General features: G+C 68.5%; 3 protein-coding genes across 3 annotated transcripts in view; 1 reads left to right on the forward strand and 2 right to left on the reverse strand.

Annotated features, from left to right (window-relative positions):
• Positions 1–1,324, reverse strand: part of C6H16orf54 (chromosome 6 C16orf54 homolog) — a 7,956-nt gene extending 6,632 nt beyond the window's left edge. The window contains exon 1 of the mRNA XM_073346347.1: positions 1,309–1,324. Coding sequence (XP_073202448.1) covers positions 1,309–1,324 — 16 coding nt within the window. The remainder of the gene's footprint in view (positions 1–1,308) is intronic.
• Positions 1,325–5,209: 3,885 nt separating this feature from the next.
• On the reverse strand, positions 5,210–14,144 carry LOC140912282 (serine/threonine-protein kinase NLK2-like). The gene is given in 17 exon segments (XM_073346461.1): positions 5,210–5,346; positions 6,040–6,133; positions 7,561–7,615; positions 7,617–7,670; positions 7,672–7,719; positions 7,721–7,762; positions 8,334–8,420; positions 8,607–8,666; positions 8,668–8,709; positions 9,338–9,388; positions 9,391–9,411; positions 9,414–9,554; positions 10,568–10,653; positions 11,507–11,613; positions 11,862–11,917; positions 12,318–12,447; positions 13,260–14,144. Coding segments are annotated over 17 exon segments (1,386 nt in total). The 5' UTR covers positions 13,523–14,144; the 3' UTR covers positions 5,210–5,297.
• Positions 14,145–25,831: 11,687 nt separating this feature from the next.
• On the forward strand, positions 25,832–60,477 carry ZG16 (zymogen granule protein 16). Its single transcript, XM_073350509.1, has 3 exons — positions 25,832–25,898; positions 26,712–26,844; positions 60,168–60,477. The coding sequence occupies exons 1-3, from the start codon at positions 25,832–25,834 to the stop codon at positions 60,475–60,477; spliced, it is 510 nt and encodes a 169-aa protein (XP_073206610.1).
• Positions 60,478–66,201: the final 5,724 nt, after the last annotated feature.

Consider the following 66,201-nt stretch of genomic DNA (forward strand, 5'->3'; position numbering starts at 1 on the left):
CTTCCGACCTGAGGCTGTGGCTGGTGGACAAAAAGCTCGAGAACCCCCAGCACGCAGGGCAGCTGGCCGACGAGTTTGTGAACAGTCGGTCAGGGGGTAGCCGGGAGGAGCCCCAAAAGAACAGGCCCCCCCCGATGCAGAGAGAGAGTCACCACGGGACCTCCCAGGGGGAAATAGGGGGAACCCCCTCCCACGGGGAACGCCTGGCGTCGGGCCCCTCCGACCCGCTCGAGGGGCCCAACGTGACCTGAGCTGCTATCACTGTGGCCAGAGAGGCCACGTACGGACCCAGTGCCCCCGGGCTCAGGGACAGACTGAGCAGACCCAACCTACCCAGGGTTAACTGGGTAGGGACCCAGCTGGACGAGGGGCAGACGACCCAGGAAAGGGGGCCTACCAGTTTACCACCTGCCCCGGAGGGAAGAGTACCCCAGGCCAGCTCCGCCAGAGGGCTGGAGGCTCTGGACTCAGGGTGCTCAGTTTTACAGGGTGGGCGCGGGGCTGTCCCTCCGGAGAGAGTGCCTTGTTCCCCTGGAGGTGGATGGGAGGAAGGTCAATGGATACTGGGATACGGGCGCGGAGGTGACGCTGGCCCGGCCCGAGGTGGTGGCCCCAGATCGGGTGGTGCCCAACACCTATCTGACCCTGACAGGGGTGGGCGGGACCCCATTTAAGGTGCCCGTGGCAAGGGTACACCTGAAATGGGGGGGCCAAGGAGGGCCCCAAGGAGGTGGGGGTGCACCACCATTTGCCCACTGAGGTTTTGATGGGGGGAGACCTAGAGGACTGGCCAAGCAAGCCCCAGGCCGCCCTGGTTGTGACGCGTAGCCAGAGCCGGCGAGGGGCACTGCGCCCTGACCTCGGGGAGGGTATCACACCGGAGGCGCAGGACCCTACCCTGGTGGGGAGGGAGGGCCGAGGGGCACGGCTCAGAGAGGCGGAGGCCTCAGACCTGGCCAGCGAGAGGGAACCGGGCCCCGTCCCTGCCCCAGCCGCTGAGTTCCAGGCCGAGTTGAGGAAAGATCCCTCCTTGCGGAAGCTCAGGGACCTGGCCGACCTCAGGGTGGGACGGACCATGAGGAGAGGCTGCCAGGAGAGGTTCCTGTGGGAGAAGGGGTTCCTGTACCGAGAATGGGCTCCCCCAGGGGAAGTAGAGTCCTGTGGGATCAGGAGGCAGCTGGGGGTCCCCCAGAAGTATCGCCGCAGGCTCCTGCACCTGCCCATGACATCCCCCTCGCAGGGCACCAGGGAATCCGGCGCACCCGGCAGAGGTTGCTACAGAACTTTTACTGGCCCCGGGGTCTTTACCACGGTCCGGCAGCATTGCCGATCCTGCGACCCCTGTCAGAGGGTGGGGAAGGCCCGAGACAAGGGGAAAGCGGCTTTGAGACCTTTGCCCATCATAGAGGAGCCTTTCCAGAAGGTGGCCATGGACATCGTGGGGCCTCTCAGCAGGACGACCCGGTCGGGGAAGAAATACATTCTGGGGGTGGTAGATTTTGCCACCCGCTACCCCGAGGCAGTGCCCTGAGCTTCCATTGAAGCGACACCGTGGCCGACGCGCTCCTGACCATTTTCAGCCGAGTGGGGTTCCCCAAGGAAGTCTTGACAGACCAAGGCTCCAACTTCATGTCGGCCCTGCTCCGGTGCTTGTGGGAGAAATGTGGGGTCCGGCACGACTGGGCCTCAGCGTATCACCCCCAGTCCAACGGGCTGGTGGAGAGGTTCAATGGGACGCTGAAGATGATGCTGAAAACCTTTATGGACCAGCACCCACAGGACTGGGACAAGTCCTTACCTCACCTGCTGTTCGCGTACAGGGAGGTGCCCCCGGAGTCGACCGGGTTCTCTCCGTTCGAGTTGCTCTTCGGGAGGGGAGTGAGGGGCCCCCTGGACCTGATGCGGGGCGAGTGGGAGGGGACGGCCTCCCCCGATGGAGAATCAGTGGTGGGGCATGGCCTGACTCTCCGGGCAAAGCTCGCGGGCTTGGCCGGGGGGAAACCCGGCCAGGGCCCAAGGGAAGCAGAAAGCCTGGTTCGGCCGCTCCGCACGGGCCCGCACCTACGCCACCGGGTCCAGGGGATGCTGCTCATCCCCGAGAGACAGAACAAACCACAGCCCCCTGCGACGGGCCCTTTGAGGTCATCCAGCAGCTGAACGAGGTGGACCGTGTAGCCGAGCGGCCCAACCGGGCTCACAGCCACCGGGTGGGCCAGGCCAGCCTGACGAAGCCGCACTGGGACCGGGAGAGGCTGGTCCTGGCCGTGTGTGGCCAGTGGGGGAGCAGGGAGAGGATCCCCAGGTGGATCTATTTCCTGAGACAGGGGGCCAGCCCTTTGCCGGGATCAGTTCCCCTCTCAGACGAGCTTACGCCCGCCCCCAGACGGAGACCCGAGGGGCGCTGGGTTCCTACCAGGAGCTGTTCTCCAACTGGCCTGGGCTCCCTAAGCCGGCCGCCCACCAGCTGGAGACAGGAGCCCACCCCCGGTAAGATGCTCCCCATTTTGGGTCACTGGGAAAACAGCCCAGGACCTGGAGAGAGAGGTCAAGAACATGTTGGCTTTAGGGGTGATCCAGCCGTCCCCCAACCCTCGGGCCTCTCCCATGCTGCTGATCCCCAAGGAAGACGGGTTGATCCGGTTTTGTGTGGATTACCGGAGGCCTAAGGCCATCACCAAGTTCAATGCCCACCCCCACGCCTGGGCCTGACGAGCTTCTAGACGAGCTGGGGGGTGGGGTCATGGATCTCACCAAGGGCTACTGGCAAGTACCTGGGGATCCGGATGCCCGACTGCAATCTGCTTCTGTCACCCCCCGGGGCTCTGCGAGTTCCTGGCCCTGCCTTTCGGCCTAACGGGGGCACCGGCCACCTTCCAGCGCCTGGCGGACCCGCTCCTGAGGGGGAGGGAGAGTTTGGCCATGGCGGATTTCCATGACATCCGTGTCTTTAGCCAGACCTGGGAGGACCACGTGTCCCAGGAGAGAGGGGGCCGGGTCACCTCCAGGATGGAAAAGCTGGCAAGTGCCAGGTGGGGCTGGCCGAGGTGTCGTACCTGGGCCACAAGGTGGGGGGCGGCTGCCTAAAGCCAGAGCCGGCCAAGGTGGGGGTGGTCAGAGCTGGGCCTGCCCCCCAGGCTTTCATTGGGGTGGCGGGCGACTACCGGGGCGATGCTCGGGACCTGCTCCCTCCGGAGCCGGGCAGGACTCTGGGGAGTCTCCTCTCGGGCAGCAGCCTGTCCTGCAGGACACACAGCTCACCCGGCTCCACCTTCCTGGGTCTGACCCCGGAGCCTCCAGCCTCCTCTGCCCCTCTGGGCGCTGCCCACCGCGAGTCCGCCCAGGCGGGGTCCTGGGGGGGCCAGAGGGTCCTGCCCCCCGACTCCGCAGGCAGCCGGGACTCTCCGCCCGCTGGGGACCCAGAGGATTTATTCGTTGACAGGAGCCCGGCGCAGGGCGAGGGGTCCCCCGTGTGCCCAGCCCCCCCTCCCCACCCCAGAGGGGCCACGACCCGGCGCCGGGCGAGGGGTCCCCCGTGTGCCCAGCCCTCCCCCCCCCGCCCCAGAGGGGCCACGACCCGGCGCCGGGCGAGGGGTCCCCCGTGTGCCCAGCCCTCCCCCCCCGCCCCAGAGGGGCCACGACCCCGGCGCCGGGCGAGGGGTCCCCCGTGTGCCCAGCCCTCCCCCCCCGCCCCAGAGGGGCCACGTCCGGCGCCGGGCGAGGGGTCCCCGTGTGCCCAGCCCCCCCCCCGCCCCAGAGGGGCCACGACCCGGCGCCGGGCGAGGGGTCCCCCGTGTGCCCAGCCCTCCCCCCCCGCCCCAGAGGGGCCACGTCCCGGCGCCGGGCGAGGGGTCCCCCGTGTGCCCAGCCCCCCCTCCCCCGCCCCAGAGGGGGCCACGACCCGGCGCCGGGCGAGGGGTCCCCCGTGTGCCCAGCCCTCCCCCCCCGCCCCAGAGGGGCCACGTCCCGGTGCCGGGCGAGGGGTCCCCCGTGTGCCCAGCCCTCCCCCCCCGCCCCAGAGGGGCCACGTCCCGGCGCCGGGCGAGGGGTCCCCCGTGTGCCCAGCCCTCCCCCCCCGCCCCAGAGGGGCCACGTCCCGGCGCCGGGCGAGGGGTCCCCCGTGTGCCCAGCCCTCCCCCCCCCGCCCCAGAGGGGCCACGTCCCGGCGCCGGGCGAGGGGTCCCCCCGTATCACCAGTGGCCCCACCCCAGAAGCAGCCGCGTCTGGAAGGAAAAGCCCGGCCGCGAACGCGCCAGCAGAATTTAATGCCGAGCCGGCAGGTTCGATTCAGTTACGAAGCCCCCAACCCCGCGCCCGAGCGGCCCAAGTTTCCAGGGTCTTTTCGGTCGCCCCCTTTGCAACGAAAAACCAGCGGGGGGGGGGGGGATTTTGGGAGCCGTGAATTCATACAAATTCCCAGCCTCTCCCAGTGGGGGGCGCTGTGGGGCGCTGGCTGGTTGGGGGGAGAACTCCTGGGGGGAGGTCAGTGGTTGGGGGCTGAAATGGGGCCCCGGGGGTTGCTGGGGTGGGGCTGGGGAAAGAGGGGGCGCAGGGCTGAGAAGTTGGGGCAGCATTAAAGGGACAGGAGGGGGGGCTGTATTCACAGTGCAGCCTTGGGAATTTGGGGGGGAAGGGCTGGTTTTGGGGGTTCCTGGCTCCAGTGCAGCCTCAGGGGAGCTTGGGGGTGGGGCATGGGAGGGATTTGGGGCTCAAGGTAGGTTTGTTTCTAGTGCAGACTCAGAGAGATTCAGGGGTGCTTGGGGGAAGTTTTGGGGGGTCAGGGGGGGTGTCGTTTCCTGAGCAGACGCAGGGGAAATGAGGAGCACAGGGCAGGTTCGGGGGTGGGGGCATTGACAGTGCAAACTACGAGGACTTTGGGGGTGCTGTGGGGTGGTTTGGGGGGCTCAGCTTTCCAGTGCAGAGACAGGGGAATTTGGGGTTGCTGAGGCAAGAGACGGGGAGTCTCATTTCCAGTGCAGGCTCAAAGGAATTTGGGGGTGCGGTGGGGTTCATTTTTCCAGTGCAAACTCAGGGGGTTTAGGGGGGCTCAGGGGGTGCCGTATTCCCAGTGCAGACTCAGGGGGTTTGGGGGTGCAGGGAGGTTTGGGGGGGCTGGGGCGGCTGTGTTGCGGCACGGGACTCGAGGGGTCCCTTTGATTTCAGCTCCAGGACCCTTGGTCTTTTCCCCACCAGTTCAGCAGGCAATTCGGGGTGTGTCCCGCCGCGGCCGGCTGGCTCCGTCCCCCCCTTTCTCTTTCCGTCTGGCCACCCCCGAACCCCAAATCTGCTGCCAGCCGCCTTCATCTCTCGTCCTTCTTCGAAACTTTCGACGAATGCCAGGCCGTCGACCTGCGGGGAGACGAGCGTTCGAATGCAGCACGGGGGGCTGGCGGGGGAGCCGTGGGCAGCAGGGTGGGGGGCTGGCTGTGGGATGGGGTGAAGGTGCTGTGGGGCGCAGGCCGGTGGGGGGGCGCCATGGGGTGGGGGGCGCTGTGGGGCGGAGGGTGGCGGGGGGCGCCATGGTGCGGAGGCCGGCGGGGGGGCGCCGTGGGGTGGGGGGTGCTGTGGGGCGGAGGCCGGTGGGGGGGGCGCCGTGGGGCGGAGGCCGGCGGGGGGGCGCCGTGGGGCGGGGGGCGCTGTGGGGTGGAGGCCGGCGGGGGGGTGCCGTGGGGCGGGGGGTGCTGTGGGGCAGAGGCTGGTGGGGGGGCACCGTGGGGCGGAGGCCGGTGGGGGGGCGCCGTGGGGCGGGGGGCGCTGTGGGGTGGAGGCCGGCGGGGGGGGCGCCGTGGGGCGGGGGGTGCTGTGGGGCAGAGGCTGGTGGGGGGGCACCGTGGGGCGGAGGCTGGCGGGGGGGGCGCCGTGGGGCGGGGGGCGCTGTGGGGTGGAGGCCGGCGGGGGGGCGCCGTGGGGCAGGGGGTGCTGTGGGGCAGAGGCTGGTGGGGGGGCACCGTGGGGCGGAGGCCGGCGGGGGGGCGCCGTGGGGCGGGGGGCGCTGTGGGGTGGAGGCCGGCGGGGGGGCGCCGTGGGGCGGGGGGCACTCACCGGATGAAGGTTTTGAAGGCGGCCGAGTTGGGGTTGATGCACAGTGGGACCCGCGTCCCCTTCTGCTGATCCAGGATGAAGCTGTGAACCAGCTCTGCGAAAGAGGGGGGCAGCTTCAGATCCGGGGGGGCCACGGGGGGAATTCACTGGGGGGGCTGGAGAGGAGGTGGGGGGAACAGATCCAAACCGGGAGGGTCCCTTGTGGGGGTGGAGGGTGGCTGTGGGAGCTAGAGGGAGTCTATGGGGGTTCATGCAAGGGGGGCTGGTGTTTGGGGGGGCTGTGAGGGGTATCAGGGGTTTGGGGTCACAGCAGGAGGTCCCAGGGGATGAGGGTCAGTTTTAGGGGGGCTGTGGGGGCCCCAGGGGTAGGTCAGTGTGTGGGGTGATGGGGGACAGCAGGGGACCACGGCAGGAAGGGTCCAGTGTGTGGGGGTGAAGGGGGGTCCCCAGTGGGGGAGAGGCAGCATGTGGGGGCGATGGGGGCCTGGCGGGGGAGGGTCAGTGTGGGGGGGCAATGGAGGGCCCTGTGGGGGGGGTCAGAGTGTGGGGACAGCGGGGGGGCAGCGGGAGCCCAGCGGGGGGGGGCAGTGTGGGGGCCCGGTGGGGGGGCAGCAGGCGCTGGTGGGGGGCTCAGTGTGTGTGGGCGGCGGGCGGCTTATCAGCATGTGGGGGCGACGGGGGTCCCCAGTGGGGAGGGTCAGTGTGGGGGGACAACTGGGGGCCTGGCGGGGGGGGTCAGTATGTGAAGCGGGGGGCAGTGGGGGGCCGGCGGGGGAGGTCAGCGTGTGGGGGCGACGGGGGTGCGAATGGGGGGCGACGGGGGGCAGTGTGTGGGCCTGGCGGGGGGTGACAGGGGGCGATGGGGGGCCGCGGGGGGCGACAGGGGGCAGGCGGGGGGCGACGGGGGGCGAGGGGGCGACAGGGGGCCGACAGCGGGGGCGAATGGGGGGTGATGGGGGGCGGCGGGGGGCAGCGTGTGGGGCCTGGCGGGGGGTGACAGGGGGCGACAGGGGGCCGCAGGGGGCGAATGGGGGGCGACAGGGGGCCGTGGGGGGCGACGGGGGGCGAATGAGGGCGACGGGGGGCCGCGGGGGGGTGACAAGGGGCCGTGGGGGGCGACGGGGGGCGAATGGGGGGTGACGGGGGGCGAATGGGGGCGACGGGGGGCTGCGGGGGGTGACAGGGGGCCGCGGGGGGCGACGGGGGGCGAATGGGGGGTGACGGGGGGCGGCGGGGGGCGAATGGGGGCGACGGGGGGCCGCGGGGGGTGACAGGGGGCCGCGGGGGGCGACGGGGGGCGAATGGGGGTGACGGGGGGCGACAGGGGACGAATGGGGGGGCGACGGGGGGGCTGCGGGGGGGTGACAGGGGGCCGCGGGGGGCGACGGGGGGCGAATGGGGGGGTGACGGGGGGGCGGCGGGGGCAGCGTGTGGGGCCCGGCGGGGGGTGACAGGGGGCGACAGGGGGCCACGGGGGGGTGACGGGGGGCGAATGGGGGTGACGGGGGCGGCGGGGGTCACCTTTGGCCTGCCAGACGGAGCGCAGGGCCCGCTCGTCGGCGTCGTCGAAGCGGGGGGGCTGCGGGGGGCTCCAAGTCGGGGGCGTAGACGCGCCCCGAGGCCAGGCGGGGGGCAGCAGCGGCAGATGGTCGTGTGGAAGCGGAGTCGCCCCTCCTGCAGGGTACGGGTGGGCCAGAGCCTCCCGCGCCGAGATCCGCCGGGCCTGCCGAGAGCCAGCGTGGGACCCCGGCGTCCGGGGGGGACCCCCCAGCGCTCCCCAGGGACCCCGGCGTCCGGTCGGGGAACCCCCAGCGCTCCCAGGGACCCCGGCGTCCGGACAGGGAACCCCCAGCGCTCCCGGGGGACCGAGGCGTCCGGGCGGGGAACCCCCACTACTCCCAGGGGACCCCGGTGTCCGGGCAGGGAACCCCCAGTGCTCCCGGGGACCCCAATGTCAGGGCAGGGAACCCCCAGCACTCCCAGGGACCCCGGCATCCGGGGGGGGGTAATCCCATTACTCCCAGGGACCCCGGCGTCCGGGGGGGGTAATCCCAGCACTCCCAGGGACCCTGGCATCCGGGCGGGGAACCCCCAGCGCTCCCGGGGACCCCGGTGTCCGGTCGGGGAACCCCCAGCGCTCCCAGGGACCCCCGGCGTCCGGGCAGGGAAACCCCCACTACTCCCAGGGACCCCAATGTCAGGGCAGGGAACCCCCAGCGCTCCCAGGGACCCCCGGCGGTCCGGGCAGGGAACCCCCAGCGCTCCCAGGGACCACCGGCGTCCGGGCGACTCACGGGGTCGAAGACCAGCAGACGGCAGAGGAGGTGAACGGCCTCATGGGTCGCCTCCCCCGACAGCAAGTGCAGCACGGACAGCGCGGGCTGGACGGACGGACGGACACGGAGCCTGAGTGGGGGTCGTCCCCCCAGCCCCCCCGCCCAGCCCCCCGCTTCCCCCAGCCCCCCGCTTCCCCCGCCCAGCCCCCTGCTTCCCCCAGCCCAGCCCCCCGCTTCCCCCAGCCCCCCTCATACCTTCCCCCCAGCCCCCACGGCCCCCCGGGGTCTCACCGGTTTGTGGGCGCCCCGCAGCACGTGGGCCCGGGCCCCCTCGCAGGCCGAGCGCAGGGCGTGGGGAGGGGGGGGTGCCGAGTAGGTCGGTGATCAGGTCCAGCTGCGGGGGGCGGAGGGGAGTTATTGGGGGGGTGCGAGAGCCTCCCCCCATGCAACCCACCCCCCACTAGCCTCTCCCCCAGATCCCCTCCCCACTCCCTCCCCTCCCCCCAGATCCCCTCCCCCCAATCCCCTTCCCCACCTCTCCCCCAGATCCCCTCCCCACTCCCTCCCCTCCCCCCAGATCCCTCCTCACCTCTCCCTCCCCCAATCCCCTCCCCACTCCCCTCCCCTCCCCCCAGATCCCCTCCCCGCAATCCCTTCCCCACCTCTCCCCCAGATCCCCCCTCCACTCCCCTCCCCTCCCTCCCCCAGATCCCCTCCTCACCTCTTCCCTCCCCCAATCCCCTCCCCACTCCCTCCCCTCCCCCCCAGATCCCCTCCCCCCAATCCCCTTCCCCACCTCTCCCCCCAGATCCCCTCCCCACTCCCTCCCCTCCCCCCAGATCCCCTCCTCACCTCTTCCCTCCCCCAATCCCTCCCCACTCCCTCCCCTCCCCCCAGATCCCCTTCCCCACCTCTCCCCCAGATCCCCTCCCCACTCCCTCCCCCTCCCCCCAGATCCCCTCCTCACCTCTCCCTCCCCCAATCCCCTCCCCCACTCCCTCCCCTCCCCCCAATCCCCCCACCTGCTGGATGGGGCTGGGGGCCTGGAAGAGAACCCGCCGGCTCAGCAGCTCTCTTCGGCGAAGATGCAGCCGACGACGCCCAGAGGTCGACGGGGGCTCCGTAGTGGGGGGTGCCCATGAGGATCTCGGGGGCCCGGTAGTACTGGGTCACCACCTCCTGTGTCATGGGCTGCCCCTCGTCCGGCTCCTCCAGCCGCGCCAGCCCGAAGTCGCAGATCTGCCGGGGGGAGGGGGGTGAGCCCGGACGCCTGGGTCCCCCCCTGGGAACGCTGCGGGGAGCCCAACCCGGACGCCTGGGTCCCCTGCCCATCCCAGTTTCTGGGGAGCATTGCAGGGCCCCCTAGTGGAACAGGCCCAGACGCCTGGGTCCCTTCCCCTGTCCCCGGCGTCTGGGAACCGTCCCGGACGCCTGGGTCCCTTCCCCTGTCCCGGTCTCTGGCAAGCCGTCCCGGACGCCTGGGTCCCTTCCCCTGTCCCGCTCTCTGGCAGCCGTCCCGGACGCCTGGGTCCCCTTCCCCTGTCCCGGTCTCTGGCAGCCGTCCCGGACGCCTGGGTCCCTTCCCCTGTCCCGGTCTCTGGCAGCCGTCCCGGACGCCTGGGTCCCTTCCCCTGTCCCGCTCTCTGGCAGCCGTCCCGGACGCCTGGGTTCCTTCCCCTGTCCCGGTGTCTGTGAGCCGTCCCGGATGCCTGGGTCCCTTTCCCTGTCCCGGTGTCTGGGAGCCGTCCCGGACGCCTGGGTCCCTTCCCCTGTCCCGGTCTCTGGCAGCTGTCCCGGACGCCTGGGTCCCTTCCCCTGTCCCGGTCTCTGGCAGCCGTCCCGGACGCCTGGGTCCCTTCCCCTGTCGCAGTCTCTGGGAGCCGTCCCGGACGCCTGGGTCCCTTCCCCTGTCCCGGTCTCTGGCAGCCGTCCCGGACGCCTGGGTCCCTTCCCCTGTCCCGGTCTCTGGCAGCCGTCCCGGACGCCTGGGTCCCTTCCCCTGTCGCAGTCTCTGGGAGCCGTCCCGGACGCCTGGGTCCCTTCCCCTGTCCCGGTCTCTGGCAGCCGTCCCGGACGCCTGGGTCCCTTCCCCTGTCCCGGCGTCTGGGAACCGTCCCGGACGCCTGGGTCCCTTCCCCTGTCCCGGTGTCTGGGAGCCGTCCCGGACGCCTGGGTCCCTTCCCCTGTCCCGGTCTCTGGCAGCCGTCCCGGACGCCTGGGTCCCATCCCAGAGGCTGGGGGGCGTCTCTCACCTTGAGGACGCAGTTGCTGTTCACCAGCAGGTTCCCCGGCTTGATGTCCCGATGGAGAACGCCGGCCGAGTGCAAATATTTCAGACCTGCAGGGAGGGAGGCAGCGTTGTGGGGGGGGGGGTTGGGGACCCCTGAAATCTGCCCTTCTTCCTGCTCACGGACCCCGCCCAGGTTCCCCTCCCGTGCCGAGATAAGCGGGGGAGGAGGGCAGGAGCCGAGAAGGGGCCGGTGACATATGGGGGGAGGCAGGGTGGCCCGGTGGGGGGGGGGGGGGGGGGTTGGAGTGTACTGGGGATGGTGTATTGGGGTGGCTGAGGATGGATATCTGGGGGGCCCTGGGGATTGGGTGAGCCTGGGGGTGGTGGTCGAGGGGACTGTGGAGACTGGGGGGCTCCGGGAGGCTCTGGGGGTCCGTGGAGGGTCTAGAGGGTTTCTGGGGTCCCTGGGAGGTTGGGGGGGGCCTGGGGAGGTTTGGGGGGGCCCAGGGAGGTTTGGGGGGCCCCAGGGGGGTTGGGGGGGCCCAGGGAGGTTTGGGGGGGGCCCAGAGAGGTTGGGGGGGCCCGGGGAGGTTTGGGGGGGGCCTGGGAGGCTGGGGGGGGCCCGGGGAGGTTGGGGGGGCCCAGGGAGGTTTGGGGGGGGCGTGGGAGGTTTGGGGGGGCCTGGGGAGGTTGGGGGGGCCCGGGGAGGTTGGGGGGGGCCCGGGGAGGTTTGGGGGCCCCGGGGAGGTTGGGGGGGGCCCAGGGAGGTTTGGGGGGGCCTGGGAAGTTGGGGGGCCTCTGGGAAGTTTCGGGGGGTGTGGGAGGTTTGGGGGGGCCCGGGGAGGTTTGGGGGCCCCGGGGAGGTTGGGGGGGCCCGGGGAGGTTTGGGGGGCCCAGGGAGGTTTGGGGGCCCCAGGGGGGTTGGGGGGCCTGGGAGGTTTGGGGGGGCCCGGGGTCTCACCGCGCAGGATCTGGTAGAGGAAGACCTTGATGTGCTCGGCGCTCAGCGGCTGGGGGGACACGATCACCTTGTGCAGGTCGCTCTGCATCAGCTCCGTGAGCACGTAGCTACCGCCCGGCGCGGGGTCAAGGGCGCAGCTCGGGGGGCAGAGCCCCATGGCCCCCCCGCTCCCATCCCCCCCCTGGGCCCCCAGCTCCCTGCCCCCAGCCTCGCCTCTGTCAGCGGGTAGCTGCAAGTGCTGCCCCCGATAACCCCCCCGACCCCTAACCGCCCCCGGCACCTCCCACTGCTGCCAGTTACCCCCCAGGGCAGCCCCCCACGGTTCCCCCAGCCCCTCCCCCACGGGGGCGGATACATCTCCTCAAAGCAGTCGATCTGGGGGGGCTGCAGGATATCCAGCGCTGACAGCACCTGAGGGGCACCGACGGGGGGGGTGAGACAAAAGAGGGGAGCCCCCAGATACCCCCACAGGGTCCCAGAGCCAGCCCCATGGCGTCCCCAGGACTGGCCAGCCAGAGCCCCCAGCCCCACCCCTCTGCCCCCCACTGCAACCCCCAGCCCCACGGCATCCTCCATACAGCGACCCCCACTCCTCTGTCACAGCCCCTCCCACTGACCCATAGCCCCCAGCCCCACTGCAACCCCCAGCCCCACAGCCTCCTCCATACAGTAAACTGGTAAATTATAGGGCTTCATAAACACCCCCCCTCAATCCAACCCACAGCCCCCCACAACTGCTACCCCTGCCCCATCCCTCCCAAACCCTCAGGCCCCCCATCCTGGTGCCCCCCTGCCCCCCGCCCCCCCTCACGTTCTCATGTTTGAAGGAACAGAGCATCTTGAGTTCCCGAAACACCCGTTTGCAGGAGACGAGATTCTGGAAAACATTCGGCATCTTCTTCAGAGCGACCCGCTTCCCGTCCCGGGGGTCCGTGACCGACCTGGGGAGACAGACGGACGCGGTGCCCCTCACTCCCGACCCACAGCCCCTGCCAGCCCAGCCCTGCCCCCCAGCCCTGCAGGTGCCCCTCACTCCCGACTCGCAGCCCCCTGCCAGCCCAGCCCTGCCCCCCAGCCCTGCGGGTGCCCCTCACTCCCGACCCACAGCCCCTGCCAGCCCAGCCCTGCCCCCCAACCCTGCCGGTGCCCCTCACTCCCGACTCGCAGCCCCCTGCCAGCCCAGCCCTGCCCCCAGCCCTGCGGGTGCCCCCCACTCCTGACCCGCAGCCCCTGCCAGCCCAGCCCTGCCCCCCAGCCCTGCGGGTGCCCCTCACTCCCGACCCGCAGCCCCCTGCCAGCCCAGCCCTGCCCCCCAACCCTGCGGGTGCCCCTCACTCCCGACCCGCAGCCCCTGCCAGCCCAGCCCTGCCCCCCAGCCCTGCGGGTGCCCCTCACTCCCGACCCGCAGCCCCTGCCAGCCCAGCCCTGCCCCCCAACCCTGCCGGTGCCCCTCACTCCCGACCCGCAGCCCCCTGCCAGCCCAGCCCTGCCCCCCAACCCTGCCGGTGCCCCTCACTCCCGACCCGCAGCCCCTGCCAGCCCAGCCCTGCCCCCCAACCCTGCCGGGCCCCCCACTCCCGACCCGCAGCCCCCTGCCAGCCCGGCCCTGCCCCCTAACCCTGCCGGGCCCCTCACTCCCGACCCACAGCCCCCTGCCAGCCCAGCCCTGCCCCCTAACCCTGCCGGGCCCCCCACTCCCGACCCGCAGCCCCCTGCCAGCCCGGCCCTGCGCCCCCCAACCCCCGGCTCTTACCACACGACTCCGAAGGCGCCGTAGCCGATGGGCCGATCCGGTTCGGGTTCCACCGTCATTCGGGCCGGTGCCGGCGGGGTCTGGGCCAGCGCCGGCTGATGCTGCTGTTGGGGCGACCCCCCCTGCACCCCAGCGGGGCAGTACAATTTCTGGGGCGCCCCCAGCCCAGCTGCCAGGGGGGGCTGGATCAGCCCTGTCAGTGCCCCCAGAACATTGCTACACAGCTGGGTCTGGAGGGCGGGGCTGGGGCCCTGGAAGGCCATTGGGGAGCAGCTGTGGGGTTCGGGGGGATGGGCAGGTGCCGCAGGGGTGGGGGGCTGGAGCCGGGAGGCTGGAGGGGAGGATTAGGGGGTGGGGGGATGGGATGAGAAGCAGACCCTAATGGGGCGGGTGGGGGGGGGATGCTGGGAGTATCGAGGTGTCTGGGGGAGTGGGCAGGATGAGGAGGGGCTGGGGTGGGAACTGGGGGTGCTGGGAATTGGGGGGCTGTGGGGCCGGGATTTGAGGGGCAGGGACTTGGGGTCCGTGGGGCAGGGAAGCGGGGGGCTCTGGGCGGGTTATTGGGGGGCTGGGTGTGTCGCGGGAGAGAAGCTGGCGGGGCTGCACTTTAAGCTCCTACTGTAAAGAGCCCCGGCTGGGCTGGGGGGCCAGGGCGGGATCGGGGGCACAGGGCCCCCCCAGTACTCAAATCGCATCCATCCCCCCGAGCCCCGGGGCGGGGGTGCGGGGCTGGGGGGCAGCGGGAGGGGACGCGTGGGGGGGCGCAGCGGGGGGGGGGCGAAGGGCGGGGGGGGCAGCGGGGGGGCGGGGGGGTCCCCCCCGCGATGGGCTCCGGGAGCGGCCCCAGGCCCGGCGCGGCGCAAGGATGCGGCGGCTCCGGCTGGTCCTTTGTTAAAGGCAACGGCGGGGGGGGGGGGGGAGACTCCGCCCAGCTGGGAAAAATCCCCCGGACAGAAATCGGGCAGGGGGTGGGGGGCGTGAGGGGGTGTGTGGGAGGGATGGGGGGGGGTGGATGGGGATAGATAGATAGATAGATAGATAGATAGATAGATAGATAGATGGGGTGGATGGGGATAGATAGATGGGGTGAATGGGGATGGATAGATAGATAGATAGATAGATAGATAGATAGATAGATAGATAGATAGATAGATAGATAGATAGAGATAGAGAGATAGAGGGGGTGGATGGGGGTAGATAGAGAGACTCTGAGATAGCGCGTGTGGGGGTGGATGGGGGTAGATAGAGAGATAGAGAAGGGGGTAGATAGAGAGATAGAGAAGGGGGTAGATAGCGAGATAGAGAAGGGGTAGATAGAGAGATAGAGGGGGTGGATGGGGGTAGATAGAGAGATAGAGAAGGGGGTAGATAGAGAGATAGAGGGGGTGGATGGGGGTAGCATAGAGAGATAGAGAAGGGGGTAGATAGAGAGATAGAGAAGGGGGTAGATAGAGAGATAGAGGGGGTGGATGGGGGTAGATAGCGAGATAGAGAAGGGGGTAGATAGAGAGATAGAGGGGGTGGATGGGGGTAGATAGCGAGATAGAGAAGGGGGTAGATAGAGAGATAGAGGGGGTGGATGGGGGTAGATAGCGAGATAGAGAAGGGGGTAGATAGAGAGATAGAGGGGTGGATGGGGGTAGATAGAGAGATAGAGAAGGGGGTAGATAGAGAGATAGAGGGGGTGGATGGGGGTAGATAGCGAGATAGAGAAGGGGTAGATAGAGAGATAGAGGGGGTGGATGGGGGTAGATAGCGAGATAGAGAAGGGGGTAGATAGAGAGATAGAGGGGGTGGATGGGGGTAGATAGAGAGATAGAGAAGGGGGTAGATAGAGAGATAGAGGGGGTGGATGGGGTAGATAGAGAGATAGAGAAGGGGGTAGATAGGAGGGATGTCTGGAGATACACAGTCAGTAAACTGGTAAATTGTACAGTCAATTGCTTGAACTGTGGCCCTATCCCCTGCTCCGCCCCTTCCCCCTGAGACCCCGCCCCTGCTCCGCCCCTTCCCCAAGGCTCCGCCCTCACTCCAACTCTGCCCGCCTCCACTCCACCCCCTCCCCCGAGGCCCCGCCCACCTGCCGCTCCCTGCTCTCCACCCTCCTCCAAGCGGCTGATGGGCAGCGTCACTGGCCTGCTGTGGCGGGGGGTGCTGAGTATCTTCCCCCCAGGGGTGTTTGAGCCCCAGGGCACCCCGGAGTCGGTGCCGACGCCCGGCCCCCGGCCTGCCCTGGCTCCGTCGGGTTCCAGCCGCGCGCCGGGTGAGGGTTCAGCGTGACTCCAGGCCGCGTCTCTCAGGCCCCGTCGCGGGAGCAGGTCCTGTTTTACACTGAGCGCTCGGTTAGGGGACGTTCCTGGCCCCGGTTCCCCCAAACGAATCCCGCTCTGTCACGGACCAGCCCCGCCCTGGGCCCGGCAGCCATTCCCGCAGCCACGGTTGCCTCTTGGCCTAGACACACCGGGTGCTCGGTTTTCCGGTCTGCCGATTGTGCCCCCCCCACCGTGGGGGGGTGCGAATCTCAGTGCCCACCACACAGCGCTGCTTGCCCGAGGTGAATCCGCCCCGACTGCAGCTGCAGCCAAAAGAAAAGGGAACTTGCCGCGCTGGGCCGGTTGTGAGATCTGGAAGCACAGCCCGGCTTGGGGGGAAACCCGTCGCCCCGATGGCCCTTTTGCCCAAAGGTGTGGTCTCTTCTTTCCAGACCCTGCCCACGTGTTGGGCCACCGTCTTTTGCGAGGACAGCCTGCATCCCCATAGCTGGGCTGGGCTGCCTGATGTGCCAGGACCACAACGAAACTCCGTGACCCCAAAACCAAACTAGGCAATCCGCCACTGCAAAACCACAGCAAGGGCATCAAGGAAACGCCTTTGCAAAACCCCCAAAAACAACACCAAAGCCGTTGCGAAAACAACCAGGACGACAATGGTAAAAACTACCAAATCATTGCAGAAAGAACCCGGAAAAACCATCGCAAAAACCTCACAGCAAAGACCTCACAAAAGTGACAAGGAAGAAGTCGCAAAACCGCCGAACCCCAGAACACTGCAAAGAGAACAAAGGCAAAGATTGCAACCATGCAAAATCAGCAGCAAAAACGTTGCCAAAAGAAGGAGAAACCGTTGCAAAAATGACAAGGAAAAAACCTGGCAAAAAGCAACACCACCACAAAGCCAGCACAAACCCTGCATCGCCCCAAAGTCAGCGACAAAAACTTTGGCAAAAGCCAGGAGAACACTTTGCAGAAACGAAACAATTACAAAACCCACAAAGCCTGGGCTGTCGCGTGGTGGTTTGCGTTTGAAATCACACTCCATGCCGGGCAGCCCCGAATCGAGCTGGCATTTGGTGGGCAAGCCGCTGCTTTGGATATCTGCTCCTGGAATAGGAATTATAACTTCTCATTCTACAGAATGAGACAATATATTCATGTCATGTTTAAGAAAAGTTTTGTAAATGAGTGCCAACAGTTCATGGATTAGGGACCCAATCTTATGGGGATCCAGGAGCTTCTGTAGGGATTATTGAGGTTCATCTTTCTATCGACCCAATGGGACCCAGTGCTCAGTCTAGAAGGTACCACCCGAGAGGCTTCGATTTGCAGTTCTCAGACTGGGGATTTGTGTCTCCAGAGGTAACATGCTTGTTAACAGCAAAAATGTTTTGAAATAAATAAATAATATAGAGAGGTGAAGAATAACAGACCTCAACCTTATTGTCCCTCTGCAAATTTGTGTACCCGGAGTCAATCCCTTACCTCACTCTAAAAGGGCAACGTTTCAAAAAGTTCACTGACTAGAAGATTGTTGGGGGCGGCATCGATCTGGACAAGGAGAAGTCTGGAGATCAATGTGAGAAGGGAGGCCGGGCAGCAGAAACAGAAGTGAACCTGTTTGAGCGGCATATTCCAGAAGTCTTGAGGTCTTTCTGAGTGTGGCCTTCATTGATTTGAGGTCTACCAGACATCCTCTCCCTAGAAGGGAAAACCGAGAATGGCAGCAGGCCGTAAGAGAGACCCAGTTTGGGAATATGTTAATGAAGTTTTCCTTTCTACCTGTGACTACTGTGTATGAAGGTTATAACAACCAAGAAGAATGCACTTTTATGTAGAAATCCATGATTAAATCGAGCCTTCCTGACTAGTGATTTAACTCATGATTTAAATCAAATCCACCCTGTTTTTCATTCCACCTTTAGAGCCATTTGTGATCACAGAAACGAAACGCCACAAAAGGAAGGGGAGGACGGACGACAAAAGCTTTTGTGACAAGATTTTTTACAACATGGATCACTGTAAAACACTCGTTACCCCTCTTTTGCCCCTCAGGCCCCAGGTTCCTTCGCACGCAGCTCTCAAACGAGCGCCAGACACGGGCAAATTTGAAAAGAAACTTTTGTTAGCCTCAGATTTTGTGATGTCTTATGAACTGCCTTGGGCTTTGGCCAGTTGGGGTCCCGGTTCCGACAAGACCCCCTTGTTCCCAACGCCCCGCCGTGGTACTGAGCGCAGGACGGCGCCCACGAGGCTGGTACCTGGGTACGACGCTCGTCTCTCTGGTCCGCCTCGTTGGGATGCTCCAGGACCGGTCCGTGGAGTAACCCCCGGTGCAGCCTGATCTGGACACTTCAGCCCGAGCTGTCGCCAGCACCTGCGAGGTGTCCCGGGGAGCTGGGCATCGGCGGGGCGGGGTGTGCGGGACCAGGCCAACGTGGGCCATGGAGACGCCCGGGGTACCTGCCCACCAAGGGAGAGCTGAGGTGGGGCAGACCGTCTCTTCCTGGGCCAGTGGCTGTTGGGGAGCGCCGGAGATGAGTTTCGAGCTCCACGGGGCTGTTCTGCGGGTGGGATTAACACCGCCGGGCGCTGAGTGCGGGGTCCCGACGAGCCCCTCCCCAGGGTGGGCTATGGATCTCCCTGCCTCGGTGTCGCTGTGAGCCCGGCACGTAGACGTCAGCAGGCAGATAGGGCGTATGGAGAGCGGGAGAGAGCTAGCTAGCTAGATGGATGGAGTGGGGGGCGCGGGGGCTGGGAGCCAGGACTCCTGGGTTCTCTCCCTGGCTTTGGGAGAGGAGTGGGATCCAGGGGTTAGAGCAGGGGGGACTGGAAATCAGGACTCCTGGGTTCTCTCCCCAGCTCTAGGAGGCAAGTGGGGGGGCTGGGAGCCAGGACCAGGGCGTTGAACTGAATCGGCCACTAGGCGGCAGCAGGAGCCGACAAAAGAAACCATCGGCCGCAGATATTGGGAATGGGACACGGGGCTTTTCCCCTCTAGGGGGCGCTGGTCCCCACCCGCTCCTGGGTGGGACTGGCTGGATCGGGGTGGGGATCGGGACACGGGGCTTTTCCCCTCTAGGGGGCGCTGGTCCCGACCCGCTCCGGGTGGGACTGGCTGGATCGGGGTGGGGATCGGGACACGGGACCTTTCCCCTCTAGGGGGCGCTGGTCCCCCACCCGCTCCTGGGTGGGACTGGCTGGATCGGGGTGGGGATCGGGACACGGGGCTTTTCCCCTCTAGGGGGCGCTGGTCCCCACCCGCTCCTGGGTGGGACTGGCTGGATCGGGGTGGGGATCGGGACACGGGACCTTTCCCCTCTAGGGGGCGCTGGTCCCCACCCGCTCCTGGGTGGGACTGGCTGGATCGGGGTGGGGATCGGGACACGGGGCTTTTCCCCTCTAGGGGGCGCTGGTCCCGACCCGCTCCCGGGTGGGACTGGCTGGATCGGGGTGGGGATCGGGACACGGGACCTTTCCCCTCTAGGGGGCGCTGGTCCCCACCCGCTCCTGGGTGGGACTGGCTGGATCGGGGTGGGGATCGGGACACGGGGCTTTTCCCCTCTAGGGGGGCGCTGGTCCCCACCCGCTCCTGGGTGGGACTGGCTGGATCGGGGTGGGGATCGGGACACGGGGCTTTTCCCCTCTAGGGGGCGCTGGTCCCCACCCGCTCCTGGGTGGGACTGGCTGGATCGGGGTGGGGGATCGGGACACGGGGCTTTTCCCCTCTAGGGGGCGCTGGTCCCCACCCGCTCCTGGGTGGGACTGGCTGGATCGGGGTGGGGATCGGGACACGGGGCTTTTCCCCTCTAGGGGGGCGCTGGTCCCGACCCGCTCCCGGGTGGGACTGGCTGGATCGGGGTGGGGATCGGGACACGGGACCTTTCCCCTCTAGGGGGCGCTGGTCCCCACCCGCTCCTGGGTGGGACTGGCTGGATCGGGGTGGGGATCGGGACACGGGGCTTTTCCCCTCTAGGGGCGCTGGTCCCCACCCGCTCCTGGGTGGGACTGGCTGGATCGGGGTGGGGGATCGGGGACACGGGACCTTTCCCCTCTAGGGGGCGCTGGTCCCCACCCGCTCCTGGGTGGGACTGGCTGGATCGGGGTGGGGATCGGGACACGGGGCTTTTCCCCTCTAGGGGGCGCTGGTCCCGACCCGCTCCCGGGTGGGACTGGCTGGATCGGGGTGGGGATCGGGACACGGGACCTTTCCCCTCTAGGGGGCGCTGGTCCCCACCCGCTCCTGGGTGGGACTGGCTGGATCGGGGTGGGGGATCGGGACACGGGGCTTTTCCCCTCTAGGGGGCGCTGGTCCCCACCCGCTCCTGGGTGGGACTGGCTGGATCGGGGTGGGGATCGGGACACGGGGCTTTTCCCCTCTAGGGGGCGCTGGTCCCCACCCGCTCCTGGGTGGGACTGGCTGGATCGGGGTGGGGATCGGGACACGGGGCTTTTCCCCTCTAGGGGGCGCTGGTCCCCACCCGCTCCCGGGTGGGACTGGCTGGATCAGGGGTGGGGATCGGGACACGGGACCTTTCCCCTCTAGGGGGCGCTGGGCCCCGATCTGGTCTGTTTTTAGCTGGGGCCTGGCCTGACATGGTAATTGACACATGGGGGGAGGCCTCGTTCTTTGGAAGAGGGGGCCAGGGAGGTAAACGAATCCCCAGGCTGGACATTTGTGCTCAATAAGAGAAGTGAATAGGGCAGCAGGCTGAAAAGACAGAACGTCTGAGCCAGCTACGATAGGCGGGAGACCTCACAGGGCATCATTGACAGTGACGTAGACCCCACGGACTGTCACGGACTCACAGGACTCGGGCCCACTCTCGGTCCCGTACGGTCCCAGGGGGGAACCCCCTTCAGTGAGACAGCCCTTCTCGGGGGTCCACCCTCTCCCAGGGGATAAGCCCCTTCACCTCCTGGAGCCGGACCTCTCTGAGCCTTAGCACGCCTGCCTCTCGCCCGTGGGCCCCCTCAGAGGGGCCACTCGCTCTGGGCCCCCGGGGCCTCCACTCCTAGAGGGGATAATGCCCCCTGTTCTCCAGACCGGAGCGACTCTCAGCCAGCGTAAAACAGGAGGGTTTATTGGGAGTCTGAACCCAGCACAGGAAACCCTCAGGGCCCTCAGGCCTGGCCTCCCTCAGCCCAGCACATCCAAGTCTCCCCTCCATCCAGGGGGCTCCGGCTGCTCCCTCCCCCCAGTCCAAGCCCCCCTGCTTCCCAGTTGGGCATCTGATTTCACCGGCCCCAACAGCTCCTCCCCTGTCCTTTGTCCTCCGTCCCAGGTAACCAGGTCACTGGGGCCCTCTCTCCTCCGTCCTTTGTTCCCCTCTGGCTGGAACCGGCTGGTCAGGTCACTGGGGTCTCTCTGCAGCCCTTTGTCCTTCCACTGGTCAGACCCCTCTGACGGCCAAGCTGGGCTGGCCTCTTAGTCTCCAGGTCACCAGTTGTTGGGGTTCCCCATCTCCAGGCCGTTGTCTGGGGGTCCCGGCTGCCAGGCGAGGTCACACCTGTTCCTCTGCAACAACACACCCTCTCCCACGCCTTGTTACACATGCAACGCATGGGGAAACTGAGGCACGTCCACGCTATTCATGTAAAACGCTACCAAAATCCCCAACTTTGTCACCTAAGCGAGCTGCTCTCTGTCGGAATCGCAGAATCTAACAGGGCAGAAAGCTATGTGCTAGGAAAACCCCTTAACCCCATCCTGAAAAGCCTCACGTGTGATAAGGTTTGGATGTCACGCTGGGTTGCCAGCACAAGAGGTCCATGTGAATTTTAAAAAGAGAGCGGGGAAGAAACACGAACAGAATCTGTAAGGCAAGACTGTAGCCTTGAAAAAGAAGAGTCAGAAATGCACAATATTGGAAACTATGCCTATGGCTGTTAAATGGGAAAGACAACACGCCACAAAACTGGCGGGGCAAGTAACAGAAACACAAAAAGAGTTAAAAGAAGCAGGAGAAGCCCCAGAGGCCTGGGATGGGCTCCCGCTCTCCTAGCCCGGGGGCAAGCAGCCCGGAGACAGCAAGCCCGGGAACAGAATAAAACACTGGAAAAAGCTATAAAAAATCTGCAAAACCAGAGCTGGGCCGTCCCTGTTATAAATATTGGTGGTGACCAGCGGGCTTCAGGTAGCTCCCCCGTGCCTGAAGAGTGGGGAGAGAAATGGAAAAGGTGGCCCGAGCAAAATTCAGACATGAAAGGGGCCACTGCCATTCAACCAGCACCATACGGGAGAAGCCAGGCTCCGGGACGGCTGGACCGGGCGGGCGCCTGTCAGAACCGGAGACGTGCTTGCCTGGAGGGAGAAGTCGTGGATAACACCATCCCCGGGTTGGAAAGTCAGAGGAAGGGGGCAATGGAAGAGTTCACAGAGCACAATCAGAGCTGGGAGCTGGGACTCGAACGCAGGGGAGTGAAGAGAAAAGAATTTCAACGTGAAAACCGAGCCTGAGCCGGTTCACGCCGAGAACGGAGGCGTGAAGACACGGAGTTGCCCCCAAGCCAGTGCAAGGCGCTCCCGCCAGCCACTGGGCATGCGGATGACAGCGACAGGCCCTGGGGAGACAAATGCAGGTTTGGCAAGAACAGGTAACTCCCCCCACTTTGCTCTCAGAGCCAGGATAGAAACCTGGGGTGCAGGTTCCCAACTGCTTGAACCCACAAAGCTGCACTCCTCGCTCGGAGCTCAAAATCCAGCCTCCTTTCTCAACTATGGATACCTGCCGGCTACGTTTCCCCGTGTGTCCTTTCTCAGTTTGCCAAACTCACAGCTGCCTGGACCTTAAGATCCCTTGATGGAGTGAATCTCGCTTGGCTCAGGTGGCTTTTTACAGGAACCTCCCAAAGATACAAAGCCCTGAACAGAACAACAAGCAAAGAGAAAACAAGATCAAAACTTGCCTTTAAATCATTCCAGTGAATTAATTCATTTAACCTCCCCAGAACGCAAGAGCTGGAGTTACTCCTCACGGTCGTGAAGATACGAACAACAGAAATGCAAACTCTGCTTCTCATCCTAACCACTGACGAATGTCTGCAGCGTGGCTTTCCCTTGTTTCCATCTAGCAAGGGTTGAGAATAAAGTTAATATAAAGCCATGGGAAATGCCTTTGGTTACTAAATAATACAACAGATCAGGCAAATCATCTGATTTTTTAGCAATCGTTATTAAAAGTTTTAACTGAAAAGGTAACAACTTGCTTATTTCCATGTTTAATCCTCCTGCTTCCCTGTCTGGTTTTTTTAAACACATTGTTTTAGGAATTAAGCTCTGGATGCTGTATCTTGTGTCGCTATAACCAGGCTTCTGGGGCCATTTGTTCTGAGGTGCAAGTCTGTCCCGCGTCGCAGGCCGTGCGTGTCACGTGACGGCGATTTTACGGTGCTTCTCTTCCTGCAACAAAAGTCAATTTTGCACTTGCGAAGCAGACCGTGGAACTGCTCCCTTTCACCCTTCCGGCCGGGGTAACCATCACCAGGGTACTCAGACCAGTGGGTTTTGCCAAGGTGAGACAAGGTCTGAGTTACACAGCCAGGGCCCATCCGTTTCTGCCGTGCCAAACCGCGATTGCGAACAGAAGGGGTCTTTCGTTAATCACGGGGGCTTCTCAGGCAAAGAGAACAGACGTCAGGGGACAATCGTCATTAAGGCAAAGGTAATTGGGACGTTCTGCGCCTGGGGGAGCGTGCTGCAACCCCCCCCGGTCCTCGTTTCCGAGCCTCGTGACTCGCGCAGAGAGCAGGCCTGGGAAGGCGCCGGGGGGAGGCCGTGGTCGGCGGGAAGTCGGTTCTCTGTCCAGAGCTGCGTGCCGTGAACGCATACGGAGTTACGAGGTCCCTGAGCCCGGCTGTGCGCTGGGGGGGGTCAGCCCGCCACCCATGACAAGACATTTCCATCCAGGCCTCGCGCGTAATGTCCCTGCCCCACCGCTCTGGTTTCCCTTGTGCGCCCCGAGCGCGGGGGGGCAGACGGGAGCAATGCCCGTCCTAGGCTCGGCCCGCGGCTCGCCACGGCCAGGCGGTAACCGGCAGGGCCCCGGTCGGGTGTGTCGCTCTCTGCGACACCCAAGGGCCAGAGGACACCCCGAGCCTGGGAAAGGATCGCAGGGCTTGGCGCTCAGGCTATCTCCCCATATACAGGAGCCCTGCACATCCCCTATTATCCACGTATGCTAATTATTGGGGAGGCCCCCGAAGCTCGACCGTAAAGCGACAGGTCTCCGTCAAAGCCCCGGCCCCACCGTCCGGCATGGACAGAACCGGACAGTAACGTCTGCCCGTCCGTCGTAGCAGGGAAGAGGTGGCTCAAGGGACAGATGGGGCAGGAAGGGATGGGTGGTAATGTAAGGTGGCCAGATAACAGTGTTATCTTGGGGTGCAGGGGAGGGTTGGGGTGCTGGCTCTGGGAGGGGGCTCTGGGCTGGGACAGAGAGTTGGGGCGCAGAAAGGGGGGCAGGGCAGGGGCAGGGGATTGGGGTGCAGGAGGGGGTGAGGAGTCTGGGCTCTGGGAGGGAGTTTGGGTGCAGGAGGGGGCTCCGGGCTGGGGCAGAGAGTTGGGGTGCAAGGGAGGTTCAGGGTGCAGGAGGGGGTACAGGGTGCTGGCTCTGGGATGGGGAATCAGGGCTGGGGGTTGGGGTACAGGAGGGAGTTCGAGTTGCTGGCTCTGGAAGGGGGCTCACGGCCTGGGATTGGGTGCAGGGTTTGGGGTGCTGGCTCTGGGAGGGGGCTCAGGGCTGGGGGTTGGGGTCAGGAGGGGGAATGGGCTGTGGTGGGGTTGGGGTGCTGGCTCAGGGCTGGGGGTTGTGGTGCGGGGGGGGTTCGGGGTGCAGGAGTTTACATGGGGGGGCACCAGTCCCTGCGGTGGGTCGCTGGGTGCAGGGTTTGGGGGTACGTGGGGGGCACCAGTCCCTGGGGCGGGTCGCTGGGTGCAGGGTTTGGGGGTACGTGGGGGGCACCAGTCCCTGGGGGCGGGTCGCTGGGTGCAGGGTTCGGGGCAGAGGTGCTAGGTGCAGGATTTGCTGAGTCAGCAGGGAGCCCGTTAGCCCTGGTTGTGCCCACGGCTAACGGACGCCCCCCCCAAGTGCTGATTTCGCAGCCTCCCCCGAGAAAAAGTCAGGGGGGCTCTCGGCTGGGCCGTTGGCCGTTACACCGCAAGGGACTGATATCCATCCGTCCGGGTCTGGCGCAAGCGATGGGTATCAGCCCTGGGGGCAGTGATGGGTGGGGCGGGCAGGGGGGCGGACGCTGAGGGGGTGATAACTGGGGGGGTCAGCACCCCATGGGCACACGCCTGGGCACGTCTGCACACGGGGGTACCCACTCCCGCCCCAGGGCTCCTCGCACGCTCCCCCCTGGTGCCAGCGGCTCGGCGGCCCCCAGGGCTTCGCCCCCCGTTGGCTTTCGTCCCCAGCTCTTCGCCCTGCTCGCGTGAGTCCGCTGGGGGGGGGAGCCTCCGGCCAGATCGCGGGGGTGGGGGGTTCCCCCTCCCAGGTGCAGGCTGCCTCCAGCGCCCTCCCGGCCACGTTTCCAGGTGGGGGGCGCTTGGGGACCTTCTTGCCGGCAGCTGCAGGCTGCCCTGTCCCGGAGCCGCCCGGCCTTTCCCTGCCCGGTTCCCGGCCCCTGTCCCGGAGCCGCCCGGCCTTTCCCTGCCCGGTTCCCGGCCCCTGTCCCGGAGCCGCCCGGCCTTTCCCTGCCCGGTTCCCGGACCCTGTCCCGGAGCCGCCCGGCCTTTCCCTGCCCGGTTCCCGGCCCCTGTCCCGGAGCCGCCCGGCCTTTCCCTGCCCGGTTCCCGGCCCCTGTCCCGGAGCCGCCCGGCCTTTCCCTGCCCGGTTCCCGGCCCCTGTCCCGGAGCCGCCCGGCCTTTCCCTGCCCGGTTCCCGGCCCCTGTCCCGGAGCCGCCCGGCCTTTCCCTGCCCGGTTCCCGGACCCTGTCCCGGAGCCGCCCGGCCTTTCCCTGCCCGGTTCCCGGCCTCTGTCCCGGAGCCGCCCGGCCTTTCCCTGCCCGGTTCCCGGCCCCTGTCCCGGAGCCGCCCGGCCTTTCCCTGCCCAGTTCCCGGCCCCTGTCCTGGAGCCGCCCGGCCTTTCCCTGCCCCGTTCCCAGCTGCCCGCCTGGCTTTGGCCTCAGCCGGGAGCTGGCACCAGGTAACGGGCCCCTTCTCAGCCTCGGGCATCCACCAGCGCCCACCCCGGGGGGTGGGGGGGACACCGCCTGGGGCACCCCTGGGAGGGCTGCAGACGCCAGGGTGGGGGTGAGATGCGGGTCGCTGAGCCTCTCGCCGGCTCCCACACAGGATGCTGCTCCTGCAAATCCTCCGCGTGACCCTCCTGCTCCTGGCTCAGTCTGCCGGGGAACAGGGACGTAAGTAGAACCAGCCCCCCACGCTGCCAGTGCCCCTCACTCCCGACCCGCAGCCCCCTGCCAGCCCAGCCCTGCCCCCCAGCTCTGCCGGTGCCCCTCACTCCCGACCCGCAGCCCCTGCCAGCCCAGCCCTGCCCCCCCAGCTCTGCCGGTGCCCCTCACTCCCGACCCGCAGCCCCCTGCCAGCCCAGCCCTGCCCCCCAGCTCTGCCGGTGCCCCTCACTCCCGACCCGCAGCCCCCTGCCAGCCCAGCCCTGCCCCCCCAGCTCTGCCGGTGCCCCTCACTCCCGACCCGCAGCCCCTGCCAGCCCAGCCCTGCCCCCCCACAGCTCTGCCGGTTGCCCCTCACTCCCGACCCGCAGCCCCCTGCCAGCCCAGCCCTGCCCCCCCAGCTCTGCCGGTGCCCCTCACTCCCGACCCGCAGCCCCCTGCCAGCCCAGCCCTGCCCCCCCAACCCTGCCGGTGCCCCTCACTCCCGACCCGCAGCCCCCTGCCAGCCCAGCCCTGCCCCCCCAACCCTGCCGGTGCCCCTCACTCCCGACCCGCAGCCCCCTGCCAGCCCAGCCCTGCCCCCCCCACAGCTCTGCCGGTGCCCCTCACTCCCGACCCGCAGCCCCCTGCCAGCCCAGCCCTGCCCCCCCAACCCTGCCGGTGCCCCTCACTCCCGACCCGCAGCCCCCTGCCAGCCCAGCCCTGCCCCCCCCCAGCTCTGCCGGTGCCCCTCACTCCCGACCCGCAGCCCCTCCCGATTCAGAGTATGAATCTGGCTCTGATCCAGTTTCACTCTGTCTTTCTCTTGCTCCCTCGTTCCAGGCCATCGCCGACACTCATATTCCGGGGAGTTCGGCTCGGCCTCAGGGACCCCGTTTTCCAACTCAGGGCCGGACCGATGGGGCCCCATCACGGCTTTACGGATCTGGGAGCATTGTAACAGCTACATCAGTGGGTGCGTGGCGGGGGCGAGATGGGGGGAGGGTCGGCGGGTTTGGGGGGCAGCGAGGGCAGAGAGGGATGGGGAGGGTCGGTGGGTTTGGGGGGCAGCGAGGGGGGTGAGGGATGGGGGAGGGTCGGTGGGTTTGGGGGGCAGCGAGGGGAGAGAGGGATTGGGGGGAGGGTCGGAGGGTTTGGGGGGCAGCGAGGGGGGTGAGGGATTGGGGGGGAGGGTCGGCGGGTTTGGGGGGCAGCGAGGGGAGAGAGGGATGGGGGAGGGTCGGTGGGTTTGGGGGGCAGCGAGGGGGGTGAGGGATTGGGGGAGGGTCGGCGGGTTTGGGGGGCAGCGAGGGGAGAGAGGGATTGGGGGGAGGGTCGGCGGGTTTGGGGGGCAGCGAGGGGAGAGAGGGATTGGGGGAGGGTCGGCGGGTTTGGGGGGCAGCGAGGGGAGAGAGGGATTGGGGGGAGGGTCGGCGGGTTTGGGGGGCAGCGAGGGGAGAGAGAGATTGGGGGGAGGGTCGGCGGGTTTGTGGGGCAGCGAGGGGAGAGAGGGATTGGGGGGAGGGTCGGAGGGTTTGGGGGGCAGGGAGGGGAGAGAGGATTGGGGGGAGGGTCGGAGGGTTTGGGGGGCAGCGAGGGGAGAGAGGATTGGGGGAGGGTCGGAGGGTTTGGGGGGCAGCGAGGCGAGAGAGGGATTGGGGGGAGGTTCGGCGGGTTTGGGGGGGCAGCGAGGGGGGTGAGGGATTGGGGGGAGGGTCGGCGGGTTTGGGGGGCAGTGAGGGGAGAGAGGGATGGGGGGGAGGGTCGGTGGGTTTGGGGGGCAGCGAGGGGGGTGAGGGATTGGGGGGAGGGTCGGCGGGTTTGGGGGGGCAGCGAGGGGAGAGAGGGATTGGGGGGAGGGTCGGTGGGTTTGGGGGGCAGCGAGGGGGGTGAGGGATTGGGGGGAGGGTCGGCGGGTTTGGGGGGCAGCGAGGGGAGAGAGGGATGGGGGGAGGGTCGGCGGGTTTGGGGGGCAGCGAGGGGGGTGAGGGATTGGAGGGAGGGTCGGCGGGTTTGGGGGGCAGCGAGGGGAGAGAGGGATGGGGGGGAGGGTCGGCGGGTTTGGGGGGCAGCGAGGGGGGTGAGGGATTGGGGGGAGGGTCGGCGGGTTTGGGGGGCAGCGAGGGGAGAGAGGGATTGGGGGGGAGGGTCAGTGGTTTGGGGGCAGCGAGGGGAGAGAGGGATTGGGGGGAGGGTCGGAGGGTTTGGGGGGCAGCGAGGGGAGAGAGGGATTGGGGGAGGGTCGGAGGGTTTGGGGGGGCAGCGAGGGGAGAGAGGGATTGGGGGGAGGGTCGGCGGGTTTGGGGGGCAGCGAGGGGAGTGAGGGATGGGGGAGGGTCAGTGGTTTGGGGGGGGCAGCGAGGGGGGTGAGGGATTGGGGGAGGGTCAGAGGGTTTGGGGGGCAGCGAGGGGGAGAGAGGGATTGGGGGGAGGGTCGGAGGGTTTGGGGGGCAGCGAGGGGAGAGAGGGATTGGGGGAGGGTCGGAGGGTTTGGGGAGCAGCGAGGGGAGAGAGGGATTGGGGGAGGGTCGGAGGGTTTGGGGGGCAGCGAGGGGAGAGAGGGGCTGGGGGGAGGGTCGGCGGGTTTGGGGGCAGCGAGGGGAGAGAGGGATTGGGGGAGGGTCGGAGGGTTTGGGGGGCAGCGAGGGAGAGAGGGATTGGGGGGAGGGTCGGCGGGTTTGGGGGGCAGCGAGGGGTGAGGGATTGGGGGGAAGGTCGGCGAGTTTGGGGGGCAGCGAGGGGAGAGAGGGATTGGGGGGAGGTCGGCGGGTTTGGGGGGCAGCGAGGGGGGTGAGGATTGGGGGGAGGGTCGGCGGGTTTGTGGGCAGCGAGGGGGGTGAGGGATTGGGGGAGGGTCGGAGGGTTTGGGGGGCAGCGAGGGGAGAGGGCTTGGGGGAAGGTCGGCGGGTTTGGGGGGCAGCGAGGGGGGTGAGGGATTGGGGGGAAGGTCGGTGGGTTTGGGGGGCAGCGAGGGGAGAGAGGGATGGGGGAGGGTCGGTGGTTTTGGGGGCAGCGAGGGAGAGAGGGATGGGGGGAGGGTCGGCGGGTTTGGGGGGCAGCGAGGGGAGAGAGGGATTGGGGGGAGGGTCGGAGGGTTTGGGGGGCAGCGAGGGGAGAGAGGGATGGGGGGAGGGTCGGCGGGTTTGGGGGTCAGCGAGGGGAGAGAGGGATGGGGGGAGGGTCGGAGGGTTTGGGGGGCAGCGAGGGGAGAGAGGGATTGGGGGGAGGGTCGGCGGGTTTGGGGGGCAGCGAGGGGAGAGAGGGATTGGGGGGAGGGTCGGAGGGTTTGGGGGGCAGCGAGGGGGGTGAGGGATTGGGGGGACGGTCGGAGGTTTGGGGGCAGCGAGGGGGTGAGGGATTGGGGGAGGGTCGGCGGGTTTGGGGGCAGCGAGGGGGTGAGGATTGGGGGGAGGGTCGTTGGGTTTGGGGGGCAGCGAGGGGAGAGAGGGATGGGGGAGGGTCGGCGGGTTTGGGGGGCAGCGAGGGGGGTGAGGGATTGGGGGAGGGTCGGCGGGTTTGGGGGCAGCGAGGGGGTGAGGGATTGGGGGGAGGGTCGGAGGGTTTGGGGGGGCAGCGAGGGGGGTGAGGGATTGGGGGGAAGGTCGGAGGGTTTGGGGGGCAGCGAGGGGGGTGAGGCATTGGGGGGAGGGTCGTGGGTTTGGGGGGCAGCGAGGGGAGAGAGGGATTGGGGGAGGGTCGGAGGGTTTGGGGGCAGCGAGGGGGGTGAGGGATTGGGGGAAGGTCGGAGGGTTTGGGGGCAGCGAGGGGGGTGAGGGATTGGGGGGAGGGTCGGAGGGTTTGGGGGGCAGCGAGGGGGGTAAGGGATTGGGGGGAGGGTCGGAGGGTTTGGGGGGCAGGGGAGAGGGATGGGGGAGGGTCAGAGGGTTTGGGGGGCAGCGAGGGGGGTGAGGGATTGGGGGGAGGGTTGGAGGGTTTGGGGGCAGTGAGGGGAGAGAGGGATTGGGGGGAGGGTCAGTGGTTTGGGGGGCAGCGAGGGAGAGAGGGATGGGGGAGGGTCAGTGGTTTGGGGGGGCAGCGAGGGGAGAGAGGGATTGGGGGGAGGGTCGGAGGGTTTGGGGGGCAGCGAGGGGAGAGAGGGATTGGGGGAGGGTCGGAGGGTTTGGGGGGCAGCGAGGGGAGAGAGGGATTGGGGGGAGGGTTGGTAGGTTTGGGGGGGCAGCGAGGGGAGAGAGGGATTGGGGGGAGGGTCGGCGGGTTTGGGGGGCAGCGAGGGGGTGAGGGATTGGGGGGAGGGTCGGCGGGTTTGGGGGGCAGCGACGGGAGAGAGGGATTGGGGGGAGGGTCGGTGGGTTTGGGGGGGCAGCGAGGGGGGTGAGGGATTGGGGGGAGGGTCGGAGGGTTTGGGGGGCAGCGAGGGGAGAGAGGGATTGGGGGGAGGGTCGGAGGGTTTGGGGGGCAGCGAGGGGAGAGAGGGATGGGGGAGGGTCAGTGGTTTGGGGGGGCAGCGAGGGGAGAGAGGGCTTGGGGGAGGGTCGGTGGGTTTGGGGGGCAGCGAGGGGAGAGAGGGATTGGGGGGAGGGTCGGAGGGTTTGGGGGGCAGCGAGGGGAGAGAGGGATTGGGGGGAGGGTCGGAGGGTTTGGGGGGCAGCGAGGGGGGTGAGGGATTGGGGGGAGGGTCGGTGGGTTTGGGGGGCAGCGAGGGGAGAGAGGGATGGGGGAGGGTCAGTGGTTTGGGGGGCAGCGAGGGGAGAGAGGGATTGGGGGGAGGGTCGGAGGGTTTGGGGGGCAGCGAGGGGAGAGAGGGATTGGGGGGAGGGTCGGAGGGTTTGGGGGGCAGCGAGGGGAGAGAGGGATTGGGGGGAGGGTCGGCGGGTTTGGGGGGCAGCGAGGGGAGTGAGGGATTGGGGGAGGGTCAGAGGGTTTGGGGGGCAGCGAGGGGAGAGAGGGATGGGGGAGGGTCAGTGGTTTGGGGGGCAGCGAGGGAGAGAGGGATTGGGGGGAGGGTCCGCGGGTTTGGGGGGCAGCGAGGGGAGAGAGGGATTGGGGGGAGGGTCGGCGGGTTTGGGGGGCAGTGAGGGGAGAGAGGGATTGGGGGGAGGGTCGGCGGGTTTGGGGGGCAGCGAGGGGGGTGAGGGATTGGGGGGAGGGTCGGAGGGTTTGGGGGGCAGCGAGGGGGTGAGGGATTGGGGGAGGGTCGGAGGGTTTGGGGGCAGCGAGGGGGGTAAGGGATTGGGGGGAAGGTCGGAGGGTTTGGGGGGCAGCGAGGGGAGAGAGGGATTGGGGGGAGGGTCAGAGGGTTTAGGGGGCAGCGAGGGGGGTGAGGGATTGGGGGGAGGGTCGGAGGGTTTGGGGGGCAGCGAGGGGAGAGAGGGATGGGGGAGGGTCAGTGGTTTGGGGGGGCAGCGAGGGGAGAGAGGGATTGGGGGGAGGGTCGGTGGGTTTGGGGGGCAGCGAGGGGAGAGAGGGATGGGGGAGGGTCAGTGGTTTGGGGGGCAGCGAGGGGAGAGAGGGATTGGGGGGAGGGTCGGAGGGTTTGGGGGGCAGCGAGGGGAGAGAGGGATTGGGGGGAGGGTTGGTAGGTTTGGGGGGGCAGCGAGGGGAGAGAGGGATTGGGGGGAGGGTCGGCGGCTTTGGGGGGCAGCGAGGGGGTGAGGGATTGGGGGGAGGGTCGGCGGGTTTGGGGGGCAGCGAGGGGGTGAGGGATTGGGGGGAGGGTCGGCGGGTTTGGGGGGCAGCGAGGGGAGAGAGGGATTGGGGGGAGGGTCGGCGGGTTTGGGGGGCAGCGAGGGGGTGAGGGATTGGGGGGAGGGTCGGCGGGTTTGTGGGGCAGCGAGGGGGGTGAGGGATTGGGGGGAGGGTCGTGGGTTTGGGGGGCAGCGAGGGGAGAGAGGGATTGGGGGAGGGTCGTTGGGTTTGGGGGGCAGCGAGGGGGGTGAGGGATTGGGGGGAAGGTCGGAGGGTTTGGGGGGCAGCGAGGGGGGTGAGGGATTGGGGGGAGGGTCGGAGGGTTTGGGGGGCAGCGAGGGGGGTGAGGGATTGGGGGGAGGGTCGGAGGGTTTGGGGGGGCAGCGAGGGGGGTGAGGGATTGGGGGGAGGGTTGGTGGTTTGGGGGGGCAGCGAGCGGGGTGAGGGATTGGGGGGAGGGTCGGAGGGTTTGGGGGGCAGCGAGGGGAGAGAGGGATTGGGGGAGGGTCGGCGGGTTTGGGGGGCAGCGAGGGGAGAGAGGGATTGGGGGGAGGGTTGGTGGTTTGGGGGGGCAGCGAGGGGGGTGAGGGATTGGGGGGAGGGTCGGCGGGTTTGGGGGCAGCGAGCGGGGTGAGGGATTGGGGGGAGGGTCGGAGGGTTTGGGGGGCAGCGAGGGGGGTGAGGGATTGGGGGGAGGGTCGGTGGTTTGGGGGGGCAGCGAGGGGAGAGAGGGATTGGGGGGAGGGTCGGAGGGTTTGGGGGGCAGCGAGGGGGTGAGGGATTGGGGGGAGGGTCGGCGGGTTTCGGGGGCAGCGAGGGGGGTGAGGGATTGGGGGGAGGGTCGGAGGGTTTGGGGGGCAGCGAGGGGGGTGAGGGATTGGGGGGAGGGTCGGAGGGTTTGGGGGGCAGCGAGGGGAGAGAGGGATTGGGGGGAGGGTCAGCGGGTTTGGGGGGCAGCGAGGGGGGTGAGGGATTGGGGGGAGGGTCGGCGGGTTTGGGGGGCAGCGAGGGAGAGAGGGATGGGGGAGGGTCGGTGGGTTTGGGGGGCAGCGAGGGGGGTGAGGGATTGGGGGGAAGGTCGGAGGGTTTGGGGGGCAGCGAGGGGGGTGAGGGATTGGGGGGAGGGTCGGCAGGTTTGGGGGGCAGCGAGGGGGGTGAGGGATTGGGGGGAGGGTCGGCGGGTTTGGGGGGCAGCGAGGGGAGAGAGGGATTGGGGGGAGGGTCGGAGGGTTTGGGGGGCAGCGAGGGGGGTGAGGGATTGGGGGGAGGGTCGGCGGGTTTGGGGGGCAGCGAGGGGGGTGAGGGATTGGGGGGAGGGTCGGCGGGTTTGGGGGGCAGCGAGGGGAGAGAGGGATGGGGGAGGGTCGGTGGTTTTGGGGGGCAGCGAGGGGAGAGAGGGATTGGGGGGAGGGTCGGAGGGTTTGGGGGGCAGCGAGGGGGGTGAGGGATTGGGGGAGGGTCGGAGGGTTTGGGGGGCAGCGAGGGGAGAGAGGGATTGGGGGGAGGGTCAGTGGTTTGGGGGGCAGCGAGGGGAGAGAGGGATTGGGGGGAGGGTCGGAGGGTTTGGGGGCAGCGAGGGGAGAGAGGGATTGGGGGGAGGGTCGGAGGGTTTGGGGGCAGCGAGGGGAGAGAGGGATTGGGGGGAGGGTCGGCGGGTTTGGGGGGCAGCGAGGGGGGTGAGGGATTGGGGGGAGGGTCGGAGGGTTTGGGGGGCAGCGAGGGGAGAGAGGGATTGGGGGGAGGGTCGGAGGGTTTGGGGGGCAGCGAGGGGGGTGAGGGATTGGGGAGAGGGTCGGAGGGTTTGGGGGGCAGCGAGGGGAGAGAGGGATGGGGGGGAGGGTCGGTGGTTTGGGGGGGCAGCGAGGGAGAGAGGGATTGGGAGGCGGGTCGGTGGTTTTGGGGGGCAGCGAGGGGAGAGAGGGATTGGGGGGAGGGTCGGAGGGTTTGGGGGGCAGCGAGGGGAGAGAGGGATTGGGGGGAGGGTCGGTGGTTTGGGGGGGCAGCGAGGGGAGAGAGGGATTGGGGGGAGGGTCGGAGGGTTTGGGGGGCAGCGAGGGGGGTGAGGGATGGGGGAGGGTTGGTGGTTTGGGGGGCAGCGAGGGGAGAGAGGGATTGGGGGGAGGGTCAGAGGGTTTGGGGGGCAGCGAGGGGGGTGAGGGATTGGGGGGAGGGTCGGAGGGTTTGGGGGGCAGCGAGGGGGGTGAGGGATTGGGGGGAGGGTCGGAGGGTTTGGGGGGCAGCGAGGGGAGAGAGGGATTGGGGGGAGGGTCAGTGGTTTGGGGGGGCAGCGAGGGAAAGAGGGATTGGGGGAGGGTCGGAGGGTTTGGGGGGGCAGCGAGGGGGAAAGAGGGATTGGGGGGAGGGTCGGAGGGTTTGGGGGGCAGCGAGGGGAGAGAGGGATTGGGGGGAGGGTCAGTGGTTTGGGGGGCAGCGAGGGGAAAGAGGGATTGGGGGGAGGGTCGGCGGGTTTGGGGGGGCAGCGAGGGGAGAGAGGGATTGGGGGGAGGGTCGGAGGGTTTGGGGGGCAGTGAGGGGAGAGAGGGATTGGGGGGAGGGTCGGCGGGTTTGGGGGGCAGCGAGGGGAAAGAGGGATTGGGGGAGGGTCGGCGGGTTTGGGGGGCAGCGAGGGGTTGAGGGATTGGGGGGAGGGTCGGAGGGTTTGGGGGGCAGCGAGGGGAGAGAGGGATTGGGGGGAGGGTCGGAGGGTTTGGGGGGCAGTGAGGGGAGAGAGGGATTGGGGGAGGGTCGGAGGGTTTGGGGGGCAGCGAGGGGGTGAGGGATTGGGGGGAGGTCGGAGGGTTTGGGGGGCAGCGAGGGGGGTGAGGGATTGGGGGGAGGGTCGGCGGGTTTGGGGGCAGCGAGGGGAGAGAGGGATTGGGGGGAGGGTCAGAGGGTTTGGGGGGCAGCGAGGGAGAGAGGGATTGGGGGAGGGTCGGCGGGTTTGGGGGGGCAGCGAGGGGAGAGAGGGATTGGGGGGAGGGTCAGAGGGTTTGGGGGGCAGCGAGGGGAGAGAGGGATTGGGGGGAGGGTCGGAGGGTTTGGGGGGCAGTGAGGGGAGAGAGGGATTGGGGGGAGGGTCGGCGGGTTTGGGGGGCAGTGAGGGGAGAGAGGGATTGGGGGGAGGGTCAGTGGTTTGGGGGGGCAGCGAGGGGAGAGAGGGATTGGGGGGAGGGTCGGCGGGTTTGGGGGGCAGCGAGGGGAGAGAGGGATTGGGGGGAGGGTCGGAGGGTTTGGGGAGCAGCGAGGGGAGAGAGGGATTGGGGGGAGGGTCGGAGGGTTTGGGGGGCAGCGAGGGGAGAGAGGGATTGGGGGGAGGGTCGGCGGGTTTGGGGGGCAGGGAGGGGAGAGAGGGATTGGGGGGAGGGTCGGCGGGTTTGGGGGGCAGCGAGGGGAAAGAGGGATTGGGGGAGGGTCGGGCGGGTTTGGGGGGCAGCGAGGGGAGAGAGGGATTGGGGGGAGGGTCGGATGGTTTGGGGGCAGCGAGGGGGGTGAGGGATTGGGGAGAGGGTCGGAGGGTTTGGGGGGCAGCGAGGGGGGTGAGGGATTGGGGGGAGGGTCGGCGGGTTTGGGGGGCAGCGAGGGGAAAGAGGGATTGGGGGGAGGGTCGGCGGGTTTGGGGGGCAGCGAGGGGGGTGAGGGATTGGGGGGAGGGTCGGACGGTTTGGGGGCAGCGAGGGGAGAGAGGGATTGGGGGGAGGGTCGGATGGTTTGGGGGGGCAGCGAGGGGGGTGAGGGATTGGGGAGAGGGTCGGAGGGTTTGGGGGGGCAGCGAGGGGAGAGAGGGATGGGGGAGGGTCGGCGGGTTTGGGGGGCAGCGAGGGGAGAGAGAGGATCGGGGGGAGGGTCGGCGGGTTTGGGGGGCAGCGAGGGGGGTGAGGGATTGGGGGGAGGGTCGGCGGGTTTGGGGGGCAGCGAGGGGGGTGAGGGATTGGGGGGAGGGTCAGTGGTTTGGGGGGCAGCGAGGGGAGAGAGGGATTGGGGGGAGGGTCGGCGGGTTTGGGGGGCAGCGAGGGGAAAGAGGGATTGGGGGAGGGTCGGCGGGTTTGGGGGGCAGCGAGGGGAAAGAGGGATGGGGGGAGGGTCGGCGGGTTTGGGGGCAGCGAGGGGGGTGAGGATTGGGGGGAGGGTCGGACGGTTTGGGGGCAGCGAGGGGAGAGAGGGATTGGGGGGAGGGTCGGATGGTTTGGGGGGCAGCGAGGGGGGTGAGGGATTGGGGGAGGGTCGGAGGGTTTGGGGGGCAGCGAGGGGAGAGAGGGATTGGGGGGAGGGTCGGAGGGTTTGGGGGGCAGCGAGGGGGGTGAGGGATTGGGGAGAGGGTCGGAGGGTTTGGGGGGCAGCGAGGGGAGAGAGGGATGGGGGGGAGGGTCGGTGGTTTGGGGGGGCAGCGAGGGGAGAGAGGGATTGGGAGGCGGGTCGGTGGTTTTGGGGGGCAGCGAGGGGAGAGAGGGATTGGGGGGATGGTCGGAGGGTTTGGGGGGCAGCGAGGGGAGAGAGGGATTGGGGGGAGGGGTCGGTGGTTTGGGGGGGCAGCGAGGGGAGAGAGGGATTGGGGGGAGGGTCGGAGGGTTTGGGGGGCAGCGAGGGGGGTGAGGGATGGGGGAGGGTTGGTGGTTTGGGGGGCAGCGAGGGGAGAGAGGGATTGGGGGGAGGGTCGGCGGGTTTGGGGGGGCAGCGAGGGGAGAGAGGGATTGGGGGAGGGTCGGCGGGTTTGGGGGGCAGCGAGGGGAGAGAGGGATTGGGGGGAGGGTCGGCGGGGGTTTGGGGGGCAGCGAGGGGAGAGAGGGATTGGGGGGAGGGTCGGAGGGTTTGGGGGGCAGCGAGGGGAGAGAGGGATGGGGGGGAGGGTCGGCGGGTTTGGGGGCAGCGAGGGGAGAGAGGGATTGGGGGAGGGTCGGTGGTTTTGGGGGGCAGCGAGTGGAGAGAGGGATTGGGGGAGGGTCGGCGGTTTGGGGGGGCAGCGAGGGAGAGAGGGATTGGGGGGAGGGTCGGAGGGTTTGGGGGGGCAGCGAGGGGAGAGAGGGATGGGGGGGAGGGTCGGCGGGTTTGGGGGGCAGCGAGGGGGGTGAGGGATTGGGGGGAGGGTCGGCGGGTTTGGGGGGCAGCGAGGGGGGTGAGGGATGGGGGAGGGTCGGTGGGTTTGGGGGCAGCGAGGGGAGAGAGGATTGGGGGGAGGGTCAGTGGTTTGGGGGGGCAGCGAGGGGAGAGAGGATGGGGGAGGGTCGGCGGGTTTGGGGGGCAGCGAGGGGGGTGAGGGATGGGGGAGGGTCGGTGGGTTTGGGGGGTAGCGAGGGGGGTGAGGATTGGGGGGAGGGTCGGCGGGTTTGGGGGGCAGCGAGGGGGGTGAGGGATTGGGGGGAGGGTCGGCGGGTTTGGGGGGCAGCGAGGGGAGTGAGGGATTGGGGGGAGGGTCGGCGGGTTTGGGGGGCAGCGAGGGGAGAGAGGGATTGGGGGGAGGGTCGGCGGGTTTGGGGGGCAGCGAGGGAGAGAGGGATTGGGGGGAGGGTCGGTGGGTTTGGGGGTCAGCGAGGGGAGAGAGGGATTGGGGGGAGGGTCGGAGGGTTTGGGGGCAGCGAGGGGAGAGAGGGATTGGGGGGAGGGTCGGTGGGTTTGGGGGTCAGCGAGGGGAGAGAGGGATTGGGGGAGGGTCGGAGGGTTTGGGGGGCAGCGAGGGGAGAGAGGGATTGGGGGGAGGGTCGGCGGGTTTGGGGGGCAGCGAGGGGGGTGAGGGATGGGGGAGGGTCGGTGGGTTTGGGGGGCAGCGAGGGGAGAGAGGGATTGGGGGGAGGGTCGGTGGGTTTGGGGGGCAGCGAGGGGAGAGAGGGATTGGGGGAGGGTCGGTGGGTTTGGGGGCAGCGAGGGGAGAGAGGATTGGGGGAGGGTCGGAGGGTTTGGGGGGCAGCGAGGGGAGAGAAGGATTGGGGGAGGGTCGGCGGGTTTGGGGGGCAGCGAGGGGAGAGAGGGATGGGGGAGGGTCAGTGGTTTGGGGGGGCAGCGAGGGGAGAGAGGGATGGGGGAGGGTCGGCGGGTTTGGGGGGCAGCGAGGGGAGAGAGGGATTGGGGGGAGGGTCGGTGGGTTTGGGGGGCAGCGAGGGGGGTGAGGGATTGGGGGGAGGGTCGGAGGGTTTGGGGGCAGCGAGGGGGTGAGGGATTGGGGGAGGGTCGGTGGTTTGGGGGCAGCGAGGGGAGAGAGGGATGGGGAGGGTCAGTGGTTTGGGGGGGCAGCGAGGGGAGAGAGGGATTGGGGGGAACGTCGGCGGGTTTGGGGGGCAGCGAGGGGAGAGAGGGATTGGGGGAGGGTCGGTGGGTTTGGGGGGCAGCGAGGGGGGTGAGGGATTGGGGGGAGGGTCGGCGGGTTTGGGGGGCAGCGAGGGGAGAGAGGGATGGGGGAGGGTCAGTGGTTTGGGGGGGCAGCGAGGGGAGAGAGGGATTGGGGAAGGTCGGCGGGTTTTGGGGGGCAGCGAGGGGAGAGAGGGATGGGGGAGGGTCGGTGGGTTTGGGGGGCAGCGAGGGGAGAGAGGGATGGGGGGGAGGGTCGGAGGGTTTAGGGGGCAGCGAGGGGGGTGAGGGATTGGGGGAGGGTCGGCGGGTTTGGGGGGCAGCGAGGGGAGAGAGGGATGGGGGAGGGTCAGAGGGTTTGTGGGGCAGCGAGAGGGGTGAGGGATTGGGGGGAGGGTCGGAGGGTTTGGGGGGCAGCGAGGGGGGTGAGGGAATTGGGGGGAGGGTCGGAGGGTTTACTCTGAGATAGCGCGTGGGTGAGGGATTGGGGGGAGGGTCGGAGGGTTTGGGGGGCAGCGAGGGGAGAGAGGGATTGGGGGGAGGGTCAGTGGTTTGGGGGGCAGCGAGGGGAGAGAGGGATTGGGGGGAGGGTCGGAGGGTTTGGGGGGCAGCGAGGGGAGAGAGGGATTGGGGGGAGGGTCGGCGGGTTTGGGGGGCAGCGAGGGGAGAGAGGGATGGGGGAGGGTCGGAGGGTTTGGGGGGCAGCGTGGGGGGTGAGGGATTGGGGGAGGGTCGGAGGGTTTGGGGGGCAGCGAGGGGAGACAGGGATTGGGGGGAGGGTCGGAGGGTTTGGGGGGCAGCGAGGGGGGTGAGGGATTGGGGAGAGGGTCGGAGCGTTTGGGGGGCAGCGAGGGGAGAGAGGGATTGGGGGGAGGGTCGGAGGGTTTGGGGGGCAGCGAGGGGAGAGAGGGATTGGGGGGAGGGTCGGCGGGTTTGGGGGGCAGCGAGGGGAGAGAGGGATTGGGGGAGGGTCGGCGGGTTTGGGGGGCAGCGAGGGGAGAGAGGGATGGGGGAGGGTCGGCGGGTTTGGGGGGCAGCGAGGGGAGAGAGGGATTGGGGGGAGGGTCAGTGGTTTGGGGGGGCAGCGAGGGGAGAGGGATTGGGGGGAGGGTCGGCGGGGTTTGGGGGGCAGCGAGGGGGGTGAGGGATTGGGGGGAGGGTCGGAGGGTTTGGGGGGCAGCGAGGGGAGAGAGGGATTGGGGGGAGGGTCGGCGGGTTTGGGGGGCAGCGAGGGGGGTGAGGGATTGGGGGAGGGTCGGAGGGTTTGGGGGGCAGCGAGGGGGGTGAGGGATTGGGGGGAGGGTCGGAGGGTTTGGGGGGCAGCGAGGGGAGAGAGGGATTGGGGGAGGGTCGGCGGGTTTGGGGGGCAGCGAGGGGAGAGAGGGATGGGGGAGGGTCGGCGGGTTTGGGGGGCAGCGAGGGGAGAGAGGGATTGGGGGGAGGGTCAGTGGTTTGGGGGGGCAGCGAGGGGAGAGGGATTGGGGGGAGGGTCGGCGGGTTTGGGGGGCAGCGAGGGGGGTGAGGGATTGGGGGGAGGGTCGGAGGGTTTGGGGGGCAGCGAGGGGAGAGAGGGATTGGGGGGAGGGTCGGCGGGTTTGGGGGGCAGCGAGGGGGGTGAGGGATTGGGGGGAGGGTCGGAGGGTTTGGGGGGCAGCGAGGGGGGTGAGGGATTGGGGGGAGGGTCGGAGGGTTTGGGGGGCAGCGAGGGGAGAGAGGGATTGGGGGAGGGTCGGAGGGTTTGGGGGGCAGCGAGGGGGGTGAGGGATTGGGGGGAGGGTCGGAGGGTTTGGGGGGCAGCGAGGGGAGAGAGGGATGGGGGGGAGGGTCGGCGGGTTTGGGGGGCAGCGAGGGGAGAGAGGGATTGGGGGGAGGGTCGGTGGGTTTGGGGGGCAGCGAGGGGAGAGAGGGATTGGGGGGAAGGTCGGCGGGTTTGGGGGGCAGCGAGGGGGTGAGGGATTGGGGGAGGGTCGGAGGGTTTGGGGGGCAGCGAGGGGAGAGAGGGATTGGGGGGAAGGTCGGCGGGTTTGAGGGGCAGCGAGGGGGGTGAGGGATTGGGGGGAGGGTCGGAGGGTTTGGGGGGCAGCGAGGGGGGTGAGGGATTGGGGGGAGGGTCGGCGGGTTTGGGGGGCAGCGAGGGGAGAGAGGGATTGGGGGGAGGGTCGGCGGGTTTGGGGGGGCAGCGAGGGGAGAGAGGGATTGGGGGGAGGGTCGGAGGGTTTGGGGGGCAGCGAGGGGAGAGAGGGATTGGGGGGAGGGTCGGCGGGTTTGGGGGGGGCAGCGAGGGGAGGGAGGGATTGGGGGGAGGGTCGGAGGGTTTGGGGGGCAGCGAGGGGAGAGAGGGATTGGGGGGAGGGTCGGAGGGTTTGGGGGGCAGCGAGGGGAGAGAGGGATTGGGGGGAGGGTCGGAGGGTTTGGGGGGCAGCGAAGGGAGAGAGGGATTGGGGGGAGGGTCAGTGGTTTGGGGGGCAGCGAGGGGAGAGAGGGATGGGGTAGGGTCGGAGGGTTTGGGGCGCAGCGAGGGGGGTGAGGGATTGGGGGGAGGGTCGGCGGGTTTGGGGGGCAGCGAGGGGGGTGAGGGATTGGGGGGAAGGTCGGCGGGTTTGGGGGGCAGCGAGGGGAGAGAGGGATTGGGGGGAGGGTCAGAGGGTTTGGGGGGCAGTGAGGGGAGAGAGGGATTGGGGGGAGGGTCGGAGGGTTTGGGGGGCAGCGAGGGGAGAGAGGGATTGGAGGGAGGGTCGGAGGGTTTGGGGAGCAGCGAGGGGGGTGAGGGATTGGGGGGAGGGTCGGAGGGTTTGGGGGGCAGCGTGGGGGGTGAGGGATTGGGGGGAGGGTCGGAGGGTTTGGGGGCAGCGAGGGGAGAGAGGGATTGGGGGGAGGGTCGGAGGGTTTGGGGGGCAGCGTGGGGGGTGAGGGATTGGGGGGAGGGTCGGAGGGTTTGGGGGGCAGCGAGGGGAGAGAGGGATGGGGGAGGGTCGGCGGGTTTGGGGGGCAGCGAGGGGAGAGAGGGATTGGGGGGAGGGTCGGTAGGTTTGGGGGGCAGCGAGGGGAGAGAGGGATTGGGGGGAGGGTCGGTGGGTTTGGGGGCAGCGAGGGGAGAGAGGGATTGGGGGGAGGGTCGGAGGGTTTGGGGGGCAGCGTGGGGGGTGAGGGATTGGGGGGAGGGTCGGAGGGTTTGGGGGGGCAGCGAGGGGAGAGAGGGATTGGGGGGAGGGTCGGCGGGTTTGGGGGGCAGCGAGGGGAGAGAGGGATTGGGGGGAGGGTCGGAGGGTTTGGGGGGGCAGCGAGGGGAGAGAGGGATTGGGGGGAGGGTCGGAGGGTTTGGGGGGCAGCGAGGGGGGTGAGGGATTGGGGGGAGGGTCGGCGGGTTTGGGGGGCAGCGAGGGGAGAGAGGGATTGGGGGGAGGGTCGGCGGGTTTGGGGGGCAGCGAGGGGAGAGAGGGATTGGGGGGAGGGTCGGCGGGTTTGGGGGGCAGCGAGGGGAGAGAGGGATTGGGGGGAGGGTCGGCGGGTTTGGGGGGCAGCGAGGGGAGAGAGGGATTGGGGGGAGGGTCGGCGGGTTTGGGGGGCAGCGAGGGGAGAGAGGGATTGGGGGGAGGGTCGGCGGGTTTGGGGGGCAGCGAGGGGGGTGAGGGATTGGGGGGAGGGTCGGTGGGTTTGGGGGGCAGCGAGGGGAGAGAGGGATGGGGGAGGGTCAGTGGTTTGGGGGGGCAGCGAGGGGAGAGAGGGATGGGGGAGGGTCGGTGGGTTTGGGGGGCAGCGAGGGGAGAGAGGGATGGGGGAGGGTCGGTGGGTTTGGGGGGCAGCGAGGGGAGAGAGGGCTTGGGGGAAGGTCGGCGGGTTTGGGGGGCAGCGAGGGGAGAGAGGGATGGGGGAGGGTTGGTGGTTTTGGGGGGCAGCGAGGGGACAGAGGGATTGGGGGGAGGGTCGGAGGGTTTGGGGGGCAGCGAGGGGAGAGAGGGATGGGGGAGGGTTGGTGGTTTTGGGGGGCAGCGAGGGGAGAGAGGGATTGGGGGGAGGGTCGGTGGTTTTGGGGGGCAGCGAGGGGAGAGAGGTATTGGGGGGCAGCGAGGGGAGAGAGGGATTGGGGGGAGGGTCGGCGGGTTTGGGGGGCAGTGAGGGGAGAGAGGGTTTGGGGGGCAGCGAGGGGAGAGAGGGATGGGGGAGGGTCGGTGGTTTTGGGGGGCAGCGAGGGGGGTGAGGGATTGGGGGGAGGGTTGGTAGGTTTGGGGGGGCAGCGAGGGGAGAGAGGGATTGGGGGGAGGGTCGGAGGGTTTGGGGGGCAGCGAGGGGGTGAGGGATTGGGGGGAGGGTCGGCGGGTTTGGGGGGCAGTGAGGGGAGAGAGGGATTGGGGGAGGGTTGGTAGGTTTGAGGGGGCAGCGAGGGGAGAGAGGGATGGGGGAGGGTCAGTGGTTTGGGGGGGCAGCGAGGGGAGAGAGGGATGGGGGAGGGTCGGTGGTTTTGGGGGGCAGCGAGGGGAGAGAGGGATTGGGGGGAGGGTCGGAGGGTTTGGGGGGCAGCGAGGGGGGTGAGGGATTGGGGGGAGGGTCAGAGGGTTTGGGGGGCAGCGAGGGGGGTGAGGGATTGGGGGGAGGGTCAGAGGGTTTGGGGGGGCAGCTGAGGGGAGAGAGGGATTGGGGGGAGGGTTGGTAGGTTTGGGGGGGCAGCGAGGGGAGAGAGGGATTGGGGGGAGGGTCGGCGGGTTTGGGGGGCAGCGAGGGGAGAGAGGGATTGGGGGGAGGGTCGGCGGGTTTGGGGGGCAGCGAGGGGGGTGAGGGATTGGGGGGAGGGTCGGTGGGTTGGGGGGCAGCGAGGGGAGAGAGGGATGGGGGAGGGTCGGAGGGTTTGGGGGGCAGCGAGGGGAGAGAGGGATGGGGGAGGGTCAGTGGTTTGGGGGGCAGCGAGGGGAGAGAGGGATTGGGGGGAGGGTCGGAGGGTTTGGGGGACAGCGAGGGGAGAGAGGGATTGGGGGGAGGGTCGGAGGGTTTGGGGGGCAGCGAGGGGAGAGAGGGATGGGGGAAGGTCGGCGGGTTTGGGGGGCAGCGAGGGGAGAGAAGGATGGGGGAGGGTCGGCGGGTTTGGGGGGCAGCGAGGGGAGAGAGGGATGGGGGAAGGTCGGCGGGTTTGGGGGGCAGCGAGGGGAGAGAGGGATTGGGGGGAGGGTCAGTGGTTTGGGGGGGCAGCGAGGGGAGAGGGATTGGGGGGAGGGTCGGCGGGTTTGGGGGGCAGCGAGGGGGGTGAGGGATTGGGGGGAGGGTCGGAGGGTTTGGGGGGCAGCGAGGGGAGAGAGGGTTGGGGGGATGGTCGGAGGGTTTGGGGGGCAGCGAGGGGGTGAGGGATTGGGGGGAGGGTCGGCGGGTTTGGGGGGCAGCGAGGGGAGAGAGGGATTGGGGGGAAGGTCGGCGGGTTTGGGGGGCAGCGAGGGGAGAGAGGGATGGGGAAGGGTCAGTGGTTTGGGGGGGCAGCGAGGGGAGAGAGGGATGGGGGAGGGTCAGTGGTTTGGGGGGGCAGCGAGGGGAGAGAGGGATGGGGGAGGGTCGGCGGGTTTGTGGGGCAGCGAGGGGAGAGAGGGATTGGGGGGAGGGTCGGTGGTTTTGGGGGGCAGCGAGGGGAGAGAGGGCTTGGGGGAAGGTCGGCGGGTTTGGGGGGCAGCGAGGGGAGAGAGGGATTGGGGGGAGGGTCGTTGGTTTTGGGGGCAGCGAGGGGAGAGAGGGATTGGGGGGAGGGTCGGTGGTTTTGGGGGGCAGCGAGGGGAGAGAGGTATTGGGGGGCAGCGAGGGGAGAGAGGGATTGGGGGGAGGGTCGGCGGGTTTGGGGGGCAGTGAGGGGAGAGAGGGTTTGGGGGGCAGCGAGGGGAGAGAGGGATTGGGGGGAGGGTCGGCGGGTTTGGGGGGCAGCGAGGGGGGTGAGGGCTTGGGGGGAAGGTCGGCAGGTTTGGGGGGCAGCGAGGGGGGTGAGGGATTGGGGGGAAGGTCGGTGGGTTTGGGGGGCAGCGAGGGGAGAGAGGGATTGGGGGGAGGGTTGGTAGGTTTGGGGGGGCAGCGAGGGGAGAGAGGGATTGGGGGAGGGTCGGTGGGTTTGGGGGGCAGCGAGGGGAGAGAGGGATTGGGGGGAGGGTCGGAGGGTTTGGGGGGCAGCGAGGGGGGTGAGGGATTGGGGGGAGGGTCAGAGGGTTTGGGGGGCAGCGAGGGGGGTGAGGGATTGGGGGGAGGGTCAGAGGGTTTGGGGGGCAGCGAGGGGAGAGAGGGATTGGGGGGAGGGCTGGTAGGTTTGGGGGGGCAGCGAGGGGAGAGAGGGATTGGGGGGAGGGTCGGCGGGTTTGGGGGGCAGCGAGGGGGTGAGGGATTGGGGGGAGGGTCGGCGGGTTTGGGGGGCAGCGAGGGGGTGAGGGATTGGGGGGAGGGTCGGCGGGTTTGGGGGTCAGTGAGGGGAGAGAGGGATTGGGGGAGGGTTGGTAGGTTTGGGGGGGCAGCGAGGGGAGAGAGGGATTGGGGGGATGGTCGGAGGGTTTGGGGGGCAGCGAGGGGGTGAGGGATTGGGGGGAGGGTCGGCGGGTTTGGGGGGCAGCGAGGGGAGAGAGGGATTGGGGGGAAGGTCGGCGGGTTTGGGGGGCAGCGAGGGGAGAGAGGGATGGGGGAGGGTCAGTGGTTTGGGGGGGCAGCGAGGGGAGAGAGGGATTGGGGGGAGGGTCGGCGGGTTTGGGGGGGCAGCGAGGGGGTGAGGGATTGGGGGGAGGGTCGGAGGGTTTGGGGGGCAGCGAGAGGGGTGAGGGATTGGGGGGTGGGTCGGCGGGTTTGGGGGGCAGCGAGGGGAGAGAGGGATGGGGGAGGGTCAGTGGTTTGGGGGGGCAGCGAGGGGAGAGAGGGATGGGGGAGGGTCGGCGGGTTTGTGGGGCAGCGAGGGGGTGAGGGATTGGGGGGAAGGTCGGTGGGTTTGGGGGGCAGGGGAGAGAGGGATGGGGGAGGGTCGGTGGGTTTGGGGGGCAGCGAGGGGAGAGAGGGATTGGGGGGAGGGTCGGCGGGTTTGGGGGGCAGCGAGGGGGGTGAGGGATTGGGGGGAGGGTCGGCGGGTTTGGGGGGCAGCGAGGGGAGAGAGGGATGGGGGAGGGTCGGTGGGTTTGGGGGGCAGCGAGGGGAGAGAGGGTTTGGGGGGAGGGTCGGCGGGTGTGGGGGGAGGCGAGGGGAGAGAGGGATTGGGGGGAGGGTCGGCGGGTGTGGGGGGAGGCGAGGGGAGAGAGGGATTGGGGGGAGGGTCGGTGGTTTGGGGGGCAGCGAGGGGAGAGAGGGATTGGGGGGAGGGTCGGAGGGTTTGGGGGGCAGCGAGGGGGGTGAGGGATTGGGGGGAGGGTCGGAGGGTTTGGGGGGCAGCGAGGGGAGAGAGGGTTTGGGGGGAGGGTTGGAGGGTTTGGGGGGCAGGGAGGGGAGAGAGGGATTGGGGGGAGGGTCGGTGGTTTTGGGGGGCAGCGAGGGGAGAGAGGGATTGGGGGGAGGGTCGGAGGGTTTGGGGGGCAGCGAGGGGAGAGAGGGATGGGGGAGGGTTGGTGGTTTGGGGGGGCAGCGAGGGGAGAGAGGGTTTGGGGGGAGGGTTGGAGGGTTTGGGGGGCAGGGAGGGGAGAGAGGGATTGGGGGGAGGGTCGGAGGGTTTGGGGGGCAGCGAGGGGGGTGAGGGATTGGGGGGAGGGTCGGAGGGTTTGGGGGGCAGCGAGGGGAGAGAGGGATTGGGGGGAGGGTCGGCGGGTTTGGGGGGAGGCGAGGGGAGAGAGGGATTGGGGGGAGGGTCGGTGGTTTGGGGGGCAGCGAGGGGAGAGAGGGATTGGGGGGAGGGTCGGAGGGTTTGGGGGGCAGCGAGGGGGGTGAGGGATTGGGGGGAGGGTCGGAGGGTTTGGGGGGCAGCGAGGGGAGAGAGGGTTTGGGGGGAGGGTTGGAGGGTTTGGGGGGCAGGGAGGGGAGAGAGGGATTGGGGGGAGGGTCGGTGGTTTTGGGGGGCAGCGAGGGAGAGAGGATTGGGGGATGGGGGGGGGTCGGAGGGTTTGGGGGGCAGCGAGGGGAGAGAGGGATTGGGGGGAGGGTCGGAGGGTTTGTGGGGCAGCGAGGGGAGAGAGGGATTGGGGGGAGGGTCGGTGGTTTTGGGGGGCAGCGAGGGGAGAGAGGGATTGGGGGGAGGGTCGGTGGTTTTGGGGGGCAGCGAGGGGAGAGAAGGATGGGGGAGGGTCGGTGGGTTTGGGGGGCAGCGAGGGGAGAGAGGGATTGGGGGGAGGGTCGGTGGGTTTGGGGGGCAGCGAGGGGAGAGAGGGATTGGGGGGAGGGTCGGAGGGTTTGGGGGGCAGCGAGGGGAGAGAGGGATGGGGGAGGGTCAGTGGTTTGGGGGGGCAGCGAGGGGGAGAGGGATGCGGGAGGGTTGGTGGTTTTGGGGGGCAGCGAGCGGGGTGAGGGATTGGGGGGAGGGTCGGTGGTTTTGGGGGGCAGGGGAGAGAGGAATGGGGGAGGGTCGGTGGGTTTGTGGGGCAGCGAGGGGGTGAGGGATTGGGGGTAAGGTCGGTGGGTTTGGGGGGCAGGGGAGAGAGGTATGGGGGAGGGTCGGTGGGTTTGGGGGGCAGCGAGGGGGTGAGGGATTGGGGGGAGGGTCGGAGGGTTTGGGGGGCAGCGAGGGGGGTGAGGGATTGGGGGGAGGGTTGGTGGTTTGGGGGGGCAGCGAGCGGGGTGAGGGATTGGGGGGAGGGTCGGCGGGTTTGGGGGGCAGCGAGGGGGGTGAGGGATTGGGGGGAGGGTCGGCGGGTTTGGGGGGCAGCGAGGGGGGTGAGGGATTGGGGGGAGGGTCGGCGGGTTTGGGGGGCAGCGAGGGGAGAGAGGGATGGGGGAGGGTCGGTGGGTTTGGGGGGCAGCGAGGGGGTGAGGGATTGGGGGAGGGTCGGTGGGTTTGGGGGGCAGCGAGGGGGGTGAGGGATTGGGGGGAGGGTCGGAGGGTTTGGGGGGCAGCGAGGGGGTGAGGGATTGGGGGAGGGTCGGTGGGTTTGGGGGGGCAGCGAGGGGAGAGAGGGATTGGGGGGAGGGTCGGAGGGTTTGGGGGGCAGCGAGGGGGGTGAGGGATTGGGGCGAGGGTCGGAGGTTTTGGGGGGCAGCGAGGGGAGAGAAGGATGGGGGAGGGTCGGTGGTTTGGGGGGCAGCGAGGGGAGAGAGGGATTGGGGGGAGGGTCGGAGGGTTTGGGGGGCAGCGAGGGGAGAGAGGGATTGGGGGGAGGGTCAGTGGTTTGGGGGGCAGCGAGGGGAGAGAGGGATTGGGGGGAGGGTCGGCGGATTTGGGGGGCAGCGAGGGGAGAGAGGGATTGGGGGGAGGGTCAGTGGTTTGGGGGGCAGCGAGGGGAGAGAGGGATTGGGGGGAGGGTCGGTGGGTTTGGGGGGCAGCGAGGGGAGAGAGGGATTGGGGGGAGGGTCGGAGGGTTTGGGGGGCAGCGAGGGGAGAGAGGGATTGGGGGGAGGGTCGGAGGGTTTGGGGGGCAGCGAGGGGAGAGAGGGATGGGGGAGGGTCGGAGGGTTTGGGGGCAGCGAGGGGAGAGAGGGATTGGGGGGAGGGTCGGAGGGTTTGGGGGGCAGCGAGGGGAGAGAGGGATGGGGGAGGGTCGGAGGGTTTGGGGGGCAGCGAGGGGAGAGAGGGATTGGGGGAGGGTCGGAGGGTTTGGGGGGCAGCGAGGGGGGTGAGGGATTGGGGGGAGGGTCGGAGGGTTTGGGGGGCAGCGAGGGGAGAGAGGGATTGGGGGGAGGGTCGGCGGGTTTGGGGGGCAGCGAGGGGGGTGAGGGATTGGGGGGAGGGTCGGAGGGTTTGGGGGGCAGCGAGGGGAGAGAGGGATTGGGGGGAGGGTCGGCGGGTTTGGGGGGCAGCGAGGGAGAGAGGGATGGGGGAGGGTTGGTGGGTTTGGGGGGCAGCGAGGGGAGAGAGGGATTGGGGGGGAGGGTCAGTGGTTTGGGGGGGCAGCGAGGGGAGAGAGGGATTGGGGGGAGGGTCGGTGGGTTTGGACTCTGAGATAGCGCGTGGGGAGAGAGGGATGGGGGAGGGTTGGTGGGTTTGGGGGGCAGCGAGGGGAGAGAGGGATTGGGGGGAGGGTCGGAGGGTTTGGGGGGCAGCGAGGGGGGTGAGGGAATTGGGGGGAGGGTCGGAGGGTTTGGGGGGCAGCGAGGGGAGAGAGGGATTGGGGGGAGGGTCGGCGGGTTTGGGGGGCAGCGAGGGGGGTGAGGGATTGGGGGGAGGGTCGGAGGGTTTGGGGGGCAGCGAGGGGAGAGAGGGATTGGGGGGAGGTCGGCGGGTTTGGGGGGCAGCGAGGGGAGAGAGGGATTGGGGGGAGGGTCGGAGGGTTTGTGGGGCAGCGAGTGGAGAGAGGGATTGGGGGGAGGGTCGGTGGTTTTGGGGGGCAGCGAGGGGAGAGAGGATTGGGGGGAGGGTCGGTGGGTTTGGGGGGCAGCGAGGGGAGAGAGGGATGGGGGAGGGTCAGTGGTTTGGGGGGGCAGCGAGGGGAGAGAGGGATTGGGGGGAGGGTCGAGGGTTTGGGGGGCAGCGAGGGGAGAGAGGGCTTGGGGGGAGGGTCGGAGGGTTTGGGGGGCAGCGAGGGGAGGGAGGGATTGGGGGAAGGTCGGCGGGGTTTGGGGGGCAGCGAGGGGAGAGAGGGATGGGGGAGGGTTGGTGGTTTTGGGGGGCAGCGAGGGGAGAGAGGGATTGGGGGGAGGGGTCGTGGTTTTGGGGGGCAGCGAGGGGAGAGAGGGATGGGGGAGGGTTGGTGGTTTTGGGGGGCAGCGAGCGGGGTGAGGGATTGGGGGGGAGGGTCGGTGGTTTTGGGGGGCAGCGAGTGGGAGAGAGGGATTGGGGGGAGGGTCGGTGGTTTTGGGGGGCAGCGAGGGGAGAGAGGGATTGGGGGGGAGGGTCGGTGGGTTTGGGGGGCAGCGAGGGGAGAGAGGGATGGGGAGGGTTGGTGGTTTTGGGGGGCAGCGAGGGGAGAGAGGGATTGGGGGGAGGGTCGGAGGGTTTGGGGGGCAGCGAGGGGGAGAGAGGGATTGGGGGAGGGTCGGAGGGGTTTGGGGGGCAGCGAGGGGAGAGAGGGATTGGGGGGAGGGTCGGTGGGTTTGGGGGCAGCGAGGGGAGAGAGGGCTTGGGGGAAGGTCGGCGGGTTTGGGGGGGCAGCGAGGGGGGGTGAGGGATTGGGGGGAGGGTCGGCGGGTTTGGGGGGGCAGCGAGGGGGGTGAGGGATTGGGGGAGGGTCGGCGGGTTTGGGGGGCAGTGAGGGGAGAGAGGGATTGGGGGGAGGGTCGGTGGGTTTGGGGGGCAGCGAGGGGAGAGAGGGATGGGGGAGGGTCGGAGGGTTTGGGGGGGCAGCGAGGGGGGTGAGGGATTGGGGGGAGGGTCGGAGGGTTTGGGGGGCAGCGAGGGGGAGAGAGGGATTGGGGGAGGGTCGGCGGGTTTGGGGGGCAGCGAGGGGAGAGAGGGATTGGGGGGAGGGTCGGTGGGTTTGGGGGGGCAGCGAGGGGAGAGAGGGATGGGGGAGGGTCGGCGGGTTTGGGGGGCAGCGAGGGGAGAGAGGGATTGGGGGGAGGGTCGGAGGGTTTGGGGGGCAGCGAGGGGAGGAGAGGGATGGGGGAGGGTCGGTGGGTTTGGGGGGCAGCGAGGGGAGAGAGGGATTGGGGGGATGGTCGGTGGTTTTGGGGGGCAGCGAGGGGAGACAGGGATGGGGGAGGGTTGGTGGTTTTGGGGGGCAGCGAGGGGAGAGAGGGATTGGGGGGAAGGTCGGCGGGTTTGGGGGGCAGCGAGGGGAGAGAGGGATGGGGGAGGGTTGGTGGTTTTGGGGGGCAGCGAGCGGGGTGAGGGATTGGGGGGGAGGGTCGGTGGGTTTGGGGGGCAGCGAGGGGAGAGAGGGATTGGGGGGAGGGTCGGTGGTTTTCGGGGGCAGCGAGGGGAGAGAGGGATTGGGGGGAGGGTCGGTGGGTTTGGGGGGCAGCGAGGGGAGAGAGGGATGGGGGAGGGTCGGTGGGTTTGGGGGGGCAGCGAGGGGAGAGAGGGATGGGGGAAGGTCGGCGGGTTTGGGGGGCAGCGAGGGGAGAGAGGGATGGGGGAGGGTTGGTGGTTTTGGGGGGCAGCGAGCGGGGTGAGGGATTGGGGGGAGGGTCGGTGGGTTTGGGGGGCAGCGAGGGGAGAGAGGGATTGGGGGGAGGGTCGGTGGTTTTGGGGGGCAGCGAGGGGAGAGAGGGATTGGGGGGAGGGTCGGTGGGTTTGGGGGGCAGCGAGGGGAGAGAGGGCTTGGGGGAAGGTCGGAGGGTTTGGGGGGCAGCGAGGGGAGAGAGGGCTTGGGGGGAGGGTCGGCGGGTTTGGGGGGCAGCGAGGGGGGTGAGGGATTGGGGGGAGGGTCGGCGGGTTTGGGGGGCAGCGAGGGGAGAGAGGGATGGGGGAGGGTTGGTGGTTTGGGGGGCAGCGAGGGGAGAGAGGGATTGGGGGGAGGGTCGGCGGGTTTGGGGGGGCAGCGAGGGGAGAGAGGGATGGGGGAGGGTCGGTGGGTTTGGGGGCAGCGAGGGGAGAGAGGGATGGGGGAGGGTCAGTGGTTTGGGGGGGCAGCGAGGGGAGAGAGGGCTTGGGGGGAGGGTCGGAGGGTTTGGGGGGCAGCGAGGGGAGAGAGGGATGGGGGAGGGGTCAGTGGTTTGGGGGGGCAGCGAGGGGAGAGAGGGATTGGGGGGAGGGTCGGAGGGTTTGGGGGGCAGCGAGGGGAGAGAGGGATTGGGGGAAGGTCGGCGGGTTTGGGGGGCAGCGAGGGGGGTGAGGGATTGGGGGGAGGGTCGGCGGGTTTGGGGGGCAGCGAGGGGAGAGAGGGATGGGGGAGGGTCGGAGGGTTTGGGGGGCAGCGAGGGGAGAGAGGGATTGGGGGGAGGGTCGGAGGGTTTGGGGGGCAGCGAGGGGAGAGAGGGATTGGGGGGAGGGTCGGAGGGTTTGGGGGGCAGCGAGGGGAGAGAGGGATTGGGGGGAGGGTCGGAGGGTTTGGGGGGGCAGCGAGGGGAGAGAGGGATTGGAGGGAGGGTCGGTGGGTTTGGGGGGCAGCGAGGGGAGAGAGGGATGGGGGAGGGTCAGTGGTTTGGGGGGGCAGCGAGGGGAGAGAGGGCTTGGGGGGAGGGTCGGAGGGTTTGGGGGGCAGCGAGGGGAGAGAGGGATGGGGAGGGGTCAGTGGTTTGGGGGGGCAGCGAGGGGAGAGAGGGATTGGGGGGAGGGTCGGAGGGTTTGGGGGGCAGCGAGGGGAGAGAGGGATTGGGGGGAGGGTCGGCGGGTTTGGGGGGCAGCGAGGGGAGAGAGGGATTGTGGGGAGGGTCGGTGGGTTTGGGGGGCAGCGAGGGGAGAGAGGGATGGGGGGGAGGGTCGGTGGTTTTGCGGGGCAGCGAGGGGAGAGAGGGATGGGGGAGGGTCAGTGGTTTGGGGGGGCAGCGAGGGGAGAGAGGGTTTGGGGGGCAGCGAGGGGAGACAGGGATGGGGGAGGGTCGGAGGGTTTGGGGGGGCAGTGAGGGGAGAGAGGGATTGGGGGGAGGGTCGGCGGGTTTGGGGGGCAGCGAGGGGGGGTGAGGGCTTGGGGGGAAGGTCGGCAGGTTTGGGGGGCAGCGAGGGGGGTGAGGGATTGGGGGGAAGGTCGGTGGGTTTGGGGGGCAGCGAGGGGAGAGAGGGATTGGGGGGAGGGTTGGTAGGTTTGGGGGGGCAGCGAGGGGAGAGAGGGATTGGGGGAGGGTCGGTGGTTTTGGGGGCAGCGAGGGGAGAGAGGGATTGGGGGGAGGGTCGGAGGGTTTGGGGGGCAGCGAGGGGGGGTGAGGGATTGGGGGGAGGGTCAGAGGGTTTGGGGGGCAGCGAGGGGGGTGAGGGATTGGGGGGAGGGTCAGAGGGTTTGGGGGCAGCGAGGGGAGAGAGGGATTGGGGGGAGGGCTGGTAGGTTTGGGGGGGCAGCGAGGGGAGAGAGGGATTGGGGGGGAGGTCGGCGGGTTTGGGGGGCAGCGAGGGGGTGAGGGATTGGGGGGAGGGTCGGCGGGTTTGGGGGGCAGCGAGGGGGTGAGGGATTGGGGGGAGGGTCGGCGGGTTTGGGGGGCAGTGAGGGGAGAGAGGGATTGGGGGAGGGTTGGTAGGTTTGGGGGGGGCAGCGAGGGGAGAGAGGGATTGGGGGGATGGTCGGAGGGTTTGGGGGGGCAGCGAGGGGGTGAGGGATTGGGGGGAGGGTCGGCGGGTTTGGGGGGCAGCAAGGGGAGAGAGGGATTGGGGGGAAGGTCGGCGGGTTTGGGGGGCAGCGAGGGGAGAGAGGGATGGGGGAGGGTCAGTGGTTTGGGGGGGCAGCGAGGGGAGAGAGGGATTGGGGGGAGGGTCGGCGGGTTTGGGGGGCAGCGAGGGGGTGAGGGATTGGGGGGAGGGTCGGAGGGTTTGGGGGGCAGCGAGAGGGGTGAGGGATTGGGGGGTGGGTCGGCGGGTTTGGGGGGCAGCGAGGGGAGAGAGGGATGGGGGAGGGTCAGTGGTTTGGGGGGGCAGCGAGGGGAGAGAGGGATGGGGGAGGGTCAGTGGTTTGGGGGGGCAGCGAGGGGAGAGAGGGATGGGGGAGGGTCGGCGGGTTTGTGGGGCAGCGAGGGGGGTGACGGATTGGGGGGAAGGTCGGTGGGTTTGGGGGGCAGGGGAGAGAGGGATGGGGGAGGGTCGGTGGGTTTGGGGGGCAGCGAGGGGGTGAGGGATTGGGGGGAGGGTCGGAGGGTTTGGGGGGCAGCGAGGGGAGAGAGGGATTGGGGGGAGGGTCGGCGGGTTTGGGGGGCAGCGAGGGGAGAGAGGGATGGGGGAGGGTTGGTGGTTTGGGGGGGCAGCGAGGGGAGAGAGGGTTTGGGGGGAGGGTCGGAGGGTTTGGGGGGCAGGGAGGGGAGAGAGGGATTGGGGGGAGGGTCGGAGGGTTTGGGGGGCAGCGAGGGGGGTGAGGGATTGGGGGGAGGGTCGGCGGGTTTGGGGGGCAGCGAGGGGAGAGAGGGATTGGGGGGAGGGTCGGTGGTTTGGGGGGCAGCGAGGGGAGAGAGGGATGGGGGGAGGGTCGGTGGTTTGGGGGGCAGCGAGGGGAGAGAGGGATTGGGGGGAGGGTCGGCGGGTTTGGGGGGCAGCGAGGGGAGAGAGGGATTGGGGGGAGGGTCGGTGGGTTTGGGGGGCAGCGAGGGGGTGAGGGATTGGGGGGAGGGTCGGCGGGTTTGGGGGGCAGCGAGGGGGGTGAGGGATTGGGGGGAGGGTCGGTGGTTTTGGGGGGCAGCGAGCGGGGTGAGGGATTGGGGGGGAGGGTCGGCGGGTTTGGGGGGGCAGCGAGGGGAGAGAGGGATTGGGGGGAGGGTCGGAGGGTTTCGGGGGCAGCGAGGGGAGAGAGGGATGGGGGAGGGTCGGAGGGTTTGGGGGGGCAGCGAGGGGAGAGAGGGATGGGGGAGGGTCGGAGGGTTTGGGGGGCAGCGAGGGGAGAGAGGGATGGGGGAGGGTCGGAGGGTTTGGGGGGGCAGCGAGGGGAGAGAGGGATTGGGGGGAGGGTCGGTGGTTTTGGGGGGCAGCGAGGGGAGAGAGGGATTGGGGGGGAGGGTCGGTGGTTTTGGGGGGCAGCGAGGGGAGAGAGGGATTGGGGGGAGGGTCGGAGGGTTTGGGGGGCAGCGAGGGGAGAGAGGGATTGGGGGGAGGGTCGGAGGGTTTGTGGGGCAGCGAGGGGAGAGAGGGATTGGGGGGAGGGTCGGTGGTTTTGGGGGGCAGCGAGGGGGAGAGAGGGATTGGGGGGAGGGTCGGTGGTTTTGGGGGGCAGCGAGGGGAGAGAAGGATGGGGGAGGGTCGGTGGGTTTGGGGGGCAGCGAGGGGAGAGAGGGATTGGGGGGAGGGTCGGCGGGTTTGGGGGGCAGCGAGGGGAGAGAGGGATGCGGGAGGGTTGGTGGTTTTGGGGGGCAGCGAGCGGGGTGAGGGATTGGGGGGGAGGGTCGGTGGGTTTGGGGGGCAGGGGAGAGAGGTATGGGGGAGGGTCACTCTGAGATAGCGCGTGGGGGGAGGGTCGGCGGGTTTGGGGGGCAGCGAGGGGGGTGAGGGATTGGGGGGAGGGTCGGAGGGTTTGGGGGGCAGCGAGGGGAGAGAGGGATTGGGGGGAGGGTTGGTGGTTTGGGGGGGCAGCGAGCGGGGTGAGGGATTGGGGGAGGGTCGGCGGGTTTGGGGGGCAGCGAGGGGGGTGAGGGATTGGGGGGAGGGTCGGCGGGTTTGGGGGGCAGCGAGGGGGGTGAGGGATTGGGGGGAGGGTCGGCGGGTTTGGGGGGCAGCGAGCGGAGAGAGGGATGGGGGAGGGTCGGTGGGTTTGGGGGGCAGCGAGGGGGTGAGGGATTGGGGGAGGGTCGGTGGGTTTGGGGGGCAGCGAGGGGGGTGAGGGATTGGGGGGAGGGTCGGAGGGTTTGGGGGGCAGCGAGGGGGTGAGGGATTGGGGGAGGGTCGGTGGGTTTGGGGGGGGCAGCGAGGGGAGAGAGGGATTGGGGGGAGGGTCGGAGGGTTTGGGGGGCAGCGAGGGGGGTGAGGGATTGGGGCGAGGGTCGGAGGTTTTGGGGGGCAGCGAGGGGAGAGAAGGATGGGGGGAGGGTCGGTGGTTTGGGGGGCAGCGAGGGGAGAGAGGGATGGGGGAGGGTCGGAGGGTTTGTGGGGCAGCAAGGGGAGAGAGGGATTGGGGGGAAGGTCGGCGGGTTTGGGGGGCAGCGAGGGGAGAGAGGGATGGGGGAGGGTCAGTGGTTTGGGGGGGCAGCGAGGGGAGAGAGGGATTGGGGGGAGGGTCGGCGGGTTTGGGGGGCAGCGAGGGGGTGAGGGATTGGGGGGAGGGTCGGAGGGTTTGGGGGGCAGCGAGAGGGGTGAGGGATTGGGGGGTGGGTCGGCGGGTTTGGGGGGCAGCGAGGGGAGAGAGGGATGGGGGAGGGTCAGTGGTTTGGGGGGGCAGCGAGGGGAGAGAGGGATGGGGGAGGGTCGGCGGGTTTGTGGGGCAGCGAGGGGGTGAGGGATTGGGGGGAAGGTCGGTGGGTTTGGGGGGCAGGGGAGAGAGGGATGGGGGAGGGTCGGTGGGTTTGGGGGGCAGCGAGGGGGTGAGGGATTGGGGGGAGGGTCGGAGGGTTTGGGGGGCAGCGAGGGGAGAGAGGGATTGGGGGGAGGGTCGGCGGGTTTGGGGGGCAGCGAGGGGGGTGAGGGATTGGGGGGAGGGTCGGCGGGTTTGGGGGGCAGCGAGGGGAGAGAGGGATGGGGGAGGGTTGGTGGTTTGGGGGGGCAGCGAGGGGAGAGAGGGTTTGGGGGGAGGGTCGGAGGGTTTGGGGGGCAGGGAGGGGAGAGAGGGATTGGGGGGAGGGTCGGAGGGTTTGGGGGGCAGCGAGGGGGGTGAGGGATTGGGGGGAGGGTCGGCGGGTTTGGGGGGCAGCGAGGGGAGAGAGGGATTGGGGGGAGGGTCGGTGGTTTGGGGGGCAGCGAGGGGAGAGAGGGATTGGGGGGAGGGTCGGTGGTTTGGGGGGCAGCGAGGGGAGAGAGGGATTGGGGGGAGGGTCGGCGGGTTTGGGGGCAGCGAGGGGAGAGAGGGATTGGGGGGAGGGTCGGAGGGTTTCGGGGGCAGCGAGGGGAGAGAGGGATGGGGGAGGGTCGGAGGGTTTGGGGGGCAGCGAGGGGAGAGAGGGATGGGGGAGGGTCGGAGGGTTTGGGGGGCAGCGAGGGGAGAGAGGGATGGGGGAGGGTCGGAGGGTTTGGGGGGGCAGCGAGGGGAGAGAGGGATGGGGGAGGGTCGGAGGGTTTGGGGGGCAGCGAGGGGAGAGAGGGATGGGGGAGGGTCGGAGGGTTTGGGGGGCAGCGAGGGGAGAGAGGGATTGGGGGGAGGGTTGGAGGGTTTGGGGGCAGGGAGGGGAGAGAGGGATTGGGGGGAGGGTCGGTGGTTTTGGGGGCAGCGAGAGGGAGAGAGGGTTTGGGGGGAGGGTTGGAGGGTTTGGGGGGCAGGGGAGGGGGAGAGAGGGATTGGGGGGAGGGTCGGTGGTTTTGGGGGGCAGCGAGGGGAGAGAGGGATTGGGGGAGGGTCGGTGGTTTTGGGGGGCAGCGAGGGGAGAGAGGGATTGGGGGGAGGGTCGGAGGGTTTGGGGGGCAGCGAGGGGAGAGAGGGATTGGGGGGAGGGTTGGTGGTTTGGGGGGGCAGCGAGCGGGGGTGAGGGATTGGGGGGAGGGTCGGCGGGTTTGGGGGGCAGCGAGGGGGGTGAGGGATTGGGGGGAGGGTCGGCGGGTTTGGGGGGCAGCGAGGGGGGTGAGGGATTGGGGGGAGGGTCGGCGGGTTTGGGGGGCAGCGAGGGGAGAGAGGGATGGGGGGAGGGTCGGTGGGTTTGGGGGGCAGCGAGGGGAGAGAGGGATTGGGGGGAGGGTCGGCGGGTTTGGGGGGCAGCGAGGGGAGAGAGGGATTGGGGGAGGGTCGGTGGGTTTGGGGGGCAGCGAGGGGGGTGAGGGATTGGGGGGAGGGTCGGAGGGTTTGGGGGGCAGCGAGGGGGTGAGGGATTGGGGGAGGGTCGGTGGGTTTGGGGGGGCAGCGAGGGGAGAGAGGGATTGGGGGGAGGGTCGGAGGGTTTGGGGGGGCAGCGAGGGGGGTGAGGGATTGGGGCGAGGGTCGGAGGTTTTGGGGGGCAGCGAGGGAGAGAAGGATGGGGGAGGGTCGGTGGTTTGGGGGGCAGCGAGGGGAGAGAGGGATGGGGAGGGTCGGAGGGTTTGGGGGGCAGCGAGGGGAGAGAGGGATTGGGGGGAGGGTCAGTGGTTTGGGGGGCAGCGTGGGAGAGAGGGGATGGGGGAGGGTCGGAGGGTTTGGGGGGCAGCGAGGGGAGAGAGGGATTGGGGGGAGGGTCGGAGGGTTTGGGGGGCAGCGAGGGGGGTGAGGGATTGGGGGGAGGGTCGGAGGGTTTGGGGGGCAGCGAGGGGAGAGAGGGATGGGGGAGGGTTGGTGGTTTGGGGGGCAGCGAGGGAGAGAGGGATTGGGGGGAGGGTCGGAGGGTTTGGGGGGCAGCGAGGGGAGAGAGGGATTGGGGGGAGGGTCGGCGGGTTTGGGGGGCAGCGAGGGGGGTGAGGGATTGGGGGGAGGGTCGGAGGGTTTGGGGGGCAGCGAGGGGAGAGAGGGATTGGGGGGAGGGTCGGAGGGTTTGTGGGGCAGCGAGGGGAGAGAGGGATTGGGGGGAGGGTCGGTGGTTTTGGGGGGCAGCGAGGGGAGAGAGGGATTGGGGGGAGGGTCGGTGGTTTTGGGGGCAGCGAGGGGAGAGAGGGATTGGGGGGAGGGTCGGAGGGTTTGTGGGGCAGCGAGGGGAGAGAGGTATTGGGGGAGGGTCGGTGGTTTTGGGGGGCAGCAAGGGGAGAGAGGGATTGGGGGGAGGGTCGGTGGTTTTGGGGGCAGCGAGGGGAGAGAAGGATGGGGGAGGGTCGGTGGGTTTGGGGGGCAGCGAGGGGAGAGAGGGATTGGGGGGAGGGTCGGAGGGTTTGGGGGGCAGCGAGGGGAGAGAGGGCTTGGGGGGAGGGTCGGAGGGTTTGGGGGGCAGCGAGGGGAGAGAGGGATGGGGGAGGGTTGGTGGTTTTGGGGGGCAGCGAGGGGAGAGAGCGATTGGGGGGAGGGTCGGTGGTTTTGGGGGGCAGCGAGGGGAGAGAGGGATGGGGGAGGGTTGGTGGTTTTGGGGGGCAGCGAGCGGGGTGAGGGATTGGGGGGAGGGTCGGTGGTTTTGGGGGGCAGCGAGGGTAGAGAGGGATTGGGGGGAGGGTCGGTGGGTTTGGGGGGCAGCGAGGGGAGAGAGGGATGGGGGAGGGTTGGTGGTTTTGGGGGGCAGCGAGGGGAGAGAGGGATTGGGGGGAGGGTCGGAGGGTTTGGGGGGCAGCGAGGGAGAGAGGGATTGGGGGGAGGGTCAGAGGGTTTGGGGGCAGCGAGGGGAGAGAGGGATTGGGGGGAGGGTCGGAGGGTTTGGGGGGCAGCGAGGGGAGAGAGGGCTTGGGGGAAGGGTCGGCGGGTTTGGGGGGCAGCGAGGGGAGAGAGGGATTGGGGGGAGGGTCGGAGGGTTTGGGGGGCAGCGAGGGGAGAGAGGGATTGGGGGAGGGTCGGCGGGTTTGGGGGGCAGCGAGGGGAGAGAGGGATTGGGGGGAGGGTCGGCGGGTTTGGGGGCAGCGAGGGGAGAGAGGGATGGGGGAGGGTCGGCGGGTTTGGGGGCAGCGAGGGGAGAGAGGGATTGGGGGGAGGGGTCGGAGGGTTTGGGGGGCAGCGAGGGGAGAGAGGGATGGGGGAGGGTCGGTGGGTTTGGGGGGCAGCGAGGGGAGAGAGGGATTGGGGGGATGGTCGGTGGTTTTGGGGGGCAGCGAGGGGAGACAGGGATGGGGGAGGGTTGGTGGTTTTGGGGGGCAGCGAGGGGAGAGAGGGATTGGGGGGAGGGTCGGCGGGTTTGGGGGGCAGCGAGGGGAGAGAGGGATGGGGGAGGGTTGGTGGTTTTGGGGGGCAGCGAGCGGGGGTGAGGGATTGGGGGGAGGGTTGGTGGGTTTGGGGGGCAGCGAGGGGAGAGAGGGATTGGGGGGAGGGTCGGTGGTTTTGGGGGGCAGCGAGGGGAGAGAGGGATTGGGGGAGGGTCGGTGGGTTTGGGGGGCAGCGAGGGGAGAGAGGGATGGGGGAGGGTCGGTGGGTTTGGGGGGCAGCGAGGGGAGAGAGGGCTTGGGGGGAGGGTCGGCGGGTTTGGGGGGCAGCGAGGGGGGTGAGGGATTGGGGGGAGGGTCGGCGGGTTTGGGGGGCAGCGAGGGGGGTGAGGGATTGGGGGAAGGTCGGCGGGTTTGGGGGGCAGCGAGGGGAGAGAGGGATGGGGGAGGGTTGGTGGTTTTGGGGGCAGCGAGCGGGGGTGAGGGATTGGGGGGAGGGTCGGTGGGTTTGGGGGGCAGCGAGGGGAGAGAGGGATTGGGGGGAGGGTCGTGGTTTTGGGGGGCAGCGAGGGGAGAGAGGGATTGGGGGGAGGGTCGGTGGGTTTGGGGGGCAGCGAGGGGAGAGAGGGATGGGGGAGGGTCGGTGGGTTTGGGGGGCAGCGAGGGGAGAGAGGGCTTGGGGGAAGGTCGGAGGGTTTGGGGGGGCAGCGAGGGGAGAGAGGGCTTGGGGGGAGGGTCGGCGGGTTTGGGGGGCAGCGAGGGGGGTGAGGGATTGGGGGAGGGTCGGCGGGTTTTGGGGGCAGCGAGGGGGGTGAGGGATTGGGGGGAGGGTTGGTGGGTTTGGGGGGCAGCGAGGGGAGAGAGGGATTGGGGGGAGGGTTGGTGGGTTTGGGGGGCAGCGAGGGGAGAGAGGGATTGGGGGGAGGGTCGGTGGGTTTGGGGGGCAGCGAGGGGAGAGAGGGATGGGGGAGGGTCAGTGGTTTGGGGGGGCAGCGAGGGGAGAGAGGGATTGGGGGGAGGGTCGGTGGGTTTGGGGGGCAGTGAGGGGAGAGAGGGATGGGGGAGGGTCGGTGGGTTTGGGGGGCAGCGAGGGAGAGAGGGATGGGGGAGGGTCGGTGGTTTTGGGGGCAGCGAGGGGAGAGAGGGATTGGGGGGGAGGGTCAGTGGTTTTGGGGGGCAGCGAGGGGAGAGAGGGCTTGGGGGAGGTCGGTGGGTTTGGGGGGCAGCGAGGGGAGAGAGGATTGGGGGGAGGGTCGGCGGGTTTGGGGGCAGCGAGGGGAGAGAGGGATTGGGGGAGGGTCGGTGGGTTTGGGGGGCAGCGAGGGGAGAGAGGGATTGGGGGGAAGGTCGGAGGGTTTGGGGGGCAGCGAGGGGGGTGAGGGATTGGGGGAGGGTCGGAGGGTTTGGGGGGCAGCGAGGGGAGAGAGGGATGGGGGAGGGTTGGTGGTTTGGGGGGCAGCGAGGGGAGAGAGGATGGGGGAGGGTCGGAGGGTTTGGGGGGCAGTGAGGGGAGAGAGGGATTGGGGGAGGGTCGGTGGGTTTGGGGGGCAGCGAGGGGAGAGAGGGATGGGGGAGGGTCAGTGGTTTGGGGGGGCAGCGAGGGGAGAGAGGGATTGGGGGGAGGGTCGGCGGGTTTGGGGGGCAGCGAGGGGAGAGAGGGATGGGGGAGGGTCGGTGGGTTTGGGGGGCAGCGAGGGGAGAGAGGGCTTGGGGGGAGGGTCGGAGGGTTTGGGGGGCAGCGAGGGGAGAGAGGGATGGGGGAGGGTCAGTGGTTTGGGGGGGCAGCGAGGGGAGAGAGGGATTGGGGGGAGGGTCGGCGGGTTTGGGGGGCAGCGAGGGGAGAGAGGGATTGGGGGGAGGGTCGGCGGGTTTGGGGGGCAGCGAGGGGAGAGAGGGATTGGGGGGAGGGTCGGCGGGTTTGGGGGGCTCTACCCAGACCTTGGGGGCTGCTCTCACCCCTCTCCCCTGCGCCCCAGCATCCAGCTCAAGTTCGGGGAGCGGTGGGGCGACATGTGCGGGGCCAAGACCCAGGCGCAGCTCGCGGTGACCCTGCTCCCCGGTGAGCGGATCACGCAGGTCTCGGGCAAACAGCGCACCTCCGTCTACCAGCTCATCGTCTCCGCCAACAAGGGGCGCGTCTTCTTCTTCGGCCAGCCGTATGGCAACTCCTTCAACGCCGTCCCTCTGTCCTGCACCGAGTACCTGGCCTTCCTCACCGGGCACTACAGCGGGGGGTCCCTCACGGGCATCGCCATGCACTGGGCCGAACCGAGGAAGCAGGAGTGAGAGAGAATGCCCCAGCGGGATCCCAGTGGCAGGGAGTTCCCCAGGCTAAGGGCAGATTTTCTCCATTTACCCTTCTTAGCTTGCAGTCCAGAGATCATGAAGCCAATTCCTTACTAGAAGTAGCAGTTGATGAATTAGCAGTGAGGGGGGTGAGGGATTGGGGGGAGGGTCGGTGGGTTTGGGGGGCAGCGAGGGGGGTGAGGGATTGGGGGGAGGGTCGGTGGGTTTGGGGGGCAGCGAGGGGAGAGAGGGTTATATGATCTCATGAAATTAACAAGCAGCAAAATCAAGTGGCAGGAAGTTCCACAGGTAACCGCTATCACGGTGTGTTTACCTCCTTGTCCCCTCCCCTTAGGGCACTGCGATACAATGTTTTTCCATAGTTAGTTGCTGATTAATTGCAGCCTGTTTGTGCTAGCGAGGTGCTAATTAAAACCCTAAAGCATGAAACGCTGCTCTCCGATGTCTTGGATTCTCAGCCGTCTTTTATTCTGTCAGGCATGGGTCTTTTCTCACGACCCCAAACTGCCGAGCTGGGCACCGGGCCTAGCTGGGGGACAAAAGAAGGAGGGGTCACCTGATCTGATGAGAGGGGGCCACAGAGAGGGACCCAGGTGATCCCACCACCTCCCCCGGCTGGATCCCGGCCCAAGGCTGCTGCGCGGGGCCTTGCCGTGGGGCTGAGCAGGTGGGAACTCTGGGTACCGAAGCCCGGATCTGGTTGAACACTGGTTCGTCTGGGATGGGGACGGGGTTAGTATCACACGAAGACCCGTTAGACCCGGGCGAGGGGTGCGAACGAGCCAGGAGCCGCCCCGGGGAACTGCTCGGAGCCGCCCAACGGCTGCTGGCTCTGGGAGCCGGGTGGGCGACTCTTCCCGCCCATCCGGCAGGCAGCCGGCTCCCACCCTCGTTCGGCTGCCCGGAGCCTGGTCCTGCGGCAGGGCCCCATTCCCGACACACACGCCGGGGATTTTCCCTTCGCCCAAACCGGGCAACTTCCCTGGCCTGTCTCTGCAACCCAGCCAAAACCCACGCCCGGGGGCTCCCCAGACAAAGGGAGACGTCTCCCTAGGCAGCCCAAACGAACCCGCCTCGACCCCGGGTCCCACCCCTGGGCTAACGCGCCAGACCCCGCTGTCCTTCGCCGGGAGGAGGGAGGTTGAAGGCTGGGTCGGCCTCGGGCCCTGCCCCGCCTTGCCGAGTGCTGAGCAACAAGGAGGAAAGTTGGCTCAAGACACAGCTCCGGACAAACACGATCTCTATTGCTTGCGGGCAAAGCGTGGGGGCGCTGCCCAGGAGCTGCTGGGGGACAAGGCCCAGGAGGAGAACAGTTGCCAGGCTGGGTGCTGAGAAACCCGGGGATTTTGGGGGGGGGTTAAAAATCCTGAAATGGGGCAGAAAAACTTCTGACCTCCCAGTGGAAGTCCATGAGCGTTGGGGCAAACCCCGGGAGGGCTGAAGCAACACGTCTTCGGGGAGATTCCCGAGGCCCCTTCAGACCGACCACGCCGTGAGCCTGTGAAATGCCGGGGTCTTTTATTGACCTTCAGGGTTCTGGCAAGGCTGGAGTAACAGGGTGTGACTCCGGATTGACCCTGGGGGAGCTGAGATCAGAACCCGGCCCTGACCCCACTGCTGTCAGGAGTGACTCCGGATTGACCCTGGGGGAGCTGAGATCAGAACCCGGCCCTGACCCCACTGCTGTCAGGAGTGACTCCGGATTGACCCTGAGGGAGCTGAGATCAGAGCCCGGCCCTGACCCCATTGCAGTCAGGGGTGACTCCGGATTTAGCAGCAATATTAAGCCCTTTCTCCACCTCTCATGGGCCCCAGTCCCTAGCAGAGACACGGACGCACAAAGAAGCTGATTTAAGGAGCTGGGGTTATTCTGTGCTTGGAGCAGCTGGATGATGGTGGTGGGGGACCCAGGAGTCCTGGATTCTCTCCCCAGCTCTGGCAGGGGAGCGGGGTCCTTCACCCTGGTGCATCTCACACAGAAGTGTGGGTTTGTGTGGAGGTGGGGGGTTGTTGTATCCCATATGGTGGGAGAGGAGATGGTGTGGGGTGTATCCCCCATGTCAGAAGGCTTTTCCCCCATTATGGGTGCTGGGGTGGCTGGGGGGGCGAGTGTCCCAAAGACACAAGGAAGAGAGGATTTGTGCTGGTTCCAAATTGCTGCTGATTTATTGACACCGACTCTGCTGGGACACAAATGTCGGTGGAAGGGGGGTTAATATTTGGGGGGCCTGGGACCCCCGGCAAGGGGGGAGGTTGGGGGATCCAGCTGATCCGGCCCCAGGTCCCTGCCCCACGGTGCCCCCTACTGAGCCCTTGCCTGCTCCCTGCAGCTGGATGGGAGCCGGCGTCCCCTAGAGGGGAAAGGCCGCTCCCCATTCCCCCACCCCCCACAGCCAGCCAGTCTCACCGCGCCCTGGGGCCAGATCAGAGCTGGCGCCCCCTAGTGGGGAAATACATTCATATTTGCTTATATATAAAAATATCTAGGGTGACCAGATGTCCCAATTATATCCGCTCCCCCCAGAGTTCGGGGCTTTGGCTTATATAGGACCCTGTCCCCCCACCCTGTCCCAATCGTTCACATGTGGTCGCTGGTCCCCCAGTGTCTCTGCACTCACACAAACCCAGGCAAAAAACGTCGCCATCGGTCTTTGAAATGGGCGGCTGGGTGCAGAGACCCAAACGCCTCTGAGTTGGCTTTAAGGGAGTCGCCTTTGTAGATTTTGACACGGGACCATGACCATTTGGGGTTTAATGGCTGTAAAGCGCTAATGCTTTGAACCAGGGAATCAGTGTCTGGCCCTCCGTGTGGCCACCAGGCAGCGGTGAACAAGGAAATAGATCCAAATAAACCTTGATATTGTCTGTCCAAAGTGTATGAGGCTCGGCACTGCGTCCTGCTCAGCCTGGCTGTGTCGCCGTATGGAGCCTCGGGGTGTGTAACGCGGTTTCCAGCCAAAAAAAGCTAACCCTGCCCCAAAAGTGTGTGCGTGTTGGGGGAGGGAGATTAGGGGTGCAGGATGCCTGGGTCCCACCTCACCTTGGCCCTCTGGGGAGGGAGATTGGGGTGCAGGACACCTGGGTCCCACATCATGTTGGCACCCGGAGGGTGTGACGAAGTGGGACTGTTCTTAATGTTTCCTCTGAATAGTGTGGGGGTGCCTCAGTTTCCCCTAGGCAGTTCTTAAGTATCTAGGGGGTGGGGTAAGGGTGTATGATCATTGCAGAGCCCTAGAGGGCCGGTGTGTGCAGGAGTCTGGACACAGAGAATGGCCGACACCCTGTTTCCTGGCAACTGATGGCCTGGGCCCTTCCCCCCTGCCAGGTGAGAGCTAAAGGGTTGGAGAACAAAGGAATCAGGTGACCTTCTGGCCCAGGAAAGGAACAAAGCCCAGAGGAGGGGGGGCTGGAGGGAGTTTCAGTTTGGGGCTGGCTGGGACATGGAGTGAAGTGCAGATGTGGTTGTCTGGCTCACTGCCCCCAAAATGGACCCAGCTGAGGGGTCTTGTTCTCTGCACCTGCAAGCTCTGTTTTAGACCATGTTCCTGTCGTCTAATAAACCTTCTGTTTTACTGGCTGGCTGAGAGTCCCGTCTGAATGCGAAGTTGGGGTGCAGGACCCTCTGGCTTCCCCAGGAGCCCCGCCTGAGCGGACTCGCTGGGGGAAGCGCACGGAGGGGCAGAGGAGGCTGAATGCTCCGAGGTCAGACCCAGGAAGGTGGGAGCCGGGTGAGCTGTGTGTCCTGCAGACAGGCTGCTCACAGAGAGGAGACTTCCCCAGAGTCCTGCCTGGCTTCATAGGGAGCAGTTCCAGAGCATCGCCCAGGGACTCCGTGACAACTGGTGGCAGCAGTGGGATGCCCTGCACCCCGTGGACGGCGCTTCCTGCAGTAAGTGACTGGGGAGCAGTAACACGAAGGGGGATTGCCGAGGACCAGGTGTGCTGAAGGCTCAGAGAGAAGCGGTTTCGGGGGGCGGTTAACCCCTGGGAGTGTGTGACCAGCGAGAAGGACTTTTGCAGTAACAGGGTTCCCCTGGGGATTGCAGTGAGCAGTCTCAGGGGCGGAGGAGCCTGCAGCTTGGCGCGGGGAGAGAGAAGGACTTTTGCAGTAACAGGGTTCCCCTGGGGATTGCAGCGACCAGTCCAAGGGGCGGAGGAGTCTGCAGCTCGACCCTGGCAAAGAGGTGGTGACCTCGAGAAGGGCTGGCACACTAGGGGTTCTCCCTGGAAACCGTGGGGAGCTGAGAACACACGGGCCTGTGAGTCCACAACAACTTGGGAGGAGCGGAGTGATGGTCTGTCACCGTCTCCTTAAGAAGGACATTGTAACCCTGTGCAAAAAGAGAGGGTTGAGCGTTGGAAAGTTCACCAAAGCACAGTTCATCGTGCAGCTGGAGGAGGATGACCGCTCTAAGGGACAGATTCCTGACCCCCAATGGGGCTATCGCAGGATCTGGGAGCAGCGGGAGTGGGAGCCAGGCATCCCCAAGACTCCTGTCCCCGACCAGACGGGGGTCTTCACGATCGGGTTCCCCATCGGGGGATCGGAGATGGACGGGATTGGAGCTGAGTCCGAGAGAGCAAGAGGACTGTGAGAGACAGCGAGAGCCCAAGAAAGAGCTGCAGAAGCAGCAGCAGCATGAACTGGCGGTGGGGGAGCGGAGAGGCCTAGGGGACCTCCCCGGGGTGAGTGGGGATAGACCCCGGGGGGCCAGTTCCGCAGGGAGCCTCGAGACTAAATCGCTGCCCCTGGTTAAGGGTGGGGGGGTGGATGCCACCTCACTGCCTTTGAGCAGGCTGGCGATTTGAACCAGGGGGACCCTGCGGAAAAGCCCCGGTGTCTAGCTCCCTTGCTGGGTCCCAAGGCCATAGACTCCGTCAGCCCGATGGGTGGGGAGGTGGACAGGCTCCCACTCCTGACCCCAACCTATATGTCTGTATGGAGTTTCCTGGGGTCAGGCCCCTTGACCACCGGGAGCGGAAGGTGATGGTCAATGGGGAGACATTCCTGGGGTGGCGAGATCCTGGGACAGAGAGAACTGTTGTCAGGCCCCGGGAGGTGCAGCTTCAGATGCTGAGGGGCTGGGTGAGCTGGGTGAGGGTCCCAGGGACGAAGCCCCTCGCCCTGCCTATGGCCCAGATCCCTGTGCAGACCCAGGAGGGGTGGGGCTGGCTTGTCGTTGGGGTGCCCCAGGACACCAGCTGCCAGACCCTGTTGTGGTGTGACTGTGTCTCTTTGGGACAGGATCCAGGCCCTGCTCCTGTAACGGCTGAGAGTTTGAATTTGAATCCAGGGAACCAATCGGCGGAGAGGGAAATGGTCAGTGAAAATGCAGATGACCTGGTTGGCAGTGGGGAGGAGCTGCTAGGCTCAGGCTACCTGCCTGCCTGTAACCAGACCCCTGGGGCTGGATGGGACAGAGAGATGCTCCCTGCCCCCTTGCACACCGGAGAGGGGGCTCAGGCTGGCTCTGATGCAGTGAGGAAAGCAGGGAGCTCGCTGCCTACCCCACTGGGACAGCAAGGGCAGTGCTGAGCACAGTGGGAGCTGAGCCCCAGCTGAGTGGGGGAGACACAGGCAGGGCAGGGGATCTGTGGGGAGTGGCAAGGTGCTTGGTAAGGAAAGTCTGGATGAGCCTAGGCAGCCTTGTGATCTGATGGCTGTGTCTAGTCAGCAGGGTGGGAAGGCGAGGAGAGTGGAAG

This window comes from Lepidochelys kempii, chromosome 6 (genome assembly GCF_965140265.1).
Source record: "Lepidochelys kempii isolate rLepKem1 chromosome 6, rLepKem1.hap2, whole genome shotgun sequence".
In the NCBI taxonomy this organism is placed as follows: Eukaryota; Metazoa; Chordata; order Testudines; family Cheloniidae; genus Lepidochelys; species Lepidochelys kempii.

Excerpts from the sequence above, each read along its gene's own strand:
- ZG16 (XM_073350509.1), top strand. The coding sequence starts at position 25,832 with ATGCTGCTCCTGCAAATCCTCCGCGTGACCCTCCTGCTCCTGGCTCAG. Across the intron at positions 25,899-26,711 it reads GTCTGCCGGGGAACAGGGAC|GCCATCGCCGACACTCATAT; the intron begins GTAAGTAGAACC and ends CCCTCGTTCCAG. Across the intron at positions 26,845-60,167 it reads TGTAACAGCTACATCAGTGG|CATCCAGCTCAAGTTCGGGG; the intron begins GTGCGTGGCGGG and ends CCTGCGCCCCAG.